Here is a 72,089-nt window from a genome sequence, read left to right on the forward strand (position 1 = left end):
TAATTGCTTTTCATACATACTGGCATGTATACAATTTATATATAACATAACGTGTACAATAAACTGTATAAATTTATGTATATGCAATTAAAATATAGATCAGTTCAGTTCAGTTCAGCCACTCAGTCGTGTCTGACTCTTTACGACCCCATGGACTGTGGCATGCCAGGCTTCCCTTTCCATCACCAACCTCCAGAGCTTACTCAAACTCATGTCGATCGAGACAGTGATGCCATCCAACCACCTCATTCTCTGTTATCCCCTTCACCTCCTGCCTTCAATTTTTTCCAGCATCAGGGTCTTTTCCAATGAGTCAGTTCTTCACATTAAATGGCAAAAGTATTGGAGTTTCAGCATCAGTCCTTCCATTGAAAATTCAGGACCGATTTCCTCTAGGATTGACTTGTTGGATCTCTTTGCAGTCCAAGGGACTCTCAAGAGTCTTCAACACCACAGTTCAAAAGCATCAATACTCCAGCACTCAGCTGTCTTTATGGTCCAACTCTCAAATTCATATGTGATACTGAAAAAAACCACAGCTTTGACTAGATGGACCTTTGTTGATAAAGTAATGTCTCTGCCTTTCAATATGCTGTCTAGGTTGGTCATAGCTTTTCTTCCAAGGAGCAAGCATCTTTTAATTTCATGGCTGCAGTCACCATCTGCAGTGATTCTGGACCCCAAGAAAATAGAGTCTCTCACTGTTTTCATTGGTTCCCCATCTATTTGCAATAAAGTAATGGGACCAGATGCCATGATCTTAGTTTTCTGAATGTTGAGTTTTAAGTCAACTTGTTCACTCTCCTCTTTCACCTTCATCAAGAGGCTCTTTAGTTCTTCTTCACTTTCTGCCATGAGGGTCATGTCATCTGCATATCTGAGGTCATTGATGTATCTCCTGGTAATCTTGATTGCAGCCTGTGCTTCATCCTGTGTGGCATTCACATGATGTACTCTGCATATAAGTTAAATAAGCAGGATGACAATAGACAGCCTTGACTTACTCCTTTCCCTATTTAGAACCAGCCAGTTGTTCCATGTTCTGTTCTAACTGTTGCTTGTTGATGTGCATACAGATTTCTCAGGAGGCAGGTAAGGTGGTCTGGTGTTCCCATCTCTTTCAGAATTTTCTACAGTTTGTTGTGATCCACACCGTCAAAGGATTTGGCGTAGTCAATATAGCAGAAGTGGACGTTTTTCTGGAATACTGTTGCTTTTTCTATGATCCAACAGATGTTGGCAATTTGATCTCTGGTTCTTCTGCCTTTTCTAAATCCAACTTGAACATCTGGAAATTCACCTTTCACATACTGTTGAAGCTTGGCTTTGAGGATTTTGAGCTTTACTTTGCTAGTGTGTGAGATGAGTGCAATTGTGCAGTAGTTTGAACATTCTTTGGCATTGCCTTTCTTTGGGATTGGAATGAAAACTGACCTTTTCCAGTCCTGTGGCCACTGCTGAGTGTTTCAAATTTGCTGGCATAATGAGTGCAGCACTTTCACAGATTCATCATTTAGAATTTGAAATCGATCAACTGGGATTCCATCACCTCCACTAACTTTGTTTGTAGTGATGGTTCCTAAGGCCTACTTGACTTCACATTCCAGGACATCTGGCTCTAGATGAGTGATCACACCATCATTGTTATCTGGGTCATAAAGATCTTTTTTGTATAGTTCTTTTGTGTAGTTTTGCCACCCCTTCATAATATCTTCTTCTGTTAGGTCCATATGATTTCTATCCTTTATTGTGCCCATCTTTGAATGAAATGTTCCATACAGCCACCAAGCAGACAACCCACAAACTTGAGATTATACCAAAGAAGTTCTCTCACTGTTATGAAAGTTCAAGGACCCACAACAGATTTCTCAACCTGGGGATCTGGCAAAGGGACTGAAAACCCCTAGAAAATTTGACTTTGGAAGACAGTGGGATTTGATTACAGAACTTCCATGGAACTGGGGAAACAGACTCTTGGAGGGCACAAACAAAACTTTGTGCACATCCAGGCCCAGGAGAAAGGAGTTGTGACCCCACAAGTGACTGAGCCAGACTTTCCTGTGAGTGTCCAAGAGTCCCCGGCAGAAGCATGGGTTGACGGTGGCCTGCTGCAGGGTCAGGGGCACTGAATACAACAGTCCTGACATAAGCCCTTTAGAAGGAGGTTGCCATTACCATCATTACCCCTACCATTCATAGCTTGGCCATAGGGAACAACAGAGAGGGAACACATCAACAGAAAATTGGATTAAAGATTTACTGAGCATGGCTCTGCCCATCAAAACAAAACCCATATTCCCCCATAGCCAGTTTCTCCCATCAGGAAGCTTCCACAAGCCTTTTATCCTTATCCATCAGAGGGCAGGAAGAATGAAAACTTCAATGACAGAAAACTAGTCAGACTGATCACAAGGATCACAGCCTTGTTGAACTCAGTGACACTATGAGCTATGTCATGTAGGGCAACTGAAGATGGATGGGTCATGGTGGAGAGTTCTGACAAAACGTGGTCCACTGGAGAAGGGAATGGCAAACCAGTTCAGTATTCTTGCCTTGAGAACCCCATGAACAGTATGAAAAGGCAAAAAAGACACTGAAAGATGAACTCCCCAGGTGGATAAATGCAATATATGCTACTGGAGATTGGAGAAATAACTCCATAAAGAATGAAGAGATGGAGCTAAAGAAAAAAAAACAATGCCCAGTTTTGGATGAGACTGGTGGTAGAAGTAAAGTCCGATGTTGTAAAGAACAATATTGCATAGGAACCTGGAATGTTAGGTCCATGAATCAAAGTAAATTGGAAGTGGTCAAACAACAGATAGCAAGAATGAACAGTGACCTTTTTGGAATCAGTGAAGTAAAATGGGTGGCAATGGGCGAATTTAATTCAGATGAACCTTATATCTGCTACTGTGGGCAAGAATCCCTTAGAAGAAATGGAGTAGCCATTTAGCAAAACAAACCTCAAGGCTATATTTATTGCTCTATTTTAAACTTTTGTAAATCTAATCAGTGGATTTGGGAATGCATTATCTAAATACTGTAATAATCTACGTGAGATGTTTGATTACTTATTTCTAAGGACTATTTAGAATATTAGAATATAATATTATCTAATATCTAATATTAATATATTAGAATATAATATTTGCCAGGCTCAAAAACTTACTTTGTGTTCTGAGGAGATAATTATTAAATTATATGTTATCAATATTTAGGGACATATAGAATACATTTTCATTTGCTTCCAAAAATGTTTTCATTGCCCTTGTGTGTGTAGACCATTAAGCCATTACGACATTATAAAAGATTAGCATGATAGATGAGCCACAACAGTGTCTTAGGTACTAGATAAAATCCACTGCCTGACAGAAAGGGAGGAGAGCTTTTTGCTAATGACAACAGTAATGGTCCTCTCTAAAACTATTGCTGAAATTTGGAGTAAAAAATGCTACGACTGATTTCTTAAAATTAAGTACATTTTAAGACCTTCCTTGTCTTTCAAAAAACTTTAAATCAGTAATATGAGTATTTTCTTTGATTAAAAATGGTAAATATAGAGATAGTGTTAGAGATAGAGACAGAGATATGTATTTATGTTCTCAGAGTTTTCAGACAGCAGGGATGTTACTTGATTTATTTACTTTTAAATTGCCATTCCAGGTGGTCTGTGCTAGTGGTAAAGAACCCACCTGCCAATTCAGGAGATGTAAGATACACGGGTTCAGTCTATGGGTCTGAAGATTCCCCTGGAGGAAAGCACAGCAATCTGCTCCAGTATTCTTTCCTAGAGAATCTCACAGACAGAGGAGCCTGGTGGGCTACAGTCCATGGTGTTGCAGAGTCGTGCACAATGGAAGTGACTTAGTATGCATATACATAGAACTAAAAAACTCGGGGTTTTTTTTTGTTTTTTTGTTTTTTGTTTTTTTTTTTTAATCACTGGGACCGTGATTAAAGATGTCAAATTTGTGTCTACTGAAAAGACTAAGATTCCTGGATTCTTCCACCTGATTTTCCCAGAATAAATTTTAAAAATATATCTGCTCTGCTATATCCTCCAATGGCTCAAAGCCAGAAAGCAAACCATGCTCAGAATATTCTGAGTTAGAATTGAGTATAATCACTTAGTCTAACCTAACAAGACAACTCTTTGAATTTGGAGCTTCTTTATTCTAAGGAAACGTTACTGAGAAAAGCTAATGGGAAAACATCCAATATTAGGAGATAGTGAATTATGCTACAATTATATAATTAAAGAAATTTTAGGCATTAATACATGATTTTGGAAAAAAAATAACTTTGAAAATTTTCTATAAATTCTGTGAGTAACAAGAAAATAATTTAAGTAGAAAAATTAGCAAAAATTTCCTCCATAATATTGACTTAATACCTCTTAGGTTGTTAAATTTTGATGATTTAATGCTATCTATACTGCTGTGTATTTCCAAGTTTTCTATACTTAGAGAATTTTTTAAAATTAACATAAAGTTGTTAGGTTGGCCAAAATGATCATTCTGGTAAGAAGTCAAATGAACTCTTTGGCCAAACCATCACTACTGAAACAACAAGAGGAATGGCACTTGCAGAAAGACAGGGTAGAATCCATGGGAAAGCAGAAGTTAGAGAGTGGGTTCAAGGGAAACATGCGCTGCACCTGAGGATGAGGCTGATTTGATAGGGCCAAAGACGATGTCAGTAAGGACCACTCTTGAGGTCATGGGGATGCACTAGTGCGTGGATTCCTACCCACTGACTGCCATTTGCAAAACAGAGGAGATAGACTGAGGTATACTGTCTTGACAAAGTCTGTCAGTTACATTCTTATACAATGTGTGAATAACTCAGAAAAAAATTATCTTTTTTTAGACACAATTTGTAAGAGTTAGTGATTTCACACCTTCAACTGGGCTTATTATGGTGAAGGTTTGGAGAACATATTTTTGAGCACAGAGAGAAGACCAAGGATAAGGTCTGCTGAGAATTTAATGCAGCTTGCAGGTCATGTGAAATGGCACCAATAAATTTGTCTGTGTGATATATGTTCCAGCTAGCCCAGTTATTCAGGAGAGAGATCAGTAGAGATCCAAGGCTGAGGAAGTTGTGGGACTTAATAGAGGTAGTGTGTTATAGTGTTAATAAAAATGATGGCAAGAAAAACAAGAACCCAGATATTAGGATCAGGTGCAGGGCTTGTTAGGCAGTTCTTTTAATCTAATAAAGCAATTATACTAGAGTTTCAGAGTGATGTGGATGAAGTTAAACAGATATGGCAAGCTCTATCATATTTTCTGCTATCTGACAAGATCCTAGCCCACAGTAAGAGAAGACTATCATCATTGTATTACTTGAGATCTCCTATGAGGATTAAATACTCCTCAGAAATACAGACAAACTGTACTCAATAACCCTCAAAAACTTACCCTATTAATGTTGCCAGATACTTCCTGGTAGATATAATTGAGACTTTATAACTGTTTTTTTAAACTATAATTTAATAACATTGGTATATCAGAGGGCCCTATTTTGCTAGTTATTAAGCTCAGTCCTCTTGTGAGACCTCCTTACTCAGGACCATCTCTGAAGTTTAGGAGAGAAGTCACAGTGTTATGGAATTATTATTACTTGAGTTCAATTATAATAAAGTGCTTTGCCTATAATTCAGTTTTGTTTTTCTCAGTGTACTTGTGTTGATGTAATGCTGCAAATACTGTTGATATTTGTTCCTTCATAGGAAATATTGCATGCTAATAAGTCCACATTACCAAATAACACATTTTATTTATAAACCATAGCAAGGCTTTTAGAAGATGTTTTCTAAGGATAGACTTATAGCATCTCATCTTCCTTTCTAGATCCACACATACTCTGATGAAATAAAAATGTGTTAAAATGACTTCAGAGAAGTTTACTGCTTTTTAATCTTCTTATGCTAGTTTGCAAACTTTAGGAGCATGTGTTGGTTTCCTGGTTAGATATGTGTTTTAATAGCCTGTATTTACAGAATTTTTACAGTATTTATTTAGGTTTACATAAAGCATAGAGAATTATTATATACCACCCCTCTCCAAGCACACAGTTTCCCCTATTATTAACATCTTGCGTAATTGTGGAACATTTGTTATAACTCATGAATCAATAACAAAGCATTATTATTAACTAAAGTCCATAGTTTACATTACAGTTCACTCTTCATGTTGTACAGTTCTATGAGCTTTGACAAATCTGTAATGTCATGTGTCCATCACTATAGGAATGTAGGATATAAGTTTGCTGCTTTAAAATTGTTATATGATTCACCCAGTCATCCCTCTTCTTTATATTCCCCTGTACCTTTGGCAACCATCGATCTTTCTACTGTTTCTAATAGTTTTGCCTTTTCCAGAATATCATATAGATTGAATCACACAATCTGTAGCCTTGGTAGAGTCTTTCACTGACCATACTTTTACAGTTCCTCTGTATTTTGTTTCTTTGCTTTGGGTTTTATTTTGTATGTGCCTTCATAGATCACTTTTTTATTGTGGAATATTTCATTAATGGATATACCACAGTTGTTTTATTCATTTACCTATTTAAGGTCATCTTGGTTCTATCCAAATTTTGGTGATTATGAATAAAGGTGCTACAAAATTCATATAACAGTTTTAGTGTGATATAGTTTTCACCTCATTTTGGTAAATATTTAGGAGTCAAATTGCTGGATCACATAGTAAGCTTATGTAAGCTTATGGCAAAAATTAAGAAACTTCCAGACTGTCTTCCAAAGTGGCTATACCATTATGCCTTCCCATGAGCAACAAATGAGAATTTTTGTAGCTCTTAATTCTCTTCTACATTTGATATTATCAGTATTTTGCATTTTAGCCCTTCCAATGGTGTGCAGTGGTCTAGGTTATATTTTTCCTCTTTGTTATACTGAAAATATCTTTGATCTAAAATAATACTATTATCTTAGTTATCATACAACTCTCAGGCACAGCATTTATCAAATTTCTGTATCTAATTTCTAGTTATAGATCTTATCCATTGATTTCATTACTTTGTTGGTTAAAAAAATGTGTACATCTTATAAGTTGACTTATAAATTCAACTTTCCTGTTTCTTCTGGTCTTTGGAGAAGTCATTATCTTGTTAGAGTAACTTTATCTCTTTTTTATGTTTCCCATCAGCTCAGTTTTATTTTATGGTGCATGAAACGAAAAAGTAACCCTTGCCGTCTATCGCCCTATTACCATATAGGGGAGGGCTACTTTCCAAAAAGGAATCATGAATTCTTAACTGTAGTACAGTGCATTATCTTATTTTCCCTCACGTCATATATCCTCACATTAGCCCCTTAGACAGTTTTTGTGTAATGAAACTGAGACTAGAACATGAATATTCTGACTCTTGTAATGTTCATTTTCCCATTTACCGTCAGTAATATGGAGATTTTATAAATGATTCATTCTATCACCCAGAATTAACTGGGAAAAAAAAAAACTTAAAAGAGTAAGGGACATTTAAAAATCAACATTATATCAGTTTATCATTTTTTCTGGGGCAAAATTGTACTTATTGTGGATGGATTGAACTGTGTCCTCACGAAAGATACGTTGAAATCCTAAACCCAGTACCCAAGAATATGACCTAATATGGAAACATGGTCTTTGTAGATGCAATCAAATTAAGATAAGATTTTTAGGGTGGCCCCTAATCCAATATGACTAACGAGCTTAAAAAGAAAGACTAAAGACACATAGGGATCATACCATGTGATGACAGAGTCAGAGATTAGAGCGCATCAATGGCCCACCAACAGTATCTAGTGAGGAAAGGAGGGATTTTAACTGGAGTCTCCAAGAGAGCATGGCCTTGCTTGTAGCATGACTTTATAGCCTGGGATTTGTAGCCGCCAGAACTGTCATATAATAAATTTCTGTATTTTTTTTTAAACCACTCAGCTTGTGCTACTTTATTAGCTAATCTCCAGGAAACTAATACCAGTGTTGGACAAATAAGTATATCAGTGAAACTGTGTATTTTCCCAAGTCTGCATACCTTAGAGTAAGTCTTTTTCTCCATTTATTATTATGGTCAAATGCATGATGCTATGTTACCTCATTTACTTTTGTTCCCTAGATATTTTCTCCTAGATAGTGTCAGTCCAAAGTAAGATGATTACGGTTGTTGCTGAGAGACCAATGAAGAGAAAGGTGTTATTTGCTAACTATACTATGGAGAACCAGAGGAAATTGCCTAAATACCCTCATGAACCCAAACAAAATAAAATAATAGAAATAAAGAAACAAACAAGAATAACATGTCAGCTCCTCAAAGATGGAAAACAATATGTATATTTTTTCATTTGTTTGGCTTTGTCATTATATGTAATGCCATTTAAACCCAGTTCTTCATTTTTTGAAAGACAGCTTATTGAAGATAATCATTTTAAAATCAATATTTAGAGTCTGTTTTGATTCAAGAGACACTATTTCTCATGCCTAAGAGAGTTTCTCATTGTTTACTAGAAAACTGGGGATCATATGTCAGTGATGTAAATCTTTGCTTTCTTTCTGCTTTGTTACAATTTGCCATTCTTCACACTTGGCTAAATATGCCCATTTCCATCATCTCATCTGATAGCAGTTGCTAAGGTACTAGTCCTATTTTAGTACTTAGTCTTTCTGGCCTCATATTCAACATTAAGGAAATTCCCAGTTAACTGGCAAAGTCTGAGGTGGGGCTTCTGCCTTCTAATATCTTTATTGTGTGAGTGTGCTCAGTTGTTTCAGTAGTGTCAGACTGTTTGTGATTCCATGGACTGTAGCCTGCCAGGCTCCTCTGTCCATGGGGATTCTCCAGGCAAGAATACTGGAGTGAGTTGCCATGCCCTCTTCCAGGAGATCTTTCTGATCCAGGACATGAATGTGCATCTCTTATATCCACTGCATTGGCAGGTGGTTCTTTACCACTAGTGACACCTGGGAAGTCCAATATCTTTATCAAATTCCTCCAATTCTTTAAAAAATATTAGAGCTAATAGATAATGGAGGTACTGGCTATTTGCCTAAATAGGTCTAAACAAAATCTGTCTAGGCTTTAGATACCAAATAAATTTATCCATAGAAAACAATCGATGAAAACACAAAGATATCAATTATGACTCAAAATAGATATCAATTATGACTCAAAATTATGTCAGCTATCCCTTGATCTTTGAATATGTTTCACTTAATTTTTAGTAGCATATTATTTTAACTTTTAATCATATGTGTCTTGAATGTTTCTAATATGGAGATTATAAGACATTTACACACATAAAACAATTACCCCCTCCAGAATAATTATTGTGCTCTCCCTTCTATCCAGTATGCAAATATGCAATTTGGGAAACTATTCCATTCAGTTCAGTTCAGTTGCTCTGTCGTGTATGACTCTTTGCTACCCCATGGACTGCAGCATGCCATGCTTCCCTGTCCATCACCAACTCCTGGTGCTTGCTCAAATTCATGCTTATCAAGTTGTTGATGATGCCGTCCAACCATATCCTCTTCTGTCGTCCTCTTCTCCTCCTGCCTTCAATCTTTCCCAACATCAGGGTCATTTCCAAGGAGTCAGTTCTTCACATCAGGTGGCCAAAGTATTGAAGCTTCTGCTTCAGCATCAGGCCTTCCAATGAAGATTCAGGACTGATTTCCTTTAGGATTGATTGGTTTGATCTCCTTGCAGTCCAAAGGACTCTCAAGAGTTTTCTCCAACACCACAGTTCAAAAGCATCAATACTTTGACATTCAACTTTATAGTCTAACTCTCACATCCATACATGACTACTGGAAAAACCATCACTTTGACTAGATGGACCTTTTTCGGCAAAGTAATGTCTCTGCTTTTTAATATGCTGTCTAGGTCAGTCATAGCTTTTCTTCCAAGGAAAAAATTCATTGAATTTTTGAATAGGAAACTATTAATTGCTTGCCAAATTCAATGCAAATGACACTCGTTGAAGGTCTACACAGTGCAAGTGCTAATTTACTTCAAGAGTGTATAAAATAAAGCATAGGTATGAGCATGTTGCACTTGGGAAGTGTTGAAAGATCTAACTTCATTGGAATGGAAGGGAGTTCTATCTTGAACCGTAGTGGGACAGAAGATAATTTATTCAATCAGGACCAAATAAGGGTGGATTTGACATGCCAGCCAACATATTTCAAGCTTCACCTTCTAAGTAATAAAGTTTGTTGCCATGGCTATGTTGTATAAAATTGATCTTGAGATGAAATGCAATGTATATTAAAGGGGAGAGAGCTTCTGGGAATGGAGATCACCAATGAAGTGAAAGGAACTAAGCTAGGATAATGGAAGAAGAAACTGAAATGAAAGAATGAATAAATCTGGGGTCAATAGGATTTTGTAAGAGTTTGGTTGTGGGAATGAAGGTGAACCGAAAGCAGTGTGCATTTGTTACAAAGAATAAAAGGGAAAAAAATGAAGCATTTAATATATATCAGTAACTGTTCATAAACTGTTCTGTCTGTTCTTTGAGTTTAATAAATTTATAAGGAAGTTTTTGTTATCCACATTTTCTTAGACATGTAATTGAACATCACAAAACTCAAAGTAAGAAATTAGTTTTTACAAATTACTTTTTACTACTTTGACTTACTTTGACTAAGGATACTTGAACTCAGATATTTTAGCTTTAAGCCCAATAGTTTTTTCTCAATGTAATTCAGCTGTTTTTATATTATAATGAAATAAATCACCAAACCAAGCATAGTATTTCTGATTTTTGTAGGAAGTAGAGATTTTAATATTAAAAATAAAATCATGCCTAGTTGTTTTTTTTTTTTTCCTGTAATTTGCATTTTTTTAGTTACTGGAGAGTACAAAGACAGTTTTAATCGATTTTAATTTGCTTTCATGGGATTTTTTTCACATTTGTTGTTCATGCTTAGATGTGTGCAATTAATACATTTTATCTATTTTGTATTTTTATTCATTTGTAAAAAGATGTACAATTTAAAATACAAACTCTCAGTGTCTAACTTATTGCAAATATATCTTCTCTTAATTTATTTTAGTTTATTTGGGATGATTTTAATTTATTTTAGTTTATTGGTATGATTACTCAAGCTTTTATGTCTTCAAAGAAATAGTGCAAAGAGTTTTATTATTTTTTTTTTCAATTTTAGTGGGTCATGGATACCTTATAAAATGAGAGATGTCACTTGTATACACAAGGTATTTTGAATATAGCCTTCCCATTTTAGTATCTCTCTTCATTTGGAATCCTCTTTTTTCCAAACTGAGACTAAAAACTTCATTTCCCATCAGCTTTTGCAACTAGGTTGTATAGAGAATTTTAAGTCATTACACCTTCTCAGAATTAAGAAAGAGGATGTGAAGGCTGAGTCTTCTGGCAAAGATAGTCATGTAGTCACTTGATTTTCTCTGCAATAGCTTGGCAAAGACTCTAGTGTCTGACAGTGGGGCTAAGTGGGATTTCTACCAGAATTGTCTTGTGAGGGGATTAGACATTTCTCCTAGCTACATCTCTTCTGATTGATTACATGGCTCACTAAGCACTAAAAAGAATTATATTAGCTAACTAATATTTTGACTAAATCCATTTCTACTTTAATTATCTAAATTAAGTCTGACTGCAAATACATTTCAATTAATACCCCAAAATCTCATAAAATGTTATTCTTTTCTCAGAATAGATGTAAATATGTATCTTGTAGCAGAAGCTACTGATTTTCTCCTATTTATTCTGTTTTCTTACGTAACAGAAGCCCCTGATTTTAACTAAGTAGAAATCTTTCTAGAATAAAATCTTTCAATTTCCCTTGTAATTAGGAATAGCTATATGTACATAAGTAGAAGACTCATTATGAATTTTTAGTAACTATAATTAAAGAGCAGAAATACATTCCTATTTATTCCTTTTCCTTCCTGCTAGCATTTTTGGACAACAAGAAGGAAAGGATGAAAGAGTAAGAAAATGGAAGGAATCTTGGTCACTTATGACTGTAAGTTTGCCTTAATGACAATGAATTCTTCCTTATAGATATCCCACATGTTGAAGAGAAATAAACCTGTTGCTGCTGCTGCTGCTAAGTCACTTCAGTCGTGTCCGACTCTGTGCGACCCCATAGACGGCAGCCCACCAGGCTCCCCGTCCCTGGGACTCTCCAGGCAAGAACACTGGAGTGGGTTGCCATTTCCTTCTCCAATGCATGAAAGTGAAAAGTGAAAGTGAAGTCACTCAGTGTGTCTGACTCTTAGCGACCGCATGGACTGCAGCCTACCAGGTTCCTCTGTCCATGGGATTTTCCAGGCAAGAGTACTGGAGTGGGCTGCCATTGCCTTCTCCGAATAAATCTGTTAGGAAAGACTAAAGGTCATTTTAGTACTTTGAAATTTCTCTCATTGAAAGACAGGATTTATCTTCTCTTTACTTGTATCTGGGAAGGCTCTGTGACTGATCAAACACTATGTGATGGAAGTTATTGTGTGTATATTACCAGATCTAGGGCTATGGGACAGGAAGAACTATTATTAATTTTTTGCCAAACTTATTCTTAAAACACAGCTTCCATGTTGTGAGAAAGCCCAAACAACTCCATGGAATGATCCACACTAAAAGGTCCCAAAATCTCTGAAAGAACAAGCTGAGTTCCTAACTCAGAATCAGTTCAGTGTTTCTGCTGTGGGGAAAACAAAACAAAACAAAACAAAACAAAATCTTGAAGGAGATCCTGCAGCCCCAGTGAGTTGCCCAAGGTGATACTGACTGGAGTCTACAAAGGGTGTCCCTGCTGTTCTCTGCCCAACTGAGGAAGAAAACGTAAGCACAGACTAATGAAAACATCTCTCCTTCTGGACAAAATATCAGAGAATCATATTGACCCTGTCTGAAGATCCTGTAAAAGTACACAGAGCCTACCAGTCCCAAGGTATTATGCCACCATGCAAGGACTCCAGCTGTTTTAGAAATTTTCTGCACCCAGTCTCTCTTCCCTTCCATACTTTTTTCTGAGTGGGGGGCGTGAAATGTCCAAATACATCAGAAAATATAGAAGTATTTTGTGAGGAAGAACAGAGGTCAAACTTGCATATTTTTCCAAATAAAGGGTTTCTTTCAACTGAGGAAAGGGGGAAGAATGAATATTAAAAATTGCTACAACTTTTATTATTTTTATTTATAATCCATCAATGCAAAAAAATATTCTAAGAAATGTGTTGATATATAACTCCTCATTCTTTGAAAAAATTCATCTTGCCAATATTAGAGTTATTTTCAAACTTTAACATAGATTTAGAATAAATTTTCTAAAAATGATCTCATTTATTTTGATTTTATATTCTCTTTCATATCTCTAATCTTAAAATATTTTTTCTTTTTTAGTAATGAACTATACTAGTGATTCTCTATTTAAAAAGATGTTTCAAGATGGCGGAGGAGTAGGATGGGGAGAACACTTTCTCCCCCACAAATTCATCAAAAGAGCATTTAAACGTCGAGTAAATTCCACAAAACAACTTCTGAATGCCGGCAGAGGACATCAGGCACCCAGAAAAGCAATCCAACTCTTCGAAAGGAGGTAGGAAAAAATATAAAAGACAAAAAAAGAGACAAAAGAGGGAGGGACGGAGTTCCATCCCGGGAAGGGAGTCTTAAAAAGAGAGAAGTTTCCAAACACCAGGAAACCTTCTCACTGCCGAATCTGTGCCGAGCTTTGGAAGCACAGAGGGCAACATAACAGGAAGAAAAAATAAATAAACAATTAAAACTCGAAAATTTCGAGTCCTATGGTAACTCCCCCAGCGGAGAAGCAGCGCAGACGCCTGCATGCGCCATTAGCAAGCGGGGGCTGGGCAGGGAGGCGCAGCGTGGGCTGCATCACTTAGAGTAAGAATCTGGCCTGAATACCCTGAGCACTATCTGAGCGAAATAATTTGGGCTAGCAAACCAGACTGTGGGATATCTACCACGCGAAAAGCCAGCCCCAACCTAAGACACCGCCAGGCCCGCGCACGGAACAAAGAATTGAACAGAGATAGCCGGCTGCAGACCTTCCCCCTCCGGTAACAGGCAGCCAGAGCCAGAAGGGGGCAATCGCAGTCCCAGAGAGACATTATCTATAAAACTGTAAGCAGGCTTCTATGCTAACTAAAACTTTTTGGGGGTCTGGAAGGTTAACATCTGCCTGAGAAGGTGCGCCGGTTTTACACCCAGATAACCGAGTGGCGGGGAGGCGATAAGTCGCAGCATTGGCGCTCGCCAAACACCTCATCACCTGAGCTGCTCGGACCTGGGAAGAGCACAAAACTCAGGCCCAACTGAGTCTGCACCTCTGAGGACTACCCGAGTGCCTGAACCTGAGTGGCTTGGACCTGGGAGGTACATGCAACCCAGGGCCAGCCTCGGATTGTTCCCGGCGGAACAACCTAGAGCCCGAGCAGTGTGGGCAGGGAGGCTACACGAGCCATGAGCGGGGGCAGACCCAGTGTGGCTGAGGCACTGCGAGCGCACGCCAGTGTTTTTTGTTTGCAGCATCCCTCCCTCCCTCCCCACAGCGCGACTGAACAAAGAGAAGAAATACAGCTCCACCCATCAGAACACCGACACAAGCTTCCCTAACCAGGAAACCTTGACAAGCCACCTGTACAAACCCACACACAGCAAGGAAAAGCCACAATAAAGAGAACTCCACAAACTGCCAGAATACAGAAAGGACACCCCAAACTCAGCAATTTAAACAAGATGAAGAGACAGAGGAATAGCCAGCAGATAAAGGAACAGGATAAATGCCCACCAAACCAAACAAAAGAGGAAGAGATAGGGAATCTACCTGATAAAGAATTCCGAATAATGATAGTGAAATTGATCCAAAATCTTGAAATTAAAATGGAATCACAGATAAATAGCTTGGAGACAAGGATTGAGAAGATGCAAGAAAGGTTTAACAAGGACCTAGAAGAAATAAAAAAGAGTCAATATATAATGAATAATGCAATAAATGAAATTAAAAACACTCTGGAGGCAACAAATAGTAGAATAACAGAGGCAGAAGATAGGATTAGTGAATTAGAAGATAGAATGGTAGAAATAAATGAATCAGAGAGAATAAAAGAAAAACGAATTAAAAGAAATGAGGACAATCTCAGAGACCTCCAGGACAATATTAAATGCTACAACATTCGAATCATAGGGGTTCCAGAAGAAGAAGACAAAAAGAAAGACCATGAGAAAATACTTGAGGAGATAATAGTTGAAAACTTCCCTAAACTGGGGAAGGAAATAATCACCAAGTCCAAGAAACCCAGAGAATCCCAAACAGGATAAACCCAAGGCGAAACACCCCAAGACACATATTAATCAAATTAACAAAGATCAAACACAAAGAACAAATATTAAAAGCAGCTAGGGAAAAACAACAAATAATACACAAGGGAATTCCCATAAGGATAATAGCTGATTTTTCAATAGAAACTCTTCAAGCCAGGAGGGAATGGCAAGACATACTTAAAATGATGAAAGAAAATAACCTACAGCCCAGATTATTGTACCCAGCAAGGATTTCATTCAAGTATGAAGGAGAAATCAAAAGCTTCTCAGACAAGCAAAAGCTGAGAGAATTCTGCACCACCAAACCAGCTCTCCAACAAATACTAAAGGATATTCTCTAGACAGGAAACACAAAAATGGTGTATAAATTCGAACCCAAAACAATAAAGTAAATGGCAACGGGATCATACTTATCAGTAATTACCTTAAATGTAAATGGGTTGAATGCCCTAACCAAAAGACAAAGACTGGCTGAATGGATACAAAAACAAGACCCCTACATATGTTGTCTACAGGAGACCCACCTCAAAACAGGGGACACATACAGACTGAAAGTGAAGGGCTGGAAAAAGATTTTCCATGCAAATAGGGACCAAAAGAAAGCAGGAGTAGCAATACTCATATCAGATAAAATAGACTTTAAAACAAAGGCTGTGAAAAGAGACAAAGAAGGTCACTACATAATGATCAAAGGATCAATCCAAGAAGAAGATATAACAATTATAAATATATATGCACCCAACATGGGAGCACCACAGTATGTAAGACAAATGCTAACAAGTATGAAAGGAGAAATTAACAATAACACAATAATAGTGGGAGACTTTAATACCCCACTCACACCTATGGATAGATCAACTAAACAGAAAATTAACAATAGACCAAGACCAGTTAGACCTAAAGAAATCATTCCAAGCATCTTTTCTGACCACAATGCAGTAAGATTAGATCTCAATTACAGGAGAAAAACTATTAAAAATTCCAACATATGGAGGATGAACAACACCCTGCTGAATAACCAACAAATCACAGAAGAAATCAAAAAAGAAATCAAAATTTGCATAGAAACGAATGAAAATGAAAACACAACAACCCAAAACCTGTGGGACACAGTAAAAGCAGTCCTAAGGGGAAAGTTCATAGTAATACAGGCACACCTCAAGAAACAAGAAAAAAGTCAAATAAATAACCTAACTCTACACCTAAAGCAACTAGAAAAGGAAGAAATGAAGAACCCCAGGGTTAGTAGAAGGAAAGAAATCTTAAAAATTAGAGCAGAAATAAATGCAAAAGAAACAAAAGAGACCATAGCAAAAATCAACAAAGCCAAAAGCTGGTTCTTTGAAAGGATAAATAAAATTGATAAACCATTAGCCAGACTCATCAAGAAACAAAGGGAGAAAAATCAAATCAATAAAATTATAAACGAAAATCGAGAGATCACAACAGACAACACAGAAATACAAAGGATCATAAGAGACTATTATCAACAATTATATGCTAATAAAATGGACAACGAGGAAGAAATGGACAAATTCTTAGAAAAGTACAACTTTCCAAAACTCGACCAGGAAGAAATAGAAAACCTTAACAGACCCATCACAAGCATGGAAATTGAAACTGTAATCAAAAATCTTCCAGCAAACAAAAGCCCAGGTCCAGACGGCTTCACAGCTGAATTCTACCAAAAATTTAGAGAAGAGCTAACACCTATCCTGCTCAAACTCTTCCAGAAAATTGCAGAGGAAGGTAAACTTCCAAACTCATTCTATGAGGCCACCATCACCCTAATACCAAAACCTGACAAAGATCCCACAAAAAAAGAAAACTACAGGCCAATATCACTGATGAACATATATGCAAAAATCCTAAACAAAATTCTAGCAATCAGAATCCAACAACACATTAAAAAGATCATACACCATGACCAAGTGGGCTTTATACCAGGGATGCAAGGATTCTTCAATATCCGCAAATCAATCAATGTAATACACCACATTAACAAATTGAAAAACAAAAATCATATGATTATCTCAATAGATGCAGAGAAAGCCTTTGACAAAATTCAACACCCGTTTATGATAAAAACTCTCCAGAAAGCAGGAATAGAAGGAACATACCTCAACATAATAAAAGCTATATATGACAAACCCACAGCAAACATTATCCTCAATGGTGAAAAATTGAAAGCATTTCCTCTAAAGTCAGGAACAAGACAAGGGTGCCCACTTTCACCATTACTATTCAACATAGTTTTGGAAGTTTTGGCCACAGCAATCAGAGCAGAAAAAGAAATAAAAGGAATCCAAATTGGAAAAGAAGAAGTAAAACTCTCACTATTTGCAGATGACATGATCCTCTACATAGAAAACCCTAAAGACTCCACCAGAAAATTACTAGAACTAATCAATGATTATAGTAAAGTTGCAGGATATAAAATCAACACACAGAAATCCCTTGCATTCCTATACACTAATAATGAGAAAACAGAAAGAGAAATTGAGGAAACAATTCCATTCACCATTGCAACGAAAAGAATAAAATACTTAGGAATATATCTACCTAAAGAAACTAAAGACCTATATATAGAAAACTACAGAACATTGGTGAAAGAAATCAAAGAGGACACTAATAGATGGAGAAATATACTATGTTCATGGATTGGAAGAATCAATATAGTGAAAATGAGTATACTACCCAAAGCAATTTATAGATTCAATGCAATCCCTATCAAGCTACCAACAGTATTCTTCACAGAGCTAGAACAAATAATTTCACAATTTGTATGGAAATACAAAAAACCTCGAATAGCCAAAGCGATCTTGAGAAAGAAAAATGGAACTGGAGGAATCAACCTACCTGGCTTCAGGCTCTACTACAAAGCCACAGTTATCAAGACAGTATGGTACTGGCACAAAGACAGAAATATAGATCAATGGAACAAAATAGAAAGCCCAGAGATAAATCCATGCACATATGGACACCTTATCTTTGACAAAGGAGGCAAGAATATACAATGGATTAAAGACAATCTCTTTAACAAGTGGTGCTGGGAAATCTGGTCAACCACTTGTAAAAGAATGAAACTAGAACACTTTCTAACACCATATACAAAAATAAACTCAAAATGTATTAAAGATCTCAATGTAAGACCAGAAACTATAAAACTCCTAGAGGAGAACATAGGCAAAACACTCTCTGACATACATCACAGCAGGATCCTCTATGACCCACCTCCCAGAATATTGGAAATAAAAGCAAAAATAAACAAATGGGACCTAATTAAACTTAAAATCTTCTGTACATCAAAGGAAACTATTAGCAAGGTGAAAAGACAGCCTTCAGAATGGGAGAAAATAATAGCAAATGAAGCAACCGACAAACAACTAATCTCAAAAATATACAAGCAACTCCTACAGCTCAACTCTAGAAAAATAAATGACCCAATCAAAAAATGGGCCAAAGATCTAAATAGACATTTCTCCAAAGAAGACATACAGATGGCTAACAAACACATGAAAAGATGCTCAGCATCACTCATTATCAGAGAAATGCAAATCAAAACCACTATGAGGTACCATTTCACACCAGTCAGAATGGCTACAATCCAAAAGTCTACAAATAATAAATGCTGGAGAGGGTGTGGAGAAAAGGGAACCCTCTTACACTGTTGGTGGGAATGCAAACTAGTACAGCCACTATGGAGAACAGTGTGGAGATTCCTTAAAAAACTGGAAATAGAACTGCCTTATGATCCAGCAATCCCACTGCTGGGCATACACACTGAGGAAACCAGAAGGGAAAGAGACACGTGTACCCCAATGTTCATCACAGCACTGTTTATAATAGCCAGGACATGGAAACAACCTGGATGTCCATCAGCAGATGAATGGATAAGAAAGCTGTGGTACATATACACAATGGAGTATTACTCAGCCATTAAAAAGAATACATTTGAATCAGTTCTAATGAGGTGGATGAAACTGGAGCCTATTATGCAGAGTGAAGTAAGCCAGAAAGAAAAACATCAATATAGTATACTAATGCATATATATAGAATTTAGAAGATGGTAATGATAACTCTGTATGTAAGACAGCAAAAGAGACACAGGTTTATAGAATAGTCTTTTGGACTCTGTGGGAGAGGGCGAGGGTGGGATGATATGGGAGAATGGCACTGAAACATATAAATTATCATATGTGAAATGAATCACCAGTCCAGGTTTGATGCATGATACAGGGTGCTTGGAGCTGGTGCACTGGAATGACCCTGAGTGATGGGATGTGGAGGGAAGTGGGAGGGGGCTTCAGGATGGGGAACACATGTACACCCATGGCAGATTCATGTCAAAGTATGGCAAAACCAATATCATATTGTAAAGTTAAATAAATAAATATATAAAAATAAAATTAGTAATTTTTGCAATTTTTGTCTTCATTCTAAGTGGAAATCCTTTTAATCTAATTTTGTGTTCTAAATTCTGCATCATTTTTTATAAAGATGGCCCTTGAATTAGTTATTTTTTTGCTGCATAATTGTTTACCTCAACTGTAGGGGCTTAAAACACACAGCATTTAGTATCTCATAATTTGTTGCTTAGGACTCAGAGCATGATTTAACCAGGTCCTCTGCTCAGTCTGATCAGGTAGCAGTCAGGATGTCATGTGGACTGCATTATTATCAAGAAATTTAAATGTGAACAATCTCCTTCCAATTTCAGGAAGGTTCTGCCTCAAGAATTTGACCTGGGCAGCAGGAACAAAAAAGGTAATTACAACTAACCTGAAAGTAAACAGACATATATTTGCATCATAAGGGATTGCCCTTATCCCTCACACCTGTCAACTAAGGTCTTGGTAAATCTTCTATATTGAAGGTCAGTGGGCACAGATTCTTATATATTTCACTGTTGAGATCTTTGTGTAGTCTCTACAACTGCAACCTGATTATTTTTTTTTAAGTCTCAGAACCACCTTATATATAAAAATTTATTAGTGGAGTATATACTATATTATCAGCATCCTTTTTGTGTATACTGCAACTTGCATAAGCTTGATTTTGAGCATTACAGTACCAGTATGACATATTATCTCCTATCATTCCTATTTCTGGATCAGTAGATTTGCAGAAATAGCTAGGAAATATCTAAATGGATGTAGCTAATGGATGCTGAGAACTAGCCAGATATAATAATTGTGCAGGGGTGGAGTTAATGAGAGACTGGTGGGCCCTGCGTGGTAGAAAACTGCTGTGGCTATTACTGTCCATGCCAATAATATTCAAAAAGATTAGGAGAGATATTTCTTTTAGTATCTTACTGACCTCATAGTATTTCTGGGATTACAGTGTTTTGGGGACATTAGTAGTTTTCCTTGACAGCTTTATTAGTTTTATGGGGAGTAGAAATACCATTCACATAAGTACCTATACTTCTGGCTTGAACTTTTGAATAGCTTGGCTTAATTTCAATCCTGCTGTGACCAAGGCTTTACCTACAATGATAAAATCCATGTAAGAACAATGTTGGAATTATTATGATTATAATTGTGCTTGAACTGAATAGCTATAACTGTATCCAAGTTCAGGAGTAGGTGATAGAGACTAAGCATATTGCTCATTCTCTGGGTAAACAAATGAAATTGCCTATTGGAATGAACGTTAGAGGACTGGTGAGAAGTTGAAAAACAATCTAGCTTGATAAATGAAATTTTGAAAAGCTATTATTGTTGTAGCCATGTGTTTCGGGAAACAAACTAACTCAGAAGGACAATGCAGATAGTGGAGTGCAGTTTATTACACCGGTGGGCCCAAGGCAGTCTCCTCTTAGCCAAGGACCCTGACCTTTGTGAAAATCTCTGTGTACATTTCTGAATCCACCACTCCAAATTCCTTGAGACTTACATAAACCAAGGACAATACACTCCCAATAACCCCATCATTCACGTGCTATGTGCTAAAACAGTCAAACAATTAGCCAAAAGTCAATAAACATGAGGTTACACTCCGATAGATACAGAAAAATTTATGGCCTGTGTGGAGGAAGGGGTGATTAGTGTATGTTTTCTCTTAGGCAATGAGTAACCTAGATATGATCTTCAAGGTTCCCCTATCTGGAGGGGGTCTTATCCTTCTGTTGTTTTCATAGGCACTAAACACAGAGTTCAGAGTCCATTGGAAAGGTGGCGGAGCATGATCAGCATGAACTATCCTAAGATGGAGGCCAGGCCCTATGAATTCCTGCATTATCACGAAAATTATGGAAAATTGTCTTTATCCTATAGTAAACAATATATTCAAGTCTACAAATTATTATATGGGAAATTTCCTTATTTTTCAACCAAGCCATGCTTTCCATATCTGACACATTAGTTCAGTCCAGTTCAGTCGCTCAGTAGGTCCGACTCTTTGCGACACCATGAATCGCAGCATGCCAGGCCTCCCTGTCCATCACCAACTCCCGGAGTTCACTCAGACTCACATCAATCGAGTCAGTGATGCCATCCAGCCATCTCATCCCCTGTCGTCGCCTTCTCCTCCTGCCCCCAATCCCTCCCAGCATCAGAGTCTTTTCCAATGAGTCAACTCTTTGCATGAGGTGGCCAAAGTACTGGAGTTTCAGCTTTAGCATCATTCCTTCCTAAGAGATCCCAGGGCTGATCTCCTTCAGAATGGACTGGTTGGTTCTCCTTGCAGTCCAAGGGACTCTCAAGAGTTTTCTCCAACACCACAGTTCAAAAACATCAATTCTTCGGCACTCAGCTTTCTTCACAGTCCAACTCTCACATCCATACATGACCACAGGAAAAACCATAGCCTTGACTAGCCGGACCTTTGTTGGCAAAGTAATGTCTCTGCTTTTGAATATGCTATCTAGGTTGGTCATAACTTTCCTTCCAAGGAGTAAGAGTCTTTTAATTTCATGGCTGCAGTCAGCATCTGCAGTGATTTTGGAGCACCAAAAAATAAAATCTGACACTGTTTCCACTGTTTCCCCATCTATTTCCCATGAAGTGATGGGACCAGATGCCATGATCTTCATTTTCTGAATGTTGAGTTTAAGCAAACTTTTTCACTCTCCTCTTTCACTTTCATCAAGAGGCTTTTTAGTTCCTCTTCACTTTCTGCCATAAGGGTGGTGTCATCTGCATATCTGAGGTTATTGACATTTCTCCCGGCAATCTTGATTCCAGCTTGTGTTTCTTCCAGTCCAGTGTTTCTCATGATGTACTCTGCATATAAGTTAAATAAGCAGGGTGATAATATATAGCCTTGACGAACTCCTTTTCCTATTTGGAACCAGTCTGTTGTTCTATGTCCAATTCTAACTGTTGCTTCCTGACCTGCATACAGATTTCTCAAGAGGCAGGTCAGGTGGTCTGGTATTCCCATATCTTTCAGAATTTTCCACAATTTATTATGATCCACACAGTCAAAGGCTTTGGCATAGTCAATAAAGCAGAAATAGATGTTTTTCTGGAACTCTCTTGCTTTTTCCATGATTCAGTGGATGTTGGCACTTTGATCTCTGGTTCCTCTGCCATTTCTAAAACCATCTTGAACATCAGGAAGTTCACGGTTCACATATTGCTGAAGCTTGGCTTGGAGAATTTTGAGCATTACTTTACTAGCGTGTGAGATAAGTGCAATTGTGTGGTAGTTTGAGCATTCTTTGGCATTGCCTTTCTTTGGGATTGGAATGAAAACTGACCTTTTCCAGTCCTGTGGCCACTGCTGAGTTTTCCAAATTTGCTGGCATATTGAGTGCAGCACTTTCATAGCATCATCTTTCAGGATTTGGAATAGCTCCACTGGAATTCCATCACCTCCACTAGCTTTGTTCGTAGTGATGCTTTCTAAGGCCCACTTGACTTCACATTCCAGGATGTGTGGCTCTAGGTCAGTGATCACACCATCGTGATTATCTGGGTCATGAAGATCTTTTTTGTACAGTTCTTCTGTGTATTCTTACCACCTCTTCTGAATATCTTCTGCTTCTGTTAGGTCCATACCATTTCTGTCCTTTATCGAGCCCATCTTTGCATGAAATGTTCCCTTGGTATCTCTAATTTTCTTGAAGAGATCTCTAGTCTTTCCCATTCTATTGTTTTCCTCTATTTCTTTGCATTGATCGCTGGGGAAGGCTTTCTTATCTCTTCTTGCTATTCTTTGGAACTCTGCATTCAGATGCTTATATCTTTCCTTTTCTCCTTTGCTTTTCACTTCTCTTCTTTTCACAGCTATTTGTAAGGCCTCCCCAGACAGCCATTTTGCTTTTTTGCATTTCTTTTCCATGGGGATGGTCTTGATCCCTGTCTCCTGTACAATGTCATGAACCTCATTCCATAGCTCATCAGGCACTCACTCTATCAGATCTAGGCCCTTAAATCTATTTCTCACTTCCACTGTACAATTATAAGGGATTTGATTTAGGTCTTACCTGAATGGTCTAGTGGTTTTCCATACTTTTTTCACTTTCAGTCTGAATTTGGTAATAAGGAGTTCATGATCTGAGCCACAGTCAGCTCCCAGTCTTGTTTTTGCTGGCTGTTTAGAGCTTCTCCATCTTTGGTTGCAAAGAATGTAATCAATCTGATTTCAGTGTTGGCCATCTGGTGATGTCCCTGTGTAGAGTCTTCTCTTGTTTTGTTGGAAGAGGGTGTTTGTTATGATCAGTGCATTTTCTTGGCAAAACTCTGTTAGTCTTTTCCCTGCTTCATTCCGTATTCCAAGGCCAAATTTACCTGTTACTCCAGGTGTTTCTTGACTTCCTACTTTTGCATTCCAGTCCCCTATAATGAAAAGGACATCTTTTTCAGGTGTTAGTTCTAAAAGGTCTTGTAGGTCTTCATAGAACCATTCAACTTCAGCTTCTTCAGTGTTACTGGTTGGGGCATAGACTTGGATTACTCTGATATTGAATGGTTTGCCTTGGAAACGAACAGAGATCATTCTGTCGTTTTTGAGATTGCATCCAAATACTGGATTTCAGACTCTTTTGTTGACCATCATGGCTACTCCATTTCTTCTGAGGGATTCCTGCCTGCAGTAGTAGATATAATGGTCATCTGAGTTAAATTCACCCATTCCAGTCCATTTGAGTTCACTGATTCCTAGAATGTTGACATTCACTCTTGCCATCTCTTGCTTGACCACTTCCAATTTGCCTTGATTCATGGACCTGACATTCCAGGTTCCTATGCAATATTGCTCTTTACAGCATCGGACCTTGCTTCTATCACCAGTCATATCCACAGCTGGGTATTGTTTTTGCTTTGGCTCCATCTCTTCATTCTTTCTGGAGTTATTTCTCCACTGATCTCCAGTAGCATATTGGGTACCTACTGACCTGGGGAGTTCCTCTTTCAGTATCCTATAATTTTGCCTTTTTGTACTGTTCATGGGGTTCTCAAGGCAAGAATACTGAAGTGGTTTGCCATTCCCTTCTCCAGTGGACCACATTCTGTCAGATCTCTCCACCATGGCCCGCCTGTCTTGGGTTGCCCCAGGGGCATGGCTTAGTTTCATTGAGTTAGATAAAGCTGTGGTCCTAGTGTGATTAGATTGATTAGTTTTCTGTGAGTATGGTTTCAGTGTGTCTGCCCTCTGATGCCCTCTTGCAACACCTACCATCTTACTTGGGTTTCTCTTACCTTGGGCTTGGGGTATCTTTTCATGGCTGCAAAGCACAGCCGCTGCTCCTTACCTTGGATGAGGGGTATCTCCTCACCGCTGCCCTTCCTGACCTCAACGTGGGATAGCTTCTCCCTCTTCAAAGAGGACTGACATAAACTAATATTCAATAAAATGTTTCTAATTTGCCTATCCTGAAGAACTAAGTTATTTTCCAGATTGGTCTCTTAAATGCTGTTCTTTTTCTTTCTGAATTTTCTTTCTTCCATACACTCTGAAAGACATATTTCTTTAATTTTTAACAGATTCTCAAAATGAGTAGCAACTACTTGTCATTGTTTAAATCCATATTTTATCCCTCTCACCCTCAAATTAGAAATACTTGAAAAGCACTGAAAAATACACTTAAGTATAAAAAATAATATATACAATCTGAGAAAATTCAGAAATAATAAGCATGTAAATACTGTTTACAAACTTCTTTCTGGAAACAAGAAGTCTAATCGCAAAGGCAATGTACAGAAAATTTGTACTTTAGGAAAAAGTAAAAATGAACAATGAAAGACTATTTTACATATAATCTATGCAAATGATTAATTTCAAAACGGTTTTATCATCTTTTCCAGGCTTGAGAAATAGCAGCAGTTTTTATTTTAGCCCATTAAAAAAATAAGACAAAACATTAAGACAAAGATATGGTTACTTTTGGACTTCATGGTGGCTCAGATATAAAGACTCTGCCTGCAGTATGGGAGACCTGGGTTTGACCTCTGGTTTGGGAAGATCCCCTGGAGGAGGGAATGGCAACCTACTCCAGTATTCTTGCCTGGGGAATCCCCATGGACAGAGAAGCCTGGCAGGCTACAGTTCATGGAATCTCAAAGACTTGAACACGAATGAGGAACTAAGCGCTAAGCACATGGTTACTTTCATTTCACTAGAGTAAAAATTACGGAGTAATTACTTTGGAGATTTCTCTCTGTAATTAATATTTTAGATTGCATCAATTACATCACTAAAGTGCACTTAAGAAATTAATGCTTCAGAAATCAAAATAAAGATAAAACATTTGTTGAACTGTTGGATGAATGTGTGCATATGCTGCCATTTCTGTTCTTGATATTTCTACTTAGTTCACCTCTGTTTAAATGCGTGGGCTCTGGTGTCAGATAAACCACTAGTACAAATCTATCGTCCTCTACTATTTAGGATTGTGATTCAGTAAAGGCACTTAATATTTCAGGCCCTCAGTATTTTCATCTCTAAAGTAGACAAAGTTATTTATTTCATGATGCTATCAAAAGGGTTAACTTATAAATGATTATAACTATGGAGTGCTTGTGTGTGATTGCTAAGTCACTTGAATCATGTCTAACTCTTTGCAACCCTTTGGACTATAATCCACCTGGCTCCTCTGTCCATGGGGTTCTCCAGGCAAGAACACTGGGGAAAGTTGCATGTCTTCCTCCAATGGAGTGCTTGCTACTGCTAAGTTGCTTCAGTCGTGTCCGACTCTGTGCGACCCCCTAGACAGCAGCCCACCAGGCTCCATCGTTCCTGGGATTCTCCAGGCAAGAACACTGGAGTGGGTTGCCATTTCCTTTTCCCATGCATGAAAGTGAAAAATGAAAGGGAAGTCGCTCAGTCGTTTCTGACTCTTAGCGACCCCATGGACTGCAGCCCACCAGGCTCCGCCGTCCATGGGATTTTCCAGGCAAGAAAATCTGGAGTGGGGTGCCATAATGGAGTGCTTGCTACTGCTACTGCTAAGTTGCTTCAGTTGTGTCCGACTCTGTGCGACCCCATAAATGGCAGCCCACCAGGCTCCGTCGTCCCTGGGATTCTCCAGGAAAGAACACTGGAGTGGATTGCCATTTCCTTCTTCAATGCATGAAAGTGAAAAGTGAAAGTGAAGCCGTTCAGTCGTGTCCGACCCTCAGCCACCCCATGGACTGCAGCCTTCTGGGCTCCTCCGTCCATAAGATTTTCCAGGCAAGAGTACTGGAGTGGGGTGCCATTGCCTTAGTGGCCAATAAAATAGAAAATCGACCTTAGAGGTTATTGTTATTGTTCATGCTATTTCACCATATCTATTTCTTACCAACTCAAAGGAGTCTTTCCAAATTGAAATACTGCAAAAATAGAATGAGAGAAATGATTATTTGGCAATCAGAAAAAATATTTCACAGTTTATTTCAATGGATCATAAGCCAATTGGGTAAGAGGCCACATATAAATTTATATCCATGAATAGATAGTAGTGTGTGTGTGTGTGTGTGTGCATATATGTGTGTGTGTGTGCATATATGTGTGTGTGTATGCTCAGTCATGTCAGACTTTGTGTGACCCCATGGACTGTATCCTGTCAGTCTCTTCTGTCCGTGGGATTTTCCATGCAAGAATAGTGGAGTGGGATGCCCTTTCCTACTCCAGAGATCTTCCCAACCCAGGGATCCAACACAAGTCTTTTGCATCTCCTGCACTGGCAGGTGAATTTTCTTTACTACTGTGCCACCTGGGAAGTCATAACAGTAAATTTAGTCCATAATCTCTAAGCATTAATAGACTTGACTTAAAAGTAATTGTTAAAAGTACTGTGAGAGAATACAACAGAGTTTGACAGTTACAGAAAAGAATGAAAATAATGTCAGGACATTAAGAGAAAAGAGAGGAAATAAGAAGCGTCAGGAAGGCTATGGGTGTATGTCGTGGAAAATACTAAGAATAATTGCTTTTCAATAATGCATGACTCAGTGGTAATCAGAAGCTTGTTTGTGGTCTTATCATATAAAATGTAATTGTTTTTATTAGAAAAGACAATTTTGGACTTTGTAGTCTTTGTACTCCAAGAATATTTGTATAGTCTAAACTGTCGGCAGCTAACTTAATGCTTGATGACACCTGGAATTGATTAAATTGCTTAGAATTGTTTGTGTTTTGTAACAAAGCTACTAGTGACCAACTCAAGCCATACAATTTTATTAAATATATGTGATCTGACTTACTTTTATGAAAGCTACTCAATTTAATCCTAAAAGGAAATGCTATTTAGAATATAGTTTCACTATATGTACATATTTAGTCAAAAATAATTCATATTATTACCCTCCTTTTTTTTCTGTTTAAATCCTTCAGAGATAATTATATGCCAACAAAAATTAGCCTTTACCTTGAGATATAATAATAATATTAAATATAATAGTAATAATAATAAAAGCATAAATAATAGAGATATCTGTAATATTTCTTGAATTCTTACTATAACAGGCATCATACTAAACATCACTCATACTCTTTATGGATTAGGTAAATATAATAATTTTCTTTTACCAATGTGAAGATTTTATGAAATAATACTTGTGAAAGAGTAGCTCAGTATAATATAAAAATAATATTTAGTCATTGATTCTACAAAATTTCAAGAGCCTTTAGCTCTTGCAGTTGCCTATGCCTAGAACATTTCTCCCCTCTATTTTCAAAGTTCAACTCCTTTGCCACATTTCATTCAAATATTCTTGAGTTTCAACACTTGTCTTCTTATCAGTATTACATAAAACATGATACTATATGTTTGTTGATAATTTGCTGAATGGCTTTATCCACAACAGAATGTAGTTTCAGTGAGAGAAGGTACATGGTTTGTCCTGTTTACCACTATGCCCCAGTGTGAACAGAGTGCCCAATTGTTGCCATCCAGTATGTAACTGTTGAATGAAAGGATTATCTACTCTGTGATTCATGTATGGTTGTAACATAAAATTAGGTATATTGAGTGGTTAGTTTTTGTTGCCTTCCAGACTTAATCTTCTGCCCTGATCTGTTCCTTAGAAAGTTATTTAAAATGAGTCTCCTTGCCTTTTGAGCTGTTATAGTTTCTATTGTCCAGCTTTAAGAGCCAGACAATAAAGGCGAAGTGTCAAAGAATTGATGCTTTTGAACTGTGGTACTGGAGAAGACTCTTGAGAGTCTCCTGGAAGGCAAGGAGATCAACCAATTAATCTTAAAGGACATCAATCCTGAATACTCTCTGAAAGGACTGATGCTGAACCTGAAGCTTCAGTACTTTGGCCACCTGATGCAAAGAGGCAACTCGTTGGAAAAGATCCTGCTGCTGGGAAAGACTGAGGGCAGAAAGAGAAGGGGGCAATAGAAGATGAGATGGTTGGACGGAATCACCAATTCGATGGACATGAACTTGGGCACTCCAGAAGATGGTGAGGGACAGGGAAGCCTGGCATGATGCAGTCCATGGAGTAGCAAAGAATCACACACAACTGCGTGATTGAACAACAACAATAATAGTTTCTAAAATGGGAAACACCTTCAGGAAGTCAGCAAATTGGAAGAGAACGATATTGGAGTATTTTTCTTTTTTTCATTCATGCCATAGGTTGCCAGTGGTTATGTTTCCCTAATGAAGAGCACAGATCTATTCCAACAGCCCTCTCCTAAAGCTTCAGCTTTCCTCAGCCAGCTTTTACAAAAACCCTGTCTCATTTATATCTATGTTAATAATTGATTCCAGTAATTTTGTAGCCTCTGAATGCTTCAGCATGCCTTGGTAGTTCCTGATAATCTTATTCATACTTTTAAAATTAGTGAAGCAGAATGTGAGAAGAAGGTTGATGAAGGAACGGTTGGTCTCAGCAACTTGAATTTGTTTTGAAGGTAGAGAATACAAGATTTGCTGACAGATTAGATGTGGGGTGTGAAGTGCAGAGATCTCTTGAAGCATCCTGCATGAGTGGCGCTACTGGCCTCTTCCAGGCCCAGGAACTAGAATTGAACTGGAAAAATTTGAAGTCACTGAAAAACATGATACCCACAGAAGTACAGGTTTCAGGGCAGGGTCCTAATGTCCATGTATGAATATTATCTAACAAAATATAAACAGTCAATCAATCAGATATATGTGCATAGAAAGTCATGAATATCAACTGATATTAATATGCAATATTCATTAGCACACATCTGTGGAAAACATTTTGATAGCATTCTCTCTTTAATGGTGGCTCGGCAGTAAAGAATCCACCTGCAATGCAGGAGACAAGGAGATGTGGGTTCAATCCCTGGGTCAGAAAGTTTCCCCTGAAGAAGGAAATGGTGACCCACTCCAGTATTCCTTTCTGGAGAATTCCATGGACAGAGGAGTCTGGAATTCAGTGGGTTACAGTCTGTAGGGTTGCAAAGAGTCTGACACAACTGAACACCACACCAAAAATATGTTCACCATATGGCATATACTATCCTAAGGATATAACAAACTTTATGATATGTTTCCTATACCTGCTGTAATTGATGTAGAGGGCCAAAAGAATGTTTATAATCTGTATTTGTTTAATGTAATGTTAGAATTTAACAATAGGAAATAAAGGAAAACTATGAAAGCTAAAGGCAGGAAAATGTACACTTGTCATTCATTGTATTGAATATTACTAATAACCAAAATATCCATTATTAGTAGGTGAATTTCTAATTCAACTCTTCAACAGAATATTACCTATCTACTTAAGTTAGATTATGAAGGTACTAATTTTAAATGTGAAATAGAAAAATACAAATGTGAGAGTCTCTTGTGGATAACATTCATAAAAATGTTAAAATAAAAAATTATAGTTTTTCATTTTCCTAATATTAAATATGAACAGAAAGAAATTAAAAATTAAAGAAATATATAAAAAAGAAAATCTCTGGTGTCTTATTATTAATAATGTATTTAGCATAAGTGTCATTTTTCATTAATAAGGCATAATTTACATGTAGTACATGAAAAAATCTTTACCTTACAGTGTGATCAATTTTCAAATATTTATGTACCCAGCTACTACACACACAGCACACATATTTCAGTTACATCAGAATTTAAACTTTTTGTCCTTTTCTAATCAGTATTTCTCTATTATAATTTTAACTTATATCATCATTGATTAGTTTTGCTTTAAAATTTGTAAAATATCATAAAATATACTTATTTGGCTCTTTCACTGAATATAATGTTTTAAAGATTCATCAATGTTATTGAAAATATATGAAAATTTTATTGCTGTGTATTATTCCCTTATATAATTCATAGTACATTATTTATCCATTTTTTAATGAATGGTTATTTGGATTATTAGATCCAGTTTTAGACTCATTGATTTAGAGTTCTTTTTATTTTTTGGATATAATTGCTTTGCCTAATTATATATGCACTTCAAATTTCCTACTCTTCAGCTTATTGTTCAGTTTTAATAGTGAAAGAGGAGAGAGAGAAATCATAAACAAATTATTTTGAAATTTCAGGACTTTAAGGGTGGGCTTCTCTAGTGGCTCAAATGGCAAAGAATCTGCCTGCAATGCAGGAGACCAGGGTTCAACCCTTGGGTAGGGAAAATCCCTTGGAGAAGGTAATGGGAACCCACTCCAGTGTTATTGCCTGGAGAATCCCATGAACAGAGGAGACTGACATGATTTTAAGGGTAATAAACTGTAGTTCATAAAAACAAAACAAAAAACTCAATGCAGGGATAATATGCAATAAATATACAAAATATTTTAATATCTTAGAATTTCTGTATGTTCACATCTTTCTTATTTGTAGATATCATATCCTCTCAATTATATCTAATTACATTAGAGAGTTTTTAAAGTTATTTTTTATTCCACTTCTAATCTCTCTCATCACATTTTCTTTTAGTTCATCTTGACCTTTGTCTTTCAAGTGACTGTAATTCCTCAGATGTTGAATATCTTGGTTATTCATTCATATTTTTAGAGAGTTAACTGGGTTTCCTTTACAGTTGTGTAAATATTGTTTTGTTCTAAACCTTGTGTGTTAATAGGAAAACTGATTGAGAGCATAATTATAGGTACATGAAGCCATGCTTTCTTTTATGAGGAACAGAAAGAAATCAGTATTGAACTGACTATCAGACTCTGTTCTCTGTATGTCAGAATTAGCAGATACCATAGACTTACTCTATGCAGTTGTTTTATATCTATGGGTACCACAACATCTTAGCCTTGAAAGAATTTTTTAAAAAATTTAAATTACAGAATTATAGTCTATGTAACTATTATGCAGATCTGAATGATCCTGATGACTGAGCAAAATCCTCTCTCTGTTGGAAAGCTAGTTGCTTAATGATTATGTCATTAGTGCCAGGGGAGTTATTAGATTATATATCAATTACTGGGCCTTCCTGCTATGATAGCCTGAGGCTTTCATACCTATTATAGGATTATTCTTGACCAAAATTTGAGTGCTTACACCCCTGACATGATCCTTGATTCTTTCCACCAGAGAGTGCTAGAGAAAACACTTTCCTAAAGAAATGTTGGTCCTGGATGTTCTTTGGAAGGAATGATGCTAAAGCTGAAACTCCAGTACTTTGGCCACTTCATGCAAAGAGTTGACTCATTGGAAAAGACTCTGATGCTGGGAGGGATTGGGGGCAGGAGGAGAAGGGGATGACGGAGGATGAGATGGCTGGATGGCATCACTGACTCGATGGACATGAGTTTGAGTGAACTCCGGGATTTGGTGATGGACAGGGAGGCCTGGCGTGCTGCAATTCATGGGGTCGCAAGTAGTCTGAAACGACTGAGCGACTGAACTGAACTGAACTGAAAGAAATGTTTAATAGGGTTATTTCACGTGAGGATGCAGACCAGTACATTAACAGAAAATTACATTCCTGAGTCCCTGATGCTTGAAGAACTATGATATCTAGATCAGTTCTGTACAATAAAATTTTCTGTGATTCTTGGAAGTTATTTTATCTATAGTGTCCAGCATTAGAAAAGGCAATGGCAACCCACTCCAGTACTCTTGCCTGGAAAATCCTATGGAGAGAGGAGCCTGGTAGGCTGCAGTCCATGGGGTCGCTAAGAGTTGGACACAACTGAATGACTTCGCTTTCACTTTTCACTTTCATGCATTGGAGAAGGAAATGGCAACCCACTCCAGTGTTCTTGCCTGGAGAATCCCAGGGACAGGGGAGCCTGGTGGGCTGCCTTCTATACGGTCGCACAGAGTCGGACATGACTGAAGTCACTTAGCAGCAGCAGCAGCAGTGTCCAGCATGTCAGCCACCAACCACATGTAGCAATGGTAATGTTGCAATGTTGCTAATGTGACTGAATAAACTGAAATTCTAATTGTTTCTAATTTAGTTAATAAAAATTTAAATTCATGTAGCCACATTCAGCTAGTGTTCACTTTGTTGTAGAGCCCAGATCTAAAAACTTGATGTCAGCTCATCATTCATAAATTGAGTTCATATCTACCCTACAGAACAATATAAGGGTAGCATATTAAAATACCCCGCATATAGTAAGCACTTCATGAATATTTGTGAAATTATCAAGGGTTAATTTGTCAGTATACACACTAAGACTTACAGGAACATCTACTGAGAATATCAGTTTAGTTCAGTTTATTTCAGTCGCTCAGTTATGTCCAACTCTTTGTGACCCCATGAACTGCAGCACACCAGGCCTTCCTGTCCATAACGAACTCCCGGAGTTCACTCAAACTCATGTCTATTGAGTCGGCGATGCCCTCCAGCCATCTCATCCTCTGTCGTCCCCTTCTCCTCCTTCCCCCAGTTCCTCCCAGCATCAGAGTCTTTTCCAATGAGTCAACTCTTTGCATGAGGTGGCCAAAGTACTGGAGTTTCAGCTTTAGCATCATTCCTTCCAAAGAACACCCAAGACTGATCTCCTTCAGAATGGACTGGTTGAATCTCCTTGCAGTCCAAGGGACTCTCAAGAGTCTTCTCCAACACCACAGTTCAAAAGCTTCAATTCTCTGGCACTCAGCCTTCTTCACAGTCCAACTCTCACATCCATACATGACCACTGGAAAAACCATAGCCTTGACTAGAAGGACATTTGTTGGCAGAGTAATGTCTCTGCTTTTGAATATGCTATCTAGGTTGGTCATAACTTTTTTTCCAAGGAGTAAGTGTCTTTTAATTTCATGACTGCAATCACCATCTGCAGTGATTTTGGAGCCCAGAAAAAGAAAGTCAGCCACTGTTTCCACTGTTTCCCCATCTATTTCCCATGAAGTGATAGAACCAGATGCCATGATCTTCATTTTCTGAATGTTGAGCTTTAAGCCAACTTTTTCACTCTCCTCTTTCACCTTCATCAAGAGGCTTTTTAGTTCCTCTTCACTTTCTGCCATAAGGGTGGTGTCATCTGCATATCTGCATATCAGTTTAGTAGCTGATGTCAATTTTCAGTCAAATATATTATCAGATTACCCAAGATGAGTTTCCTTTTCTGTGTTTGGATATCTTATATGGTGAATAAAGTTTATACTTTTCTGTCTGTTAAACCATATTGCTTTTGCAGTTATACACTTTGGTATCTGTATTTCCCCGGTGGTGCTAGTGGTAAAGAACCTGACTGCCAATGCTGGAGATATAAGAGACTGGGGTTTGATCCCTGAGTTGGGAAGATCCCGTGGAGGAGGGCATGGCAACCCCTTGCCAGTATTCTTGCCTGGTGAATCCCATGGACAGAGGATCCTGATGGGCTACAGTCTATAGGGTTGCAAAAAGTCAAACACACCTGAAGTGACTTAAGATATGCATGCACACAGCACAATCTGTACTTTAAATTCAGACATTCAATTCAATTCAGTAAATTTGTTTTTATGTATGCCACATGCTCTTCTACGCATGTTCTTTCTTTCTTGTGATTCACTTTCTTATGATTCACATCTTAGGTGCTTCTATTTACTTATTTATTTATTTTTTAGAAATAAAGAGGAATCTTTCTGAAATAGCATGGGTCAGCTTGTCTTTCCATTTATTTAAATATCAATGTATTTAAATAGGTATATATATATAAACATATATATATACTTACATTTATGTATTTACAAGTATATAGGGAAGGTTAATTAAATAAAATTACTCATAGCTTACAGAATACTTGCTTCATGCATATATTCTGTAAAGTATAAGGAAGGATTTTGTTGTTGTTTAGTCGTGTCCAACTCTTTGCGACACTATGGACTGTAGCCCATGGGATTTCCCAGGCAAGAATACCGGAGAGGGTTGCCATTTCCTTCTCCAGGGGATCTTCCAGACTCAGGGATCAAACTCATGTCTCCTGCACTGGCAGGTGGATTCTTTACTGCTGAGCCATCGTTGAAGTCCAAGGAGGGATTTACTGATAGTGCTATGCATTCCCCACCAAAAGGTGATATATAGAGTAAAGGGAAATGGTCAGAATAACTGAATTTTAGTAGTGACTCTGTGCTCTTGGTGCCATAACCTTGGGGCTAGTCATGCAATCTCTCTAAGAACTAGTTTTGCATGTATTACATATAAATGACACTTCTAATGCAAGGTCTTTTGTAGTATTAATAATTAATAAAAATGAGAAAAAATAATACGTAGGAAAAATTAAGAAGGTGGTAGATCTTAAAAATCCCAGTTGGAGATTCTAAAGTTCTACCTAAATATAATAATTAAATAAATTACAATGTTTTATAATACCATGGACAATAATTCTGGATTTCAGGCCAGCCTCAGCCACCTAAATAGTCAGTTGACCTTGAGAAAGTATGTAAACTTCTATTTTCTCATCCTCACAGTGGGGATAAATAATACCTATCTTTTCTAGACTCTGGCAGGTATTTTGCAGACCCCAGGTTAATTTGTGAAACATTTGTGTGAACTAGTATGACTCTATTATTAAAATATTGTAAGACATATACACATTAACTGAATGAATAATACAAAAAGACATCAGGTGCTTTAGGAGTTCAGAGGAGTGACAAATCTCCAGCCTAGCCTGGCCAAGGAAAGCTTTATAGAGGAGCTGAAAGCAAATTGTAATGCACTCTAGTCAACCCCACATTTCAACATCTTTGTATTTGCATTCCTTTCATTTCAAAATCTAAAACAAATTAAGATAAACTTGAGGGTCAGGGAAAAGGCAGCAGAAGATAATTGTTCTGTTTAATGAAATATTATTGTGTCAACACAGAAATACAGAGTGCTCAAATAAATTGTTAGTGTTTCTTTTTATATTCAGTGAAGCCTGTATCTCCTGAATATAATAATCAGCAGAGACACCAAATTCATGAAGTGTCAGAATCATTTCTATTTTATTTCAAATGCTACTGATATCAATAAAAATAAAAACAAAGATGTAATAAAATATAATAACTTGATTTCCTTGCACCTTACCCTTGTCCCTTAATTTCAATTTAACAATTTCAATGGAAATTACTTTTCTAGTCTTGATGATTTTTAGTGATTTAAAGTCTATGTTCTCCAAATATGCCATCATTATATGTATTAGAAACATACTGCTGAATTTTTTGCGATAACCTTTGAAATATTTTCTTTTTGCTTTATGTTAAGGTCAAACTTTACAACATGCTTTTTTGCTTCTAACGGTAGTACTAATAAAACACTTTTAAAGAGGATAATTCCATTTGGTCTATTAGGGAAAGCATATTACATAATGCTGTGATTAGGGTTTCAAAAGTTCTTCTTTAGTGTTTCTGTTTAAGACATTTCATTCACAGTTTCAATGATGCTTCTTCCTTGTGTTGGAAAAAATCCTGATGGTTTTCTTAAGTATTATATTTTATCCTAATCAAGTAAAGAACTATTCTCAAAGCAAAAATAACCTGCAAAAATTTTACTGGGATTGGATATATTCTCAACATTTTCTGTCTTTTATCCCAAAGAAATACTTGGCTCTTTATCGCCTGTCTTTTTGTAACAATAAAATATAAATAAAATTATTTAAGTTAAATATCCTACTTCCAGAATTAAAAGAAAAAAATGAATTGCCAGTTTAAAAGGTCCTTATGGTTTGAAAATAAAGAAAGTAAACATGCAATCATAATTCTAACAAAAAAATGCATGATAATCTTTTTGTGTCGTATATTCCTTTGTACCATTGCCTCTATAATTTTTCTATTTTAATGAACTTTTATATCTGGAGAGAAAATGTATGTGGGTTTTATACATATTAGTAATGTTTATATTAAATGTTAGTTTGTTCCTTAATTTTATTTTAGATGTATTAAGTCACACACAGATTCTTATAATAAGTACTATAAATATAAAATAATAGGAATACAGTACTTTGTTAGACATAATAACATTTGATCACATGAAATCACATCATCATAAAAGATTTTAAATTGTGAGCTCAGGATAGTTCTATTATAGTAGAATAGTGTACACAATTCGTATAAATGTATTCACTGTATCCATAAATGGACAGTGACTCAACTATAAACAGCTTCCTCTGAGACTTAGCAGTAGGCTAAATTACTATGTTTATTTAATAACTGATCATTTTGCTGAGTCTGACTACAGGATGGCCAATTAGTGTTACTAATCTGATGTGTGATGGATTTTCACTGAAAGCATTAACATTCTATAAAACATTTAACCAAATGTCTATACAAATATTTTAACAGAGAGAGAAGGGACAATCTTTTTTTAGATTTAAAGAAAAAATGTTTTTCCATGTTATTTGAAGATTATAACCAAGTTTATGTTGTTGTTGTTTTGTAGTCACTAAGTTGTGTCCAGCTCTTTATGACCTCACGGACTGCAACAGCCAGGCTTCCCAGTCCTTCACCATCTCCTGGAGTCTGCTCAAACTCATGTCCATTGAGTCAATGATGCCATCCAACTATCTCATCCCCTGTTGGCCTCTTTCTTCTCCTGCCCTCATTCTTTCATAGCATCAGGGTCTTTTCCAATGAGTCTTCACATCAGTTGAGTTCAGTTCAGTTCAGTCGCTCAGTCGTGTCCGACTCTTTGACCCCATGAATCATAGCACGCCAGACCTCCCTGTCCATCACCAACTCCTGGAGTTCACTCAGACTCAGTCTTCACATCAGGTGGCCAAATTATTAGAGCTTAAGCATCAGTCTTTCCAGTGAATATTCAGGGTTGATTTCCTTTAAGATAGACTGGCTTGATCTCCTTGCTGTCCCAGGGACTCTCAAGAGTCTTCTCCAGAACCACAATTTGAAAGCATCAATTCTTCAGCACTCAGCCTTCTTCATGGTCCAATTTGCAAATCTGTACATGACTACTAGAAAAACCATAGCTTTGACTATATGGACCTTGGTCAATGAGGTGATGTCTCTGCTTTTATAATACACTGTCCAGGTTTGTCACAGCCTTTTTCTAAGGAGCAAGTGTCTTTTAATTTCTTGGCTGACAAATGTGGTCCACTGGAGAAGGAAACTGCAAACTACTTGTTTTCTTGTCTTGAGAACCCCATGAACAGTTTATGAGTGTATGTATAAATATATATGGGCTTCCCTGGTGACTCAGGTGGTAAAGAATCCATCTTAACACAGGAGATCTGGCTTCTATCCCTGGTTTGGGAAGGGCTGCTAGAGAAGGGAATGACAACCCACTACAGTATTCTTGCCTGCAGAATTCCACAGACAGAAGAGCCAGGCCAGCTACAGTTCATGAGGTCCCAAAGAGTCAGACATAACTGAGTGACTAACACTTACTTAGTTATAAATATATATATACATATATATGAGTTAAAAAAAAAAAAAACATTAAAGGGCAAAAGTATTGCACTTCCACAATTGCACCCAATTTTATATTTATTTTTTAACTGTGTATCTCAATAATATTTCATTGCTATGGTGATACTAAGTTGTTCCTTGCAGAATAAATCTAACCCCAAATTTAAAATCAGAAAAGTAATAGAGTCCTACAATGATACTTGCATATGGATCCCTAAAGGAAGATACCTGGAGAAGGGCAGAGTTACTTAGGTGTTTCTGAGCTTCACTCCAATCCCTCATTAGAGATTTGATTTTAACTAAGTTGAGAGAGAATGTTAAGCTAAAAAATATAAATGTAGAAGATTTAAAGTTATAAAATCCATTTAGGTTCATTTACTGCAATAGCCAACGCTATGTTTTGTTTATTTACTGCACCTTGGTAAAATAGATGCCTAAGTATGGCTCAGACCAGACAGTACAGAGTCTTCCTGTAATGCAGGAGACCCAGATTCGATCTCTGGGTCAGGAAGATCCCCTGCAGAGGGGAATAGCAACCCACTCCAGTATTTTTGCCTGGGAATGCCATGGACAGAGGAGCCTGGTAGGCTACAGTCCATGAGGTCGCAAAGAGTCAGACACAACTAAGCGACTAACACTTTTGCTTTTCAAGTAAAATACATACTGAGTAATGAAAACAAAAATGTTTAAAATAAAAATATGTACTTCAAAATGTTGTACTTATTTGGGCTCAATCATTTTGGAAGGAAATGTAACACTCTAGTTTGAAGTTGGACATTTATATAAGTCATCAAGTCTCATCCTGGATATATACCCTAATAGTACTCTTGAACATGTGTATCTGGCTACATGCACACGCATTTTCTTATCAGCACTATTCATAAAGGCAAAAACCTGGAAAAAATTGAAATGTTCATTGACAGGAAAATGAATAAATAAGTTATGATATATAGATTATTACACAGAAGTAAAAATGAATGAGCTAGGTTTATATACAGCAACAAAGATGGATCTTAGAATCAGTGTGGAGTAAAAATAGCAAGTCCTAGATGATCACATGTTTAATAGCATTGTTATGTCATTATAAAAAAATAAACAGTTTATTGATAGCAAAAAGTATGCATATGACCAAGATAAACCAGAAAAGTAAACAGAATGATGAACAATGCACAAAATTAAGGGGACAAGATGGGAGAAGAATATATAGATGTAATGATATTAAAATTTTAATTCATAAAATTGAGTGGTTTATAGGTCTTTGTTCATTATATATACCTATAAAATATCTTTTCATGTATCAAATATATTTGTACTGCTTAAATACTTAAAACCACCCTTCAGTTTAGATTATTTGGCTCAGTCTTTGAAGGTATTGACCCCACACTCCTTCCATAAGTCCAGGCAGCCCAGCTCAGAGAGAGAAAACTTCCCTATGGGAAAAGGAGAGTAAACTGAGCCCCAGATGTCACTGTAGACCCCAGAGTTGGCCTGTCCAAGTTGGCCTGTCCCAGCACAAGGCTGACTTCCATAGCTCTAGCTCTGATGCAGACACCTGTTTGCACCTGTGGCCCCAAGAACCTGAAAATGAAAGTGAAGTCACTCAGTCGTTTCAGAGTCTTTGTGACTCCATGGACTGTAGCCTGCCAACCTCTTCCATCCATGATATTTTCCAGACAAGAATACTGGAATGTGTTGCCATTTCCCTCTCCAGGGGATCCTGACCCAGGCATCGAACCCAGGTCTTCTGCATTGTAGACAGACTCTTTACTGTTTGAGTCACCAGGAAATCTAGCTGTGCTCCAAATGGCATCTTGTTTAAGTTCCAGGTGGGCTCCCACAAACTCAGGACACAGCTGAGTCTGCTACTCCCACAAGCCCCTCAAGGAATTTTGTGGTTGGGCTCCCGGGGACCCAGACCCTCATCTCACTCCATGGCTGCTGGCTTCAGTGACTCCAGGAGGCTCCTGTGACACCAGATTTCCCGGTTGCTCCTGGGAATGGAGCCCATTGTTTCACCCAGGCAGCTACTGGCTCCAGGGGCCCAAGGAGGCTCCTGTAACACTAGGCCTGCAGTGGGCTCCCAGTAACCTCGGGTGAGCGTGGAATGATACAAAGTGCTAAAAAAAGAAAAATCTGCTTACCAAGAATGCTTTGCCCAGAAAATTGTCTTTCAGGAATGAAGGAAAAATAAAAACTTTCCTAAAGGAGTTTGTTAACTCTAGATCTGCTGAGGGAATTTATCAATACTAACTATGTAAGGGAATGGAGGTGTTAAGGGACTTATTGTGGTAACCATTTTGCAATATGAATTTGTGTGAAATGGAATACTTCCTGCCTTATAGGTAAACAAGGATGTCACAACCATCAGGGATTCCAGTCTTCCAAATGTAAATTTCTGAGCCCAGGAAGAACATTAGGCTATCCAGCAGCCATCAGCCACTTCCTTGGTAAGTGATGAGAGCTCCCCCAGTAAGCACTTAGGAGCTGGGAGGGATGCAAGGAATCACAAGTGGCAGCCATCCACAACATCCTCCACTTCCTCTGGTGAATGGTGAATGAGGAATTAAGGATGTAATTAATCAAGAAGCAGGATGTGGTGCCAGATAGCTGAGATGCATATGAAGGGAATGAATTCAGTGAGCCCAGCCATTTACATCTTCCCACACATAGAAGCTTCCCTCGTGGCTCAGAGGGTAAAGAGTCTGCCTGCAATGCAGGAGACCTGGGTTCAAATCCTTAGGTTGCCCTGGAGAAGGAAATGGCAACCCACTCCAGTATTCTTGCCTGGAGAATTCCATGGATGAAGGAGCCTGGTAGGCTACAGTCCACGGGGTCACAAAGAGTCAGACACGATTGAGAGATTCCACTTTCTCTTTACACATAGAAAAGCACTAAATTCTGTAGTTTAAGGTATCTAATTTTCCTTAATTGTCAATAATCTTTAGTATTCAGACTCTCTACCCTCTTTGTTGCAAACATCTATTAATATATAGACTGACTCCTTCCCCTACATCCTCAAAGCAGCTTCTCAGGGCTACTTGAGATACTGTCTCCCAAGCTTGAAATCATTCATCCAGCCTGGCATTTCACCTGGTGTCCTCTGCATATAAGTTAAATAAGCAGGGTGACAATGTACAGCCTTGACATACTCCCTTCCCAATTTGGAACCAGTCTGTTGTTCCATGTCCAGTTCTAACTGTTGCTTCTTGACCTGTATACAGATTTCTCAGGAGGAAGGTCAGGTGGTCTGGTATTCCCACCTCTAAGAATTTTCCAGTTTATTGTGATCTACACAGTCAAAGGCTTTGGCTTCGAATAAAACAACTCTCAACTTTCAGGCTGTGACTATTTTTTAAGTTGACGCATGTATCAAATCATCATATGACACATGTTAAATTTACTTGTATGTCAATTCTATTCAGTAAAACTGGGGGAAATTAACAACAAAATAATTTACAAAGTCAAATAAGATATGTCAAGAAAAAAATTAGAAACATTCTAAAATTGATTAGGGAATTGTATGCTTTTATTCTGAAAAGTACTTCAGTAAAAATGCATAAAATTCACTGTGTAATTCTGAGTAGAGTAACCTGATCAGACTCTCAAGGTAATGTGTTAGCTGTGTGAAAAACTGACCACAGGATGGCAGAGATAGATGCTGGGAAACCAATTAGGAGAACATTTCATTTGAGGAATGATTCTAGCTTGATTAAAATTGATAGAGGATATGGTGAGAAGTGTCTGGATTTGAAATATATATTATAGTTATATCTATTGATGTAAAAATGAGAGAGAGAAAGAAACTTCAACTTATGGATTTTGAATTGGAGTAGCATGGTGAAATAAAGAAGACTGTTGGAGGGGCATGTTTAGGGGAGGGAAGACGAGACAGTATTTTTGAATGTTTTAATCTGTGACATGTGTTACACAACCATCAGAAGATGAGGGCTATGTGTCTGAAGTTCAAGGGAGGCATCAGTGATGCAGCTATAAATATGGACATCACTGATGAGACTGATATTTACAGCCCAGTGACAAGAGCTGAAATGATAAGGAGTGAGTCAGGAAATGAGTCTTGACAACCTAAGGACACTAAGCTCAGCAGATCAGAGAGTCAGAACACTGCAAAAAGGCAATCCTGATGTCCAGGAAGGAAGAATGAATGAGCAACTGTGTTGAATGTGTCTGCCTTATGATAAGAGGAGGCTGGAAATGACACTGGGTTTGGCACTATAATGAATATCTGTATCTGAGACAGTAGAGGCCCACATCCTATGTCTATTACAACTTATACATCATAGCAGTAGATTCTTAAATAATCTTTACACATCCAGCTTGACAAAACACCTTCATAACAATAAAATAGAAAAAATATGGGACTAAATTTTGTCACATTATTAAGGATGAGCCACAAATTAGGTTACAAAGAAAAAAAAAAAGAATAGGAAAAAAAAATGACATATGGTCCCTCTAAGAAGCAATACATTTCTTTGCAATATTCTACTGTATTCACCCTGAGAGGAAGAATTTGTCAGTTACCTAGTCTTTTCTACTGTTTAATTACTCAAATCCACCATGCAGTTCAGATTATCTGAGTCAGTCTTCAATGGCAGTAGATTCAGAAACCACAAACTTTCACAGCATCTGGATGCAGGCAATGTTTTCTTTAAGGTGCCAGGAGTTGAGGAGAAAAAAGTGCTCTTCAGGGCCCAGAATACTATCAAGCATGTGAATGAATGTTTTAGGTCACAATGTGCTAAAGATTAGATCCTAAAGTGGTAGAAGCCTCCATGTATTCTTTAATAACATTTTGAGCCTTGGGAACCGGGAGTAGGACTTCATGATCTGTTTGGGTTCACAAATATAAGCCCTTATAATTGTTTGTGAACCTCTTTAACTGTTCTCTAAATCTGGTATAGCTAAAGGTGAGGAGACCCAGAGACTGTGCTTCCTTAGGATTCCCTGTGTAGCTCTCTCTCTGATTTCAATGCTTCAGAATGGGGAACACATACAGGGCACAGAAATCCTGGACTTGAACAGACTCTGCATGTTACATCTGAAACTCTTTTTTTTTTTCCTATTATAGGATGTAGATACTGGGGGGAAAATATGCTTAGAAGTAAGTTAGTTCATTCCTTCTTTATTCCATGCCACTTTATATTTCCTAGAGCTAAATAGAAGATCTGGCATCATTTATATGCATTCCTGATACTCAGAGTAAGATCAAAGCCTGCATTCTAAAGCCTGAATATAGCACAACTGCTTATTTTGTTCAAGGCTACTTCTCAGATACTTATATTTTTCCTGACAAGCCAAAGAAATTAAAATTAGAATAAGGAGATATAATGAGAAGCCAAATAATTTTTTTTTGCTCAATGGAATTCATAAAAGTGGCTTTTAGAATTCAGGTATCATGCATACTTATTTTTTCATGCATTTGAAGTTGAATATTATGCTGCATATGAAAGTCAAGAAATTATTTTATGAAATGAATTTAATCATTTTAGTTTGATTGCATAAAAATATGTTATCAGAAGCTATGGCAAATTGATTTTTGGATGGAGAGGGATTTCCAAGGCATTAAGCGATTTGCTCTTTCTGTCAGCAAGACAGAAGCAAGAAATATTTTATCTCATTTGGTCCTGTGGTTCTTGTTTGGTTCATTAGTTTTCATTCAAGTTCATCTACATGCCACAGTTAATACACTAATGCTTTAATGAGTGTGTATAAATAAGCTGAGGCAGAATTTGGTCTATAAATTCCTAAGATAGAATTGCTTCTATAATATATATAGTTCTTTTCTTCTAATTATCTTCAATTAATATAGACTATAAGCCAAACTACTACTTTTCACATACAAATGTGTGTGTTGTCACTGCATTATCGAGAGCTCTAGAAATTTGTATAATTAGAATTTATGTAAATGATGGTTTAATGATTGCAAAGTCTAAGAGTAATAAAGCTTGAAAACTTTCATGCAGATTTATTTAAATACTAACTACTTTCTAATTTTTTTTTTAACTTTTCCACTTTTGTGCAGGTATAAACAACTTCTTTATTCCATGAAAACTTGATTAATTTTTCAGTTTTAACATATGTCACGTTTATTTTAATTTTAATATAATTTTCACAGTGGAGGCACAGGCTCCTTGGGGGCAAGGACGATAAAGCATTCATTGAGGTTCTCAGCTAAAAAGTACAAGGGATAAAATCAAGTAAGCTTAGCAAATATTTGTTGTCTCTTCTTAGAATGATCTTCTTCTTTCTCCCTTGTAGTAAATCCTTTCCTCTCCCCTTCCTGTGTCCCTCCTCCCAGCATTTAATTTAGGACTACAAGCTTAAAGCCTTAAATATGTTTACTATATTCTTTCAGAGTTCATCTGGTTTACAGCTACAGCTGCTACCTCCAAATTATAGTCATATTTAGCCTTGTCTTCTCATTTGCTCTCTATCTCATACTTAAAATTGTTACATAGGGTTCCACATTTCTCCCACATATTTCTCCTGTTCTCCTAATTACTCTTACTTCCTACAATCTGGCCTACTGGTATATGCAGTTCTTAATCAGTCTTTGTGACTTCAGTATCTTTCCTTTCAACTCTATTCTTTACCTTTTCAAACATCTAGCTTTTATTCTAACATCGATTTTTTTTCTACAATACAGATTTAATCACATCACTATTCTGTTTCAAAATCTGTACTACATAAAGTCTTCTAATATCTGATATCCACTGTGCAACTTAACCCAGATTTCCAGTCTCATTTCTTATGGTAATTTCCACAGTCTACCAGATTACTCATTAGTCCCCAGTTCTGCCATGGGATTATCTACCTTGGTGTCTTTTTTTTATGATTTATCTTCTATCTTAAAAAAATTCTCACATCTCTTCTTTTCTCATTCCTCAACAGTTAGTTCAAATGTAAAGCTTATTCTGTTGTTAGAATTAACCTCATTCTTTAAGAAATCACATTTTATTTAAATCTACATTATATGTTGGAAATCATAACAAATGTAAATACTTACATGTCCTGCCATATTTTAATCTTCCTAAAGACAAATAAGACATAGCTTTTGCCTTGGTAGAACTCATCTTTAGGCATGAGTGATGGTAATGTTTTCCAACTGCATCTTTCTTCTCTGACTATTTCTGGAACACATTTACAAGGTACTAGGGAGGTTTTTATCTCTATAATGAACTCTCTGAACTTATGGCATTGTGAAGAGTGAACCCAGCTCATTCTTTTATGTTATACCAATTCTTGACAAGCAGTCAGGGTCAGCAATGTAATTTACAAAATGGCACTAAAAAGACTAGCATTTAATTATCTTCTCCATCAACTTGTTTCCTCTTTTTGTTGTTGTTGCTGTGCTACTTCTATTTGTACAATTAACCAGAAACCTCTTAAATAATAGCCAGCACTGCCTTACCTCTATTGTATCTGCCTATATAATACCCAACAGAATTTTTTAAACACAGTAAAATCTAATTTGGTAATTGGGCTTTTTGTTTGTTTCTTTATATTTTAACCCCTATAATTCTTGTCATGAATTATTCAACATACAATACTTAAAGTTGCATTATAAGACATTTTATGGTCTCTATCTACCTGGTAAATTTTCCATTACAATCATATATACTAGCTGTTTAGGTGAGCATATTCTCTTTTCATCATTTAAAATATTTTAAATTATTTGGTCTAAAAAAAAATTCTATTCTATTAATGTCCTTCCTTTGGATCAGATTTAGTCATCAACTTTAAAAAATACAACATATTTACAGATAAAGCATGAGCCCTATAATCTGGCCACTAAGTCTGACAAAAGACATTAATTTGAAAATAAAATGTTTTTTTCTTTATAGGAAAAGAGATTATTCTGTAAACATAGTAACTAGTAACCAAAATATTAAAGTTTTCATTTATGTGGTACAAATGCCCAGGAGTATGATGACTAGGTTATATGATGGTTACATTTTTAGTTTTATAAAAGGTTTCTGAAATATTTCCCAGAGTGTCTGTTCCATTTTATATTTCCGTGAGTAATGTATCAGAGATCCAGTGTCTCTGCATTCTTGTCAGAATTTTTTGTTATCATTGTCTTTTATTTTATCCATTACAATAGATGTGTAGTGACGTCTCATCATGATCTTAACATTTGTTTTTCTTATGATGTTGATGCTGAACATCTTGTTCTGTGTACATTTGCCATCTGTATAGTCTCTGCAATGATATTTTCCAAATATAAATAACCATGTCAGGTATATGGATTGTAAATATTTCTTCCCAACCTATAGCTTATCTTTCCATTTTCTTAACAAGGCTTTTTGCAGGACAAAGATTTTTAATTTTAATGAGGTCCGATTTATCCATTTTTTTCTTGTATGGATCATGCTTTTGGTGCTATGTTTAAGAATTCTTTACCAAAACCTACCTCCCAAAGACTTTCTCCTATTTTTATTTCTAAATGCTTTATAGTTTCATATTCTACATTCAATATTCAGTATTAAGTTGATTTTTGTATAAGGTATAGGATTTAGGCTGAGGTTCATTATAGAGAAATTATGATATAAAATATATGTCTTATAAGAAATTATGATGTAAAATAGTTTCACTGATGGCTCAGTGGGTAAAGAATCTACTTGCAGTGCAGAATACACAGGAGACATGTGTTCGGTCCCTGGGTCAGGAAGATCCCCTGGAGGAGGAAATTGCAACCCACTCCTGTATTCTTGCATGGAGAATCCCATAGATAGAGGAGCCAGATGGGCTACGGTCCATGGGGTCGCAAAGAGTTAGACACAACTGAGCACATGGCACAATCTATGATATAAAATTTAATCAAAATAATAACATAGACAATATATAAATAAAAATGTCTACCTAAAACACTTTAAATAAAAGGTATGATTTATAAAATAAAAATTAAAATTCATAGTGGTATATTTATCTTGATAACAACTATGTAATAAGTTTAACTTAATTATTAATCTACTCTTCAAAAAAGGACAACTGTGTTTTAACTACTTAACTGTGGATTCCTGTTAAGCAATGCGAGTTTTAAAAAGTGCTTGTAAGCAGGATGTGTTTGTTATGACAGTTTAATTTATTTTCTGTCATTAAGCTGCTGTTGTTTTTCTTTTTTCAGACATCTGTCTGAAATATACTATATAATTACGTGTATTGTGAATAAGAAAATACCAATTTACAGTGTGAAAATAGAAGAGCTGCACTGTGTGTGTGTGTATATATGTATATATATAAACACTTTAATAATAGTGACCAGTTACAATCAAGAAATTGCTGGTAACAGTTACAAACTTTTAGAGTCCCTATCTGCTGATAACAATTAATCATTCTTGCAAATAAGATGAATATTAATATATGTGCAAATACGTAATACTTTATATAAAATCCTATGAGTGTTATTTCAAAAATAACTTTTTGATGCAAAATCATCCTTAGGGCAATGATGAAATGTGATTCTGTTAATCTTAAGTATCCAATGTGATGTTATTTGAATACTAACCAATAATACTTTCTAACATTAACAATGTCTGATACTACTCAGTTCTGTACTAGTTTCCAAGTACTCAGTTCTGTGCAAGTACTACTAAATAATAGTTATAATTATTAGAAAAGTAAATAAAGTGTTATAAAAGTACAGACAAATTCCTGAGAATTCTGATTTCCATTTCCAAATGTAATTTCTGTCTGTTGTAAATTGAGAAAGAATAAGTTGTAAGTTAAAGAAATTTAGATGGATGAACTGAAAAGTAAAATTTAAATAAGAAAATAAATTTATTACATTTTGAAAGGTATAATTCCAAAGGAAATCACTGAAACAAAAATAATGTCCCTATCTGACAAAGATTGAAACAAGTACTGCATTTTACATGAGAGCTATAATAATTATAAAATATTTTAACAATTGAAACCAAATAACTTAGTTATATCAATATGATGTTAATAAGATTAACTTGGCTATTGAAATAAGTAGAATTGATGGAATAAGGAAGAAAGTTCAATGTTAAATGTAATACATACATATATATGTATATATTTATATATATATACATATTTATAATATATATTTATATACTATTAAATATAATAGTATATTTATAATACCTAAATATAGAAATATATAGATGTTCAATTATATTACTCTTTACAACAAAATGGATAAGTCTTTCGCCTTTTACTTAACTTGCATCTATCCCAAGAAAAATATGTAATCTACAAAATCATAACTTTCCTTGAACTCTTGTGAAATCTGAGATTTCAGAGTAATCAACTAGCCTAATATCTAAAGAAAAACAGATACTTTCAAGGAGAGAAGGAACACAAAGCACTGTCTTATCTGCCCAGGATTATGACTTAGTCACTGTAAAGGGTAAGAAGATTTCAGGTAGATTTTTCACTACATTGCCAAAAGCTGGGTATGGGCTAGTGGGATTGTATAGAGTCCTGGGAAGTCACTGACATGGAATTTATGTCTCTTAGGCTCTTTTCATGGATTTCCCTGAAATGAAATTCACACTAAAAAAAGATTGTAGACAGGGTAGGAGATTGGAAAAGATCTCCCTCCTGGTACAAGTCAGTGGGGGTAGGTATTGTTACTGTGGGATAGGCATAAAGCCTATTGTGTTATTCTCTTAGTAGCTAGGTGAAGGAAACAAAACAAAACAATAACAAACAAAGAAACAAACTTAAACATGAAAAAGCTTTTAACCTTTAAAGAGGGAGTGCAGGATCATTATAAAATCTCCAGCCCTGAGACTAAGAGATACAGTACCAATCAATAAGGCTAAAATAAAACTGGAAATGCCCCCATAAAATACTCCCTACACACCATATTAGCAAGCACTAAGTACCAATTGACAGTGATCTACCCTGGGAAGGGGGCAAGAGTTTGGAAACAGATTCTTTCTTAAGTTTTGGCTAATAGGAAAAGACTAAAATTGAGAAAAAGCCTCCAGCAGTCCAACCCTTACTTAGGCAAAGGTTAGAGGACTTTAAAGGCAGTTGTAAACTTAGGATAATGATAATAAGAACAAAATTGGAAAACCAGCTGAGGTCTTGACTAGGTTAATACCTACTGAATATTCAATAAAATCCCAGAAGAAGAAGAATGCTTATTTTCAGATAAGTGTATTTTTTACCTCAGTCTTCAGTGTTTTATATACAATGTCCAGTTTTCAACCAAAGAAGGAGTAGGAAAAAAAAAAAAAAAAGTAAGGGAACAAAGAAATAAACAGAGATCACCCAGATGTTGAAATTGTCAGATAGTGAATATAAAATAAATAATATGTTTAAAGCCTCTAAAGAAAATAATGGAAAATGTGCATTAACAAAAGGGGACTCTCATCTGGGATGGAAACTTAAAAACCCTAAAACTACTGAGATACCATTTCTCATCTAGGTGAAATGTCAAACACATGAAAATTAGAAGTACAGCAATACATTCTCAGTGCATCTGTAAGGAAACAGACACTCATACATTTTTGAATGCCCACTGGTAGGACTCATGGGAAGAATATTCAAAATAGTCAATAAAGCTCCTTGCTATCCTACCCATCCCACTTCTAGGAATTTACCCTGAGGATAATTCTCAACCAAATGAAAACCCATATTCAGTTGAGTTCAGTTCAGTTCAGTCACTCACTCAGGTCCACCTCTTTGCAAGCCCATGGACTACAGCACGCCAGGTCTTCCTGTCCATCACCAATGCTCAGAGTTTACTCAAACTTATGTCCTTTGAGTCCGTGATGCCATCCAACCATCTCATCCTCTGTCATCCCTTTCTTCTTTTGCCTTCAGTCTTTCCCAGCATCAGGGTCTTTTCAAGTCAGTCAGTTGTTCGCCATCGGGTGGCCAAAGTATTGGAATTTCAGCTTCAACATCAGTCCTTCCAATGAATATTCAGGACTGATTTCCTTTAGGATGGACTGGTTGGATCTCCTTGCAGTCCAAGGGACTCTCAAGAGTCTTCTCCAACACCACAGTTCAAAAGCATCAATTCTTTAGCCCTCAGTTTTCTTTATAGTCCAACTCTCACATCCAAGCATGACTAGAAAACCCATATATACAAGTGTATTAACTTCAGTGTTGTTTGTAATTTCAAAGAATGGAAACAACTGTCCATACAAAGGGGAAAGACTGAAGAGACTATGATCTATTATCCACCCAATAGACTACAATGAAAATAACACATCAACTGACATAGAGTGATGTTTATAGTATATATGGTTGTGACAAAAGATTATTTATTGCATGCTATCTTTCATGTAGAAAGAAGAAACAATTATATATGTACCTCTGTGTGCAAAATTAAAAAAAAAATTACACAAGAAAAAGTTAAGAATGGTTATCTAAAGGAGTGGGTGGATGGAGGGATGGAAATAGGGTAAAAAGAATTGAGGGTAACACTTCATTAAGTGTACTTTGGAAAACAGTTTTGACTTTTAGATCTCTGTTAACATTTCATATACTTAACACATAGATCAATTATTTAACTGAGGATGAAATTTTAAGTCCAAGGATACTTTAATCATTGTTTTAAAGAGGGCTTTTTCTTTTCATACACGCTTACTTTTTCTCGATCTATAAAAAAATCTGGTTGAAAAAGTAAGAAAATGTTAACAGTTTCTATATTACTAAACTTTATCCTTTTTTTTTTCATTTTCTGACCAGCCTTGTGGAAATATCATACTCAAATGGAATAAGCACTGGACTCTGAACTGGGAGTCTTAAGTTCAGATTTAAGAAAGTCATAATCTTTATTATCCTCAAACTCTCCATCTATGTAATGGGGATACTAATTCTTTTTTCTATCAAGTGTGTTTGAAGAATTTCTAAAATAATAAATTAACAGAAGAATCCGTTAAGAAATATGGCTATGTGAAACTAACTTAGGTATCTTTGGTGGTTGGCTTTGGTACAGAGATGGCTGAATTATTGAATAAATTATTACATAGCTAATCAGGTCTATTAAGATTTTTGAAATAGAAAGCAATTATCTGCTGAATTATTGTCTTTATGATTGTATTTTGTTAACTTCAGGTTGTTTGCTCAATAGACAAAAATGTCTTAAAAACTTTGGATGGGAAAATGATACAGAATAAGTTGCTCTGAATATAAAAGCATTCAACTTTCAAAAATTAAAGGCATTCAAATCCTATTTGTACTGTTTCTATGTAACATAGCACATTTTTCTTAAATATAATAAGCCTACATATACTTACCATAACCTGATATAATAAGAAGACCTACCTAACAGGGTAACAGGTAGGACAGTGCTTAACTGATTGTACGTAATGAATTTTGGCTATTACCATTGTTGTTATTATTTGAATAACTCAATGATTTAAATCAATGAATTTAAGCATAAGAAAATTGTAGGCATGTTAAATACAATGATCAGCTATTCATGAGTTGCAAAATAAATTGAGCTATTAAATCATTAAACATAGTAGAGAAAGAACAAATTCATAAACATAAAATGATAATGGAGAAATTATTTGTCAGATATTTTAAAGTATCATGAGTTCTCTGCAAATAATTTTGAGGGCCTGGATATCATCATATGTGGTTTTTCTAGGGTAAATATACATGGCAAGAACTGATTCTATCAAGGTAGAAATCTAAGCAGAAAATTACCAGGGAAGAAGCAAAGTGGTCAAAAATATACTCTTTATGTAAGAAATAAAAGAGTTGAATAAGCAGTTTCCAATTATAATAGTACATGCCTTTAGGTAACAGATGATTCTAACAGCCTCTTGTTTCTGAGAACAAAGAGAAATTGAAAATTATTTCTATGAAATTAGTCTGGCCTTTACTTCTGTTTTTATATTTATTAAGCTGTACTAAAAGTTTGTATTTCATTCTTCCTTTCTATATTCTTAATTTTGGATCCTAATTCCTTTATGATAATATGTCTCTTTTTTCCAACTTTATGTGAGCTATAACTGACATAACATTGCATTAATTTGGGCTTCCCAGGTAGCTCAGCTGGTAAAGAAACTGCCTGCAATGCAGGAGACCCGGATTCAATCCCTGGGTCAAGAAGATCCCTTGGAGAAGGAAATGGCAACCCAGGCCAATATTCCTGCCTGGAGAATCCAGTGGATTCTCCAAGGACAGAGGAGCCTGGCAGGGTACATTCCATGGGGTCACAAGAGTCAGACATGACTTAGCAACTAAACCACCACCATTGTGTTAATTTAAGGTGTATAGTGTGTTCATTTGATACACATATGTTGAAATATTATTACCATCCTACTAAAACATCCCTCACCTCCTATATTTACCATTGCTTTTTTGTAGTGAGAACATTTATAATATTTGCTCTTAGCAACTTTCAAGTGTATAATAGAGTATTCTTAACTATAATCACAATGCTGTTCATTAGATCCCCTGAAATTCTTCAATTTCTAGTTGGAAGTTTATATTCTTTAATCAGTATCTCCGCATTTCCCCCACTCTGCCAATTCCTGGTAACCATCACTCTACTCTCTGTATGAGTTCAGCTTTTTTAGATTCCAAACATTAGTGATTTCATACAGTATTTATCTTTCTCTATCTGAATGGTAAAGAATACCTGCATTGCAAAAGATGTGGATTCAATTCCTGGATCAAGAAAATCCCTTGGGGAAGGAAATGACAACCCACTCCAGTATTCTTGCCTGGGAAATCCCATGGAGCCTGGTGGGTTACAGTCCCATGGGGTCACAAAGAGTCAGACATAACTTAGCAACTAAACCACAACCACCATCTGACTTATTTCACAAAACATAAGGCTCTCCAAGCATATCCAAGCTATTGCCAATGGCAGGTTTCCTTCTTTCTCATGGCTGAATAATAGTCATTCAACTGTGGTGGTGGAGAAAACTCTTGAGAGTCCCCTGAAGAGCTAGGAGATCAAACCAGTCAATCCTAAATGAAATCAACCCTGAATATTCATTGGAAGGACTGACACTGAAGCTGAAGCTCCAATATTTTGGCCACATGATATGAAGAGCCAATTCATTGGAAAAGACCCTGATACTGGGAAAGATAGAAGGCAGAAGAAGAAGGGGACAACAGAGGATGATATGGTTGGATGGCATCACTGACTCAATGGTCATGAGTTTGAACAAGCTCTGGTAGTTGGTGATGGATGGGGAAGCCTGGTGTGCTGCAGTCCATGGGGTCACAAAGAGTCAGACATGACTGAGCGACTGAACAGCAATGACATTGTGAATAATACAGCAATGAACATTAGAGTGCAGATATCTCTTTGAGATCGTGTTTTGATTTCCTTTGGATGTATACCCCAGAGTCAGATGGCAGACTCATTTAGTAGTTTTATTTTTAATTTGGGAAGAACCTCTATATTGCTTTCCATAGTAGGAGTATCAATTTACATTCCCACCAACAGTGTAGAACACTTTCTCCACATTCTCACCAGTGTTAATTATGCTATAGTAATAGGTATGAGGTGATATTTCATTGTGATTTGCATTTGCATTTCCTTGATGATTAGTGGTGTTGAGCACATGTTCATGTGCCTGTTGGTCATGTGTATATCTTCTTTGAAAAAAATGTATATTCAGTTTTTCTGTTCAATTTAAAATCAGATGGTATTTTTGCTATTATGAGTTCTTTACAGATACTAAATATTAAACCCTTATCAGACATATGGTTTGCAGATCTCTTCTTCCATTCCGCAGTTTGCCTTTTCATTCTGTTGATTGTTTATGTTGCTGTGCAGAAGCTTTATAGTCTGATGCAACTCACTACTTTACTTTTCTCTTTGTTGTCTCTGCTATTTGTGGTGACATATCCTAAAAAATCATTGTCAAGACCAATGCCAATGAGTTTTTATCTATGTTTTCTTCTAAGAGTTTTATGGTTTCAGGTCTTATTAACACATGCATGTCTTCAGTCCATTTTAAGTTAGTTTTTGTGTATCATATAAGATTGGGATTCAATTTTACTTTACTGCATGTAGTTATCCAATTTTCTCATCACTATTTACTGAAAAGACTATCTTTTCCTCATTGAATATTATTGGCTACTTTGTCAAATATTAGTAAGAATTTCAGGTAATGAATTTTCTTTTCTTAGTTTCTTTGGCTGTATCTATTTAGCTGTGTCTTTAAAAAGCATATTTAATTTTAGCTGTGCTGGATCTTCACTGTTGCCTGGGTTTTTCTCTAGCTGAGGCAGGTGGGAGCTACGCTCTAGTTGCAGTGTGCAGGCTTTTCACTGTGGTGGCTTCTACTGTTGTGGAGCACAGGCCCTAGGGAGCGCAGGCATCAGTATTTGCAGTACATGGGCTCAGAAGTTGCAACTCCGAGCTCTAGAGCACAGTCTCAATAGTTGTAGTGCCCGGCTTAGTTGCTCCTTAGCATGTCAAATCTTCCCGGATCAGGGATTGAAGCCATGTCTCTTACGGTGGCAGGAGAATTCTTTAGCACTGAGCTACCAGGGAATCCTTGTATCTATTCTTTCTAAAAAATCAAATCTTACTCATACATTTTTGGATTTGTCACATTTGATATTCTCTGAGTGTGAGGGTTTGAGAATTCACTGTTTGCTTACTGGTTGTTTGTGTGTGTTTTTAAATAACCTACAGTTAGAATATTTTATGTTCATCTTACTTTCTAATTTTATTATGTAGTGTTATGCTGCTGCTGCTAAGTCACTTCAGTCATGTCCAACTCTGTGCGACCCTGTGGACAGCAGCCCACCAGGCTCCTCCGTCCATGGGATTCTCTAGGCAAGAATACTGGAGCGGGTTGCCATTTCCTTCTCCGATGTGGTGTTTTATATATATAAAACACTTTGGACAGCTTGAAAATTTTAACTGTGACTATAAACTTATCATCAATTTAAATATTACTCTGGTTGATTTAAAACTCATGTAGTTTGTGATTTTAACATTAACTTATTCTAAGGTATGATGACTTTTAAGCAAGGTTATTATGTTAATGCCAGACAAAAGATATTGGAAACTACAGGTATTTAATCTTAAATACCATATATGCAATTTATTATGATAAATTATGCACATTTTCTCCTTGTCTTTGTATGTTTTATTGAATATATTGGCATAGGAATTTGGAATCAATTTTTATTGAAATTATATGCTAATACCCATTTGTTCTCTTTAGTTAGAGGTTTAATTTCAAAGGAAAATTATTTGTATTCAAATTCAAAACTTTTACTGAATAGTTTGAAATCCTGGATTATCTTGGGTAGTGAAGGACAAAATATGTCCACTTTCAATAATTACAGGCAATTCATAAATGCACATCCTTTTATACAAGTCCATGTAGGTATATATTGGAAATCTCTGAATATTTCATTTCTTATATAGCTATTTTAATGAAGGAAAAGTGGAATACCATGCAAAAACACTTATTTATGCAAAATACATTATAATGTTTTAAATTAAAAGGTAAAGCAGATTTGTTAGCTGAAAGTCAAGCTGACTCCGTGTGATCCATTTCCTTTGACAGTTTCTGTAGATAAAAGAGAGCATAAATTGTGGGTTAAAATTACCTAAACTCTCCAATTGGGTAAAGGGTATGATCAGATCAGATCAGTCGCTCAGTCGTGTCTGACTCTTTGCGACCCCATGAACTGCAGCACACCAGGCCTCCCTGTCCATCACCAACTCCCAGAGTTCACTCAAAATCACATCCATCAAGTCAGTGATGCCATCCAACCATCTCATCCTCTGTCGTCCCCTTCTCCTCCTGCCCCCAATCCCTCCCAGCATCAGACTCTTTTCCAATGAGTCAACTCTTCACATGATGTGGCCAAAATACTAGAGTTTCAGCTTTAGTATCATTCCTTCCAAAGAAATCCCAGGGCTGATCTCTTTCAGAATGGACTGGTTGGATCTCTTTGCAGTCCAACGGACTCTCAAGAGTCTTCTCCAACACCACAGTTCAAAAGTATCAATTCTTCGGCGCTCAGCCTTCTTCACAGTCCAACTCTCACATCCATACATGACCACAGGAAAAACCATAGCCTTGACTAGCTGGACATTTGTTGGCAAAGTAATGTCTCTGCTTTTCAATATGCTATATAGGTTGGTCATAACTTTCCTTCCAAGGAGTAAGCGTCTTTTAATTTCATGGCTGCAGTCAGCATCTGTAGGTATGATAGGACCAAAAATTTAGAGAATGTCCAGATAGGGTTATAAGTATTATTGTGAAAATTAAAAATTATGATAAGGAGAACTCAGGCACACCTGATATTCCTGGATTTCACCTGTACTTTCAATTTGGAATTATAGGGAGAATAATTTTTCAAACACTGCACTCTGCTGCATAGATGTGAAGGGGCACATTTTGATGAACTAAAATACATTTTTTAAATAAGATGATAACAAGAAGTTTAAAGGATAGAGAAAACTGAAAGAAAGAAAAAAGATAACCCAAGCAATGTGCATTCCATAGAATGTACACACTCATGAAGGTGGATAAGCAACAAAATTTTCATCAGAGAGCAGTAGTAATTTTTTACTAATTCTATCAAGTTATGCCATTTTATGTTTAATTATAATACATTGATATGTTGAATTTGAGAACAGTTGTATTCCAGCAAAGAGAGGCAATTCATGAAAAATTTCCATTATGTACTGAAAAAAGTTTTAAAAAATGTTTAAGCTTGTAGGAGCAAACTGAATCTGAATCTTGGCTATAGAAATCTTAACTACTCTGAGTTTAGCTATGTCACATGGAAATATCTTTTTTATTTTTACAGGAGAATTTAAAGCTCTTCCTCAATATCAGAGAAAGATAGATCTGAATTTGAATCTTTGTTTTCAAACTTAGTAAGTGTGGCCTTGGTGAAAATGATATCTATGAATCTCAGTTTTTTCATTAGTAAACTGTAATTAAAAATATCAGTGTAATGGGATTGAGAGATTAGAGATAATTTTAGGTAAATTTTGGTGATTTGCTTTATCTCTGCTTTTCAGGTGCCTTTTCTATATTATTTGTATATAATATGATTATATGCAGAAGAAAACTCTAGAAAAAGAAAGCTCAACATTTATTACTTCCCCTACAATATTTATAACATGTATGATAGCCACTTGTGAGTAGTATTGCTTCTCTAATAAGGTTCTCAATAAGAATTAAGTCTTCATGCAAAGCACTATCTTAACAAATTAATTTCTTTTCTGAGCATCTGTAATGATACTGGTTGTATAAAGGTCTTAAGAGACTGAAAAAATAATCAGTTATTTTATCATTTTGATTCAGAGGAGAAACATCATCCAGGAAAAGCATTGTAATATGTATTGGTTTTAATTAACTCAGCAGTTCCCCAAAATGCCACAAAATGTATCTTGTGAAAGTCACCAGACTAGAGGCAATCTCTTTGGTCCCCAATATAGTTCTGTGACTTTAACTGCACTACTCAAGTAGGTGAGGGAGAAAGTAGTTTGAAATGTGTATTTTATTAAAAGCACCTGGTGGTTCAATGCACGATGCTGGATGCTTGGGGCTGGTGCACTGGGATGGCCCAGAGGGATGGTATGGGGAGGGAGGAGGGAGGAGGGTTCGGGATGGGGAACACATGTATACCTGTGGCGGATTCATTTTGATATTTGGCAAAACTAATACAATTATGTAAAGTTTAAAAATAAAATAAAATTAGAAAAAAATAAATAAATAAAAGCACCTGGTAGGATATTCTCAAGATCATGCAAAATCCATAGAATTTACACTGAAAATGATGAAATATGCCTTTAATATAAAATTTTAAAAATATGTTTAAAGAAATTAGTTATGTAAATTATGCATAAATTGGGGGCTTCCCAGATGGCGCTAGTGGTAAAGAATCTGCCTGCCAAAGGAGGACACCTAAGAGATGTGAGTTTGATTCCTGAGTTGAGAAGATCTCTTGGAGGAAGAAATGGCAACCCACACCAGTATCCTTGTTTGGAGAATCCCAAGGACCAAAGAGCCTGGCGGCTACAGTCCACAGGATCACAAAAAGGCAGACATGACTAAAGCGACTCAGCACACAAGTACTATGTGTAATTTACATAACTGACATGTACAATGCAATGTTACGTAGTCTTTGAAAAATGAGGCTGATCTGCAAGCACTGATTTGAAAAATTCCCATTATGTACTGAAAAAAAATGGAGGCGGGTATCAAAAGTGTATTTGGATTGTTATACCTCATAATCCAACAAACAAAACAGGACTTGGAAAGTAGGGATCATGAGCCTAGAAATCAGGATTGAGGTGAAGAATATCTTTTTACTATACAGTCTTTTGTGCTGTTTGAATAATTTTTACTATGTGCCTCCTTAATTAAAATTTAAAATAAAGTGAAATAAATCAAACATTAAAAGATAAAATGCTTGGCATGAATCCTCAAACCAAAGCATGATAATATAATTCTTGTTTTATTGGGTGGACTTAAAATAAGTCCAAATTTTCAATGTAGATGACTACTGCCTTTGGAATATCCTCAAAAATCTGGACCCATTGGGTTAATTGCAGCACTATTTACAATAGCTGGGCATGGAAGCAACCTAAATGTTCATCAACAGATGAATGGATAAAGAAGATGTTGTACATACATACAACGGAATATTACTCAACTATAAAAAGGAATGCATTTGATTCCATTCTGATAAGGTGGGTGGGGCTAGAGCTCATTATACAGAGTGGAGGAAGTCAGAAAGAGAAAAACAAATGTAATTTAAAGCATATATATGGAATCTAGAAAGACGGTAGTGATGAACCTACTTGTAGGGCAGCAACAGAGATACAGATGTAAAGAACAGATTTGTTGGCACAGTGGGGAAGAGAGAGGGTGGGACAAATTGAGAAAGTAGCATTGAAACACATATATTACCATATGTAAAATAGATAGCCAGTGGGAATTTGCTGTATGATGCAGGGAACTCAAATTCTGTGTTCTGTGACAACCTGAGGGGTGGGATGGAGTAGGAGTTGGCAGGGAGGATGAAGAGGGAGGGGACATAGGTATACCTATGGCTGATTCATGTAGATGTATGGCAGAAATCAACACAATATTGTAAAGTAATTATCATCCAATTAAAAATAAAGTATTTTTTTAAAAGAGACAATAAAAACATTCTGGATACAAAATAATATATGAAGAAAGAGTCTTATATTTACTAGCTGAGACAGTCCTGATATTTTAATTTTTCTTAGTTTTAAAATAGGCTAAAGAAAATGTGTCCAAGAGTTAGAAAAGAAACAAAATTTCAATACATTTTTACTACAGCTGTGTAAAAAGCCTCAAACATGAATTAAAGGAAAGAAAAAAAACTTTTCATGTTAAATAAGCCTAGAAATAATATGTTCATGGAAAAATATTCAGTAAGTGATTATTATAGCCTCAGAGTATGATATGAGCTGTAAGGTGAATGAAGAACATTAATGAATATTTGAAAAACTCCTTAACTCTTAATTACATAATTTTCCAGTTGAGACAACTTGCTGTTATCTCCTATAGAGTTAAGATTCCCCTCTGCAGCATACTTGATATTTATCATTAAGTGGGTTTAATTAAATTAACAGCAACCAGCATATATTTATTTCATGCCTCGTACAACTTCCAAATACTAAATCATACATGTATTTTGTAAAATTAACTGCTAAATTAATTTTGACCTCAAATTTTAAAAAATGGTTTAGTAGAGATTGAAAGTTTCACTTATAAATTCCAATTAGTAAGACAACTTCAATTATTACCACTTTTATTCTAAAACTTATTTTTTTTAAATCAAAAGTTCTTTAGCATCACTATGCTAACATCAGAGTCATAGATTCTTTGAGAGATTTTTTCCTAAAATTTGTATCTGCCAGCTCTCATAAAATTGCCTTTTGTTTTTTCCTTCAAGAAGCCACATTATATGAGTGTCTTTTTTGATGTATTTTTTTTTAGTTTAGTATTGGTATTTTTGACCTTTTAGTATTGATGTGTTTATAACTTTCTCTTTTATGATTATTCCCCTTCCTCATATTACCACCTATATGAAATATTACCTTTCATCCTAGGTCCCCTGGAAAACAACTCCCACTGTTTTTTCTTGTTTTGTTTCTAAGTTAGAAGTGACTATCCCAGCTCCAACATCTTCTTTGTTTATGCTTTATTAGTGACAATCAACACAGTCTGTATTGTCTTCCTCACTAATGATTTGTTTCTTCTAGAAAACTTTCCAAAAAACAAAAATATTCAACGCATTAAACTTTTCTCTGAACTTTTTTAACATGATATATCTATATAATATATATTTTATACATAAGTATTATTTAGTATATATAATGTATATAGTACATATATAATATATATATGAATACTCATACATAATTGCTAATCAAAGTTGGCTTTGTGGTATAAATCGGTCGCCTGATTTTTCATACATATTCCTCAATGTATAAAACGTGGCACCCTGACAAAATGTAAACTTTTAGTCAGATCGATCTATAAAGTTTCCAAGTGAGATAAAATAAAACAATTATTTAGCCAAACTCTGTGGCATGATAGGGAAAAACAGTAACAAACCCTAATGCTTAAATTCCAAGTTTTTAAGCTTAGTTTCATTCACTTCTCTGACTTTTTATTCATGTTTTGAAACTGCTGCATCCTGACTACTTCATTGTCCACTCTTTCAATTTGCTTTTTTTTTCACAGCTACAGATACTGGGGCTGCAGTCTCTGCATCTTCATCATGCTCTATTTGAATGTATGTTCTCTTTTTATTCCATGTGACAAATTTTAGCAAGCCTACTTGCTTTCACTTAGAACTCTCTGCAGTTGTGGTCTGTGGAGATTTAGATAAATCTCCACTGGCATCCATAAACTAGGGAATAGATTATGGAGGGTTGGAACTGAAATGGAGTCTGAGACTGTGTTAGTTATAGGAAAATATTGAAGCTGTATGTTGTATTTTCTGTGTGTGTGATTTAATAATCGGTTAGTATTTTAAAGGAACTCAAGTGCTTTTATCTTTATTCTTACACATTATAATGCCTATCCACTGTCTTTAAAAATGAACAAAATTTCAGTGTGTATAATATTCTCAGTTCAACTTCCTTCCTTGATAATTTTATCAATATTTCTATATTTTGCTCTGATGCTTTTTTAAATTTTTATTTCTAATGCATATATATGTAATTTAGAAAGAAAAATTAAAAGATGCTTGCTCTTTGAAAGGAAAGTTATGTCCAACCTATATAGCATATTCAAAAGCAGAGACATTACTTTGCCAACAAATGTCCAGCTAGTCAAGGCTATGGTTTTTCCTGTGGTCATGTATGGGTGTGAGAGTTGGACTGTGAAGGAAGCTGAGCGCCGAAGAATTGATGCTTTTGAACTGTCGTGTTAGAGAAGACTCTTGAGAGTCCCTTGGATTGCAAGGAGATCCAACCAGTCCATTCTGAAGGAGATCAGCCCTGGGATTTCTTTGGAAGGAATGATGCTAAAGCTGAAACTCCAGTACTTTAGCCACCTCATGCAAAGAGTTGACTCATTAGAAAAGACTCTGATGCTGGGAGGGATTGGGGGCAGGAGGAAAAGGGGACGACAGAGGATGAGACGGCTGGATGGCATCACTGACTTGATGGACGTGAGTCTGACTGAACTCCGGGAGTTGGTGATGGACAGGGAGGCCTGGAGTGCTGCAGTTCATGGGGTCGCAAAGAGTCGGACACGACTGAGGGACTGATCTGATCTGATCTGAGACAGAGTCCTCATAACAACTATTTCAACTATGCTCTTACTTTGAGCTTCCCTGGTGGCTCAGATGGTAAAGAATCTGCCTGCAATGCAAGAGACCTGGGTTCAAACTCTGGGTCAGGAAGACCCCCTGGAGAAGGAAATGGCAAATCCACTCCAGTATTCTTACCTGGAAAGTCCCATGGACAGAGGAGCTTGGAGGGCTACATGTTTTTGATGAGAGAATTTGATGAAACTATAGTTTGAAACTGTTCGAGTGTTAGGTTTCCTTCAGGAGTTGAAATAGATTAAATAAAGGAATGTTTAATACGTGTCTTGCTCTATGAGAGCTAATTTGTACAGCACCGTGTGCAAATTTGTTTACATCATATTATCTTGGTGCAATATCAAGATGGACATGAGTTTGAGTAAACTCCAGGAGTTGGTGACGGACAGAGAGGCCTAGCATACTGCAGTCCATGGGGTCGCACAGAGTAGGACACAATTGAGCAACTGAACTGAATTGACTGAACTGAACTGAAATATTTCCAACTCTTTTGGGAAAATACCACATAGTGCATAGTGGATTGTATGTTCAGAGTATTTTAGGTTTGTAAGAAACTGCCAAACTCTCTTCCAACATGGTTATACCATTTTGCATTCCCATCAGCAATAAATGCCTGTCTCTCATCCTCAACAGAATTTGTTTTGGTCAGTGTTCTGGATTTTGGCCATTCTAATAGCTGTGAGAGGAGAAAAGGAAAGACATAAGCATCTGAATGCAGAGTTCCAAAGAATAGCAAGGAGAGATAAGAAAGCCTTCCTCAGTGATCAATGCAAAGAAATAGAGGAAAACAACAGAATGGGAAAGACTAGAGATCTCTTCAAGAAAATTAGAGATATCAAGGGAACATTTCATGCAAAGATGGGCTCAACAAAGGACAGAAATCATATGGACATAACAGAAGCAGAAGATATTAAGAAGAGGTGGCAAGAATACACAGAAGAACTGTACAAAAATGATCTTCATGACCCAGATAATCACGATGGTGTGATCACTGACCTAGAGCCACTCATCCTTGAATGTGAAGTCAAATGGGCCTTAGAAAGCATCACTATGAACAAAACTAGTGGACGTGATGGAATTCCAGTCGAGCTATTTCAAATCCTGAAAGATGATGCTGTGAAACTGGTGCATTCAATATGCTAGCAAGTTGGAAAACAGCAGTGGCCACAGGACTGGAAAAGGTCAGTTTTCATTCCAATCCCAAAGAAAGGCAATGCCAAAGAATGCTCAAACTACCACACAATTGCACTCATCTCACACGCTAGTAAAGTAATGCTCAAAATTCTCCAAGCCAGGCTTCAGCAATATGTGAACCGTGAACTTCCAGATGTTCAAGCTGGTTTTAGAAAAGGCAGAGGAACCAGAGATCAAATTGCCAACATCTGCTGGATCATTGAAAAAGCAAGAGTGTTCCAGAAAACCATCTATTTCTGCTTCATTGACCATGCCAAAACCTTTGTCTGTGTGGATCACAATAAACTGTGGAAAATTCTGAAAGATATGGGAATACCAGACCACCTGACCTGCCTCTTGAGAAACCTATATGCAGGTCAGGAAGCAACAGTTAGAACAGGACATGAAACAACAGACTGGTTCCAAATAGGAAAAGGAGTACGTCAAGTTTGTATATTGTCACCCTGTTTATTTAACTTATATGCAGAGCACACCATGAGAAACACTGGGCTGGAAGAAGCACAAGCTGGAATCAAGATTGCCAGGAGAAATATCAGTAACCTCAGATATGCAGATGACACCACCCTTATGGCAGAAACTGAAAAGGAACTAAAAAGCCTCTTGATGAAGGTGAAAGAGGAGAGTGAAAAAATTGGCTTAAAGCTCAGCATTCAGAAAACTAAGATCATGGCATCTGGTCCCGTCACTTCATGGCAAATAGATGGGGAAATAGTGGAAACAGTGGCTGACTTTATTTTTTTGGTCTCCAAAACCACTGCAGATGATGATTGCAGTCATGAAATTAAAAGACGTTTACTCCTTGGAAGGAAAGTTATGACCAACCTAGATAGCGTATTCAAAAGCAGAGACATTACTTTGCCAACAAAGGTCTGTCTAGTCAAGGCTATGGTTTTTCCGGTGGTCATGAATGGATGTGAGTGTCGGACTGTGAAGAAAGCTGAGCCCCGAAGAATTGATGCTTTTGAACTGTGGTGTTGGAGAAGACTCTTGAGAGTCCCTTGGACTGCAAGGAGATCCAACCAGTCCATTCTAAAGGAGATCAGTCTTGGGTGTTCATTGGAAGGAATGATGCTAAAGCTGAAACTCCAATACTTTGGCCACCTCATGCAAAGAGTTGACTCACTGGAAAAGACTCTGATGCTGGGAGGGATTGGTGGCAGGAGGAGAAGGGGAAGACAGAGGATGAGATGGCTGGATGGCATCACCAACTCGATGGTCATGAGTTTGAGTGCACTCTGGGAGTTGGTGATGGACAGGGAGGCCTGGCGTGTTGTGATTCACGAGGTCGCTAATAGTCGGAGAGGACTGAATGCCTGAACGAACTGAATAGCTGTGTAATGGGGGAGCCTGGTGGGCTGCCATCTATGGGGTCCCACAGTCGGACATGACTGAAGAGACTTAGCAGCAGCAGCAGTATCTGATTGTTTTAATTTGCATTTTCTAGTAACATATGGAGCATCTTTTCATGTTTTTATTTAGTTGCTAAGTCATGTCCAACTCTTTTGTGACCCTGTGGACTGTAGCCTGCCAGGCTTCTCTATCCGAATCTGCATCCCCTGCATTGGCACTCAGATTCTTTACTACTGAGCTATCTTCTTATTTGATATCTGTTCATCTTCTTCAGTGAACTATCTGTTAATGTCTTTGGTCTATTTTGTTATTAGGTTGTGTGTTTCCTTATTGTTAAATTTCAAAGTTCTTGAATTTTTTGGATGAAGGGTGCTTTGAAAAAGAAATGAAAATTGTCCTCTGGTTATATTAAACCTCTTCTCATTCACTATAAGACAACAACTACTATTTTATTGGTATTTAGTCATACAGATAACAGAAAAATAAAATAAGGGTCAGTTAAATTTGTCAAATTATTAATTCACTAACTTTACATGTCTAAGTACAAAAGACTGGAGACATTGAAGGTATGTGAAATCTAGATACATGTGAGGTTAGTTGTAAATAAACAGATTAGTGTTATTGAATTCTATGACATTTGTTAAAAAGATAAAAAGAAACTCTTATAGACTCAGTGTCAGCAGATACAGGGCATTAAAAAGATAAACATTTGTTTGTATTATGCATTAAAAGTACATATAAATTGTATTCAAAAGCATAACTTAAACATATTACCACTCTAGGTGTTTGTGTCAAAGATTTATCCATAGGGTCCACATTTTCTGTGTGTCTATTCAGATTTTGATCTTCTTATTATCATTGTAAGAATATTAATTGATAAATTTCACTATACTCCATGGAACCATTAAAAGCTTTCCTGAAATTAGAATATAATCACATTTCTTTTAAGAAACGATGACATTTGTCTTTATAAAAAATTCATCTTTTTACCAAGATTTAACTAGATTTAACTTTTTGTCTCTTATGTAGTCATAGATTTGAGGGGTCAGAAACATTCATACCAGTTGACAATGAGTAATTACCTAACTATTTGTGTGTGTTTTTACTTTATGCATCCCGTAACATGAAGATCCCAATTTTTGCCTTCTGAAATGTGTCTGCATAAAAATTAATTAATTTTGCATTAGTAGTTGGAGCATCTAAAATTATATTTCTAGGTATTTATCCAAGGTAAATGAAAATATGTGTTTATACAAAGACATATGTGAAGTCGTTTATATGAGATCTGCATAAAGTAGATAAAAGCTGGAAACAACCCAAATGTCCACCAGCAGGTGACTAATTAAATTGTGAGGTAGTTGACTCGATGGACATGAGTCTGAGTGAACTCTGGGAGATGGTGATGGACAGGGAGGCCTGGCGTGCTGCGATTCATGGAGTCGCAGAGTCGGACATGACTGAGCGACTGAACTGAACTGAACTGAGTCTTAAGATGGAATGAAACAGAGTAGAACTTTGAACAACACAAGTTTAAACTGCACAGGTCCAACTATGAGTGATTTTTTCTCAGCAAATACGTAATACAGTACTACATGATAGTTGAATCGTTCATGCAGAATGGTGGATAGGTAGGGCTGAGGGCTGACTGTAAAGTTATAGGTATATTTCTGATTTCTTGAGGTGCCCCTTACCTTTGATTGTTTAAGGGTCAATTGTACTATTCATCAGTAAAAGTAACAAGCTACTAAATACACCTAAAATGTGGATGCATCTCAAGATTTCAGAGAAAAAGTCATATACCCAACACTGAATAATTCCATATCATTCAAAGACTGGATCATCACATTGCTTGTTTGAAACTCTTTTTAAGATAAATTTAATATAAATTAAGGGAAATAGATCATTTGTTCCCTAGGTTCTAGGTGTGAGAGAATGAGCCATAAGGGAAACTTTTTGGGTGATGTAAATGTTCTGGATCTTGAATGTATTATGGTTACATGGATGTACAAATTGATTAAAACCACTGAAAAATATGATTGATATGCATGCATTTTATGTATTTAACTTTTATCTCAATAAATATGATTTTAAGACATGAGTATTTTTTTATTAAATGATGCAGATATATAAAATTAGTTGTCAACATTTAAATTTTGTTTTTGTTTTTAAATTCTTCATTTTTGTGAGTGATACAATTTTTGGTTTAGGATAATACAATTTTACTCTTAAATTCAGTTCTGTATTCCATTTCTAGTGATGTTTTTGGCTTGAATTTCAACTTTTAAGTTCAGTTCAGTTCAGTCACTCAGTCGTGTCTGACTCTTTGTGACCCCATGAATCGTAGCCTGCCAGGCCTCCCTGTCCATCACCAACTCCCGGAGTTCACTCAGACTCATGTTCATCGAGTCAGTGATGGCATCCAGCCATCTCATCCTCTGCCGTCCCCTTCTCCTCCTGCCACCAATCCCTCCCAGAATCAGGGTCTTTTCCAATGAGTCAACTCTTTGCGTGAGGTGGCCAAAGTACTGGAGTTTCAGCTTTAGCATCATTCCTTCCAAAGAAATCCCAGGGCTGATCTCCTTCAGAATGGACTGGCTGGATCTCCTTGCAATCCAAGGGACTCTCAAGAGTCTTCTCCAACACCACAGTTCAAAAGCATCAATTCTTTGGCACTCAGCCTTCTTCACAGTCCAACTCTCACATCCATACATGACCACTGGAAAAACCATAGCCTTGACTAGATGGACCTTTGTTGGCAAAGTAATGTCTCTGCTTTTGAATATGCTATCTAGGTTGGTCATAACTTTCCTTCCAAGGAGTAAGCGTCTTTTAATTTCATGGCTGCAGTCACCATCTGCAGTGATATCGGAGCCCCCCAAAATAAAGTCTGACATTGTTTCCACTGTTTCCCCATCTATTTCCCATGAAGTGATGGGACCGGATGCCATGATCTTCGTTTTCTGAATGTTGAGCTTTAAGCCAACTTTTTCACTCTCCATTTTCACTTTCATCAAGAGGCTTTTTAGTTACTCTTCACTTTCTGCCATAAAGGTGGTGTCATCTGCATATCTGAGGTTATTGGTATTTCTCCCAACAATCTTGATTTCAGCTTGTGTTTCTTCCAGTCCAGCATTTCTCATGATGTACACTGCGTATAAGTTAAATAAGTAGGGTGACAGTATACAGTTTAAGTTTGTTTTATAAAATTCACCGTGTTTTGAGGTGGTTTGTAATGTAGTGAAGTCTAATAAAATCCTGACTGCACTAGTTAAAATTGCAATTTGCTCTCATGTCCATCATTGCTTATACTGTTCTATTTTTCTTCTGTAATACTAGGGACTTTTAACAAATTGTATAATTTAGTTATTATTAAAGATTTTTGTTGAGGTATAATTAATTTCAAGTGTACACATAATTGATATTTGATATATTGCTAAGTGATCACCCCAATAATTGAATTAATATCTATCATACATAGTTATAAAATCCTTTTTCTTGTGATGAAAACTTTTAATTATTGTTGATAATTTTGCTATTTATTGTTTGTCTCATCTACAAAAGGGTCAGTACTATAGCATGAATTTTTGTCTGATTTGTCTAATGATACTTGACACATAGGATCAAATAAATAAGTGAATGAGTGATAAATTTGAACTGTGATGTAGTGTTGGTATATTTAATATTTCTGGAAAGAGTATCAAAATGAGAAGTTTTGATCACATGTGAAATTGTGTCATATCACAAGTGGAAATTAAATTTTCCACATCACAGATTTTTATTTTTCCGTAAATGATTATTTCTCAGCATATTTTCCTATTTTTAGAAAAAGTTTTATTGTCAATTGTTTATTATTTTAGCTCAAATCTCATTTATTGTATTTATACATTAAAGTTTCCATGAGTTATCTCTGCAGGCCCTATGAGCTGAGAGAATATAAAATATGGAAAAGGCTCAACTATGATAATTACTACAAGGACATATTTTGTTTAATAGTTGGAAAATTGAAAAAATCTGCTCAGCTCCGGATGCCAGCATGAGCCAGTCCCTAAACCCAATCCCTGCCACCAACTTCAAACAGGAAAGTAAAGACAAGTTAGGGAAAGGCAGTTTTCAAAGGGAGGTGCCAACCTATTCTCATAGCCTTCAATGTCAATGGATCTCACATCTCAAAGGTAGCCTTGCAATACTTGATTCACTTTAAAGAAATTCTGCATTTTGAACTTTACCTAGCTAATCTCTCATTACCCTTCCCTGCTGCTAAGTCGCTTCAGTCGTGTCCGACTCTGTGCTACCCCATAGACGGCAGCCCACCAGGCTTCCCTGTCCCTGGGATTCTCAAGGCAAGAACACTGGAGTGGGTTGCCATTTCCTTCTCCAATGCATGAGAGTGAAAAGTGAAAGTGAAGTCCCTCAGTTGTGTCCGACTCTTAGCGAACCCATGGACTGTAGCCCACCAGGCTCCTCCATCCATGGGATTTTCCAGGCAAGAGTACTGGAGTGGGGTGCCATTGCCTTCTCTGTTCCCTAGCACCATATCAAAGGATTACTGTTAACAACATAAAGAGACCTCCACAGGCTAATGTTGACCAGCTTTGTATCTATTCTATTACTCAATGATCATATAGAAAACCTGAATATTTCCAGAGCTATGATTTTTAATTTCTCAGCTCCTAAATTTCTAGTGAACTGATAGATTTCCCATCCTCAGTAAACCAAAGAAAAATTTGAATAGCCCAATATACAAAAAAATGCAAAATGCGATTTCAATTACTGGAAACTGATTGCTGCCCTACTCCTCGCACTGTGTAAATTATAGTATTCGTATTAGTAAAGATTGTACCATATCTTACAGTTTGCATTTGTCTAATTTAATCATCAACTAAACCTGTGAAGAAACAGAGATTTTTATAGATTTTCAGTAACTTAAAAAAAAAAAAAAGTGTTTTAGACATATGGAGAAACAGATCTGTCTCCAACTCCAGTGCTTCCTTTTTTTTTTTTTTTTTCAAAACTACAGTTGCTCCTATTGGCACTGAATGGTGATTTTGCAGTTTGGGTTATCTGGAAATACACATTGGGATGAAATTTGGGCTGCAAGATATTTCTTCAAAGATAAACATGTGTGCAAAGAAAGGGAAAGAAATAGGATCAGGCATTGGAAGAGTCTTACTGGGCTTCTCTGGTGACTCAGCTGGTAAGTAATCTACCAGCAATGGAGGAGACCTGCGTTCATTCCCTGGGTTGGGAAGATCCCCTGGAGAATGTAGAGCCTACACACTCTAGTATTCTGGCCTGGAGGATCGCATGGACTGTATAGTCCATGGGGTCACAAAGAATTGGACACCACTGAGTGACTTTCACTTCACTTCACTACTGGGTTGCAACAGGACAAACCACAGGCAATCTGGTAAGAAGCTCAGGGAATATTAGGATCCATCGAAACGGCCTAGACTAGGTCAGGATGGTGAGTCTTTATAACTCTCCCTGTCTCTTTCAGTCAACAGTAATGGATTGACACCAGGCTAGTCAGTTCTCCACAAATGGAGCAGATAGCTGGAGTAGACAGCTGCAAACCATTGGCTGACTTGTGTGCTCCACAGCAAGCAGGCAGCAGTACTCCCCGGAAGTGGAATTTGGACAATGAGTTCTGTGTCTAACACAAATGTTACAAAAAGAAATGTCTTCCCTAAATCTCTCCATTGTTCCCATTCTTCCACATCCCAAATATGGAGACTTAGGGAGAAAGCAAACCTTTTGGAAATGCCTCTTTCCCTGTTTTGTTTTTCTTTCTTTCATTCTGTATTTATTACAGTATAGTTGACTTACAACATTATAATTGTTTCAGGTGTACAACATAGTGTTTCTATATTTTTAGAGATTATAATTCATGTAAAGAATATGCCTGCAATGCAGGAACCACAGGAGATGGGGATTCATCCCCTGGGTTGGGAAGAATCCCTGGAGGAGGGCATGGAAACTCATTTCAGTATTCTTGCCTGGAGAATCCCATGGACAGTGGAGCCTGGCAAGCTACAGTCCATGAGGTCACAAAGAGTCAGACACGAATGAAGCAAGTTAGCACGCCTACAAAGATATTAGAAAATACTGAATACATTTCCTGTTTTTAAATACATGTAAAGCCTATCAAATCTCATAGATTTTAAAAAGGTGGATACAAACAAATAAAAGTTATTTGGAAAATAAACTGTAAGATAACAATTCTTCATCTCCAATAGTAAACATCCCCCAAACCCTTAGTGTACTCTAGTTAGACTTTGATAATTGTTATTATTGTACTTGCTCTGTTTTATTGTAATTTATCTTTTATGTATTTAAAATGTTATGGAGGCTGAACACTGTATTATTCAGTTTTGTGGTATATTATTCCCTCTATAATGCCTAACCCTTATTAAGCACTTGCTAAACATTTTCTGAATGAATGTGTAAGTTTCACATCCTTCTTTCTCTACAATCCTAAAACTATTTTCTCATTACATATTTTCCTTCTTAACTGGGTTTAAAAGAACACAAAATTAAAGAAATAGAATAAATCAACATTTAAATTACTAAAATTTTTTGGTAATTATAGACACATCAAAAGTCTAGGTGTTTTGTAGATATTCACATAGCAATTCATCAAGAAATAAAAATTTCAAGTTTCTCAAAGTAATTAATTTCTATCAATATAGTAGTCTGTTAGTGAGTTATTACCTTATATTTATGCTAGGCACTAAACTTCTCCAAGCCAGGCTTCAGCAATACATGAACCGTGAACTTCCAGATGTTCAAGCTGGTTTAAGAAAAGGCAGAGGAACCAGATATCAAATTGCCAACATCCACTGGATCATCGAAAAAGCAAGAGAGTTCCAGAAAAACATCTATTTCTGCTTTATTGACTATGCCAAAGCCTTTGACTGTGTGGATCACAATAAACTGTGGAAAATTCTTAAAGAGATGGGAATACCAGACCACCTGATCTGCCTCTTGAGACGTCAAGGCTGTATACTGTCACCCCGATTATTTAACTTATATACAGAGTACATCATGAGAAATGCTGGACTGGAAGAAACACAAGCTGGAATCAAGATTGCCGGGAGAAATATCAATAACCTCAGATATGCAGATGACACCACCCTTATGGTAGACAGTGAAGAGGAACTCAAAAGCCTCTTGATGAAAGTGAAAGTGGAGAGTGAAAAAGTTGGCTTAAAGCTCAACATTCAGAAAATGAAGATCATGGCATCTGGTCCCATCACTTCATGGGAAATAGA

Source organism: Bos javanicus, chromosome 1 (assembly GCF_032452875.1).
Source record: "Bos javanicus breed banteng chromosome 1, ARS-OSU_banteng_1.0, whole genome shotgun sequence".
In the NCBI taxonomy this organism is placed as follows: Eukaryota; Metazoa; Chordata; class Mammalia; order Artiodactyla; family Bovidae; genus Bos; species Bos javanicus.